Genomic DNA, 60,948 nt, shown 5'->3' with positions numbered 1-60,948 from the left:
TGAAGTACATCCGGGCTGCGAGGAGAATGAACCCTCGCCAGGCAAGGTGGGCCATGTTTTTCACCCGTTTTGTTTTCACCCTTTCCTACAAACCAGGTTCCCAGATCGTTAAGGCAGACGCACTGTCCCGGCAGTATGATACAGAGGAGCGGTCCACAGATCCCACTCCCATAATTCCAGCCTCTCGCCTGGTGGCACCGGTGGTGTGGGAGGTGGACGCGGACATCGATCGGGCGTCACGTGTAGAGCCCACTCCACCTGTCCAGCTGGGCGTCTGTACGTTCCGTTTGATGTCCGCGATCATTTGATCTGTTGGGCTCACACGTCACCCTCGTCTGGTCATCCTGGCATCGGTCGGACGGTGCGCTGCCTTGCTGGGAAGTACTGGTGTCCCACTTTAGCTAAGGACGTGAGGGTTTATGTTTCCTCCTGTTCGGTATGCGCACAGTGCAAGGCACCTAGACATCTGCCCAGAGGGAAATTACAACACCTTCCCGTTCCACAGCGACCGTGGTCACACCTATCGGTGGATTTCGTGACGGATCTTCCCCCGTCGCGGGGTAACACCACGATCCTGGTCGTTGTGGATCGGTTTTCTAAGTCCTGCCGTCTCCTTCCTTTGCCCGGTCTCCCTACGGCTCTACAAACTGCGGAGGCCCTGTTCACCCACGTATTCCGGCACTACGGGGTGCCTGAGGATATAGTTTCTGATCGGGGTCCCCAATTTACGTCTAGAGTCTGGAGGGCGTTTATGGAACGCCTGGGGATCTCGGTCAGCCTTACCTCAGGTTTCCACCCCAAGAGTAACGGGCAGGTGGAAAGAGTCAACCAGGATGTGGGTAGGTTTCTGAGGTCCTATTGCCAGGACCGGCCGGGGGAGTGGGCGGTTTACATCCCCTGGGCGGAGATGGCCCAAAACTCCCTCCGCCACTCCTCTACCAACCTATCACCTTTTCAGTGTGTGCTGGGTTATCAGCCGGTCCTGGCACCATGGCATCAGAGCCAGATTGAGGCTCCTGCGGTGGATGAATGGTTTCGGCACTCAGAGGAGACATGGAACGCTGCCCATGTGCGGCTACAACGGGCCATCAGGAGGCAAAAGGCGAGTGCCGACCGCCACCGCAGTGAGGCCCCGGTGCATACAGTTTCGGGTCTGGCTCTCGACCCGAAACCTGCCCCTTCACCTGCCCTGCCGGAAGCTGGGTCCGCGGTTTGTGGGGCCATTTAAAGTCCTGAGGAGACTGAACGAGGTTTGTTATAGGTTACAACTCCCCCCTGATTATCACATTAACCCCTCGTTCCATGTGTCTCTCCTCAGGCCGGTGGTGGCTGGTCCGCTCCAGCAGTCTGAGGTGCGGGAGGTTCCTCCGCCCCCTCTTGACATCGAGGGGGTCCCGGCGTATACCGTACGAGCCATCATGGACTCAAGGCGTCGGGCGAGGGGCCTTCAGTACCTCGTGGAGTGGGAGGGGTACGGCCTGGAGGAGAGATGCTTGGTACCGGTGGAGGACATTCTAGATCCTTCAATGTTACAAGAGTTTCACCGTCTCCACCCGGATCGCCCTGCACCTCGCCCTCCGGGTCGTACCCGAGGCCGGTGTCGTCGCGCTGCTGGAGCCACGCGTCAAAGGGGGGGTACTGTCACGACTTCCGCCGAAGTCGGCCCTTCTCCTTGTTCGGGTGGTGTTCGGCGGTTGACATCACCGGCTATCTAGTCACCACCGATCCATTTTTCAGTTTCGTTTTGTTTTGTCTGTATTACACACACCTGGTTTCAATTCCCCTATCATGTTCCCTATTTAACCCTCTGGCATACATTTCTGTTCTGTCCGTGATTGTTTGTTTCGTTAGTGGTTGTTGTTGGTGCATGTGTGTTTGTTATATTCCCATTGAGGAATTTTTGCTTGTATTTTGAGTAAACGCCGTTGTTTTGCTCAACACCTGTGTCCTGCGCTTGACTCCGCTACATCTCTGCACACAAACCCTGACATAGCCACGGTTTCTGGTTTGGTTAGATAGTCACAGTGGGAACATCCCCTATACACTTCCTGATGAACTCCGTCACCGTGTCGGTGAATGCGTCAATGTTATTCTCAGAAGCTACCCGGAACATATCCCAGTCCTCGTGATCAAAACAATCTTGAAGCATGGATTCCAATTGGTCAGATCAACGTTGAATAGACCTTAGCACGGGTACTTCTTGTTTGAGTTTTTCCCTATAGGAGGGGAGGAGCTAAATGGAGTCATTGTAACCATTTTGAAAAGGCGATTAGCAGTGGTCTAGTGTTTTACTAGAGCGAGTACTACAGTCAATGTGTTGATAGAACTTTAGTAGCATTTTCCTAAAATTAGCTTTGTCAAAATTCCCAGCTACAATAAATGCGGCCTCAGGATATGTGTTTTCCAGTTTGTATAAAGTCCAGTTTAGTTCTTTGAGGGCCGTCGTAGTATCGGCTTGAGAAAATATCTCTTCTCTGCCTGCGGCGTCTTAGAGTAGCCTCTGGGATAAGTTCAATTGCCCTGGGGGTACGAACAAAGGATCCAATTCAGAAAAGTCGTATTCCTGGTCATAATGCTGGTGAGTTACCATTGCTCTGATATCCAAAAGTGCTTTCCGGCTGTATGTAATAACACAAAACACGTTCTGGGCTAATAATGTAAGAAATAAAACACAAAAAAGTCCAGAACAGACTATGGAAGGCGCACAGTACTAAATAGAGCCATGACTACATGGAACTCTATTCCACATCAAGTAACTCACGCAAGCAGTAAAATTAGATTTCAAAAACAGATAAAAAAAACACCTTATGGAACAGAAGGGACTGTAAAGCAACACAAAACAGGCACAGACACATGCATACACACGATAGCATACACACACACGTACACTTGGATTTTGTACTGTATATGTGGTGGAGTAGGGGCCTGAGGGCACAGTGTCTGTGAATGTCACGATCGTCGTCAGGGTGGAAATGACCGGACCAAGGTGCAGCGTGGTCAGCGTACATTTATTTTTATTTTATAAATGTTGCCGACAAAAACAAGAAACAACAAAAACGACCGTGAAGCTGACTAGGGCTATACAGGCCACTAACACAGACAACTACCCACAACGTGGAAAAACAGGTGGAAAAACAGGCTGCCTAAGTATGATTCCCCAATCAGAGACAACGATAGACAGCTGTCCCTGATTGAGTACATAGAAACAGAAAACATAGAAATAAAGAAACTAGAATGCACACCCTAGTCACACCCTGGCCTAACAAAAATAGAGAATAAAACCCTCTCTATTTTTATTTTATTTTTTTCAGGGCATGACAGTACCCCCCCCCCCCCAAAGGTGCGGACTCCGGCCGCAAAACCTGACTCTATGGGGAGCCGGGTGGGAGTACCTGGGGTGGCGGCTCCATGAGGTTTTAGCTTTAGGGATGATCAGTGAGATACACCTGCTGGAGCGCGTGCTGCGGGTGGGTGTAGCCATCGTGACCAGTGAACTGAGATAAGGCGGCACTTTACCTAGCATAGCCTTGTAGATGACCTGGAGCCAGTGGGTCTGACGACGAACATGTAGCGAGGGCCAGCCGACTAGGGCATACAGGTCGCAGTGGTGGGTCGTATAAGGTGCTTTAGTAACAAAACGAATGGCACTGTGATAAACTGCATCCAGTTTGCTGAGTAGAGTGTTGGAAGCTATTTTGTAGATGACATCGCCGAAGTCGAGGATCGGTAGGATAGTCAGTTTTACTAGGGTAAGTTTGGCGGCGTGAGTGAAGGAGGCTTTGTTGCGGAATAGAAAGCCGATTCTTGATTTGATTTTGGATTGGAGATGTTTGATATGAGTCTGGAAGGAGAGTTTGCAGTCTAGCCAGACACCTAGGTACTTATAGATGTCCACATATTCTAGGTCGGAACCGTCCAGGGTGGTGATGCTAGTCGGGCGTGCGGGTGCAGGCAGCGAACGGTTGAAAAGCATGCATTTGGTTTTACTAGCGTTTAAGAGCAGTTGGAGGCCACGGAAGGAGTGTTGTATGGCATTGAAGCTCGTTTGGAGGTTAGATAGCACAGTGTCCAAGGAAGGGCCGGAAGTATATAGAATGGTGTCGTCTGCGTAGAGGTGGATCAGGGAATCGCCCGCAGCAAGAGCAACATCATTGATGTATACAGAGAAAAGAGTCGGCCCGAGAATTGAACCCTGTGGTACCCCCATAGAGACTGCCAGAGGACCGGACAACATGCCCTCCGATTTGACACACTGAACTCTGTCTGCAAAGTAGTTGGTGAACCAGGCAAGGCAGTCATTAGAAAAACCGAGGCTACTGAGTCTGCCGATAAGAATATGGTGATTGACAGAGTCGAAAGCCTTGGCCAGGTCGATGAAGACGGCTGCACAGTAATGTCTTTTATCGATGGCGGTTATGATGTCGTTTAGTACCTTGAGCGTGGCTGAGGTGCACCCGTGACCGGCTCGGAAACCGGATTGCACAGCGGAGAAGGTACGGTGGGATTCGAGATGGTCAGTGATCTGTTTGTTGACTTGGCTTTCGAAGACCTTAGATAGGCAGGGCAGGATGGATATAGGTCTGTAACAGTTTGGGTCCAGGGTGTCTCCCCCTTTGAAGAGGGGGATGACCGCGGCAGCTTTCCAATCCTTGGGGATCTCAGATGATATGAAGGAGAGGTTGAACAGGCTGGTAATAGGGGGTGCGACAATGGCGGCGGACAGTTTCAGAAATAGGGGGTCCAGATTGTCAAGCCCAGCTGATTTGTATGGGTCCAGGTTTTCCAGCTCTTTCAGAACATCTGCTATCTGGATTTGGGTAAAGGAGAAGCTGGGGAGGCTTGGGCGAGTAGCAGCGGGGGGGGCGGGGCTGTTGGCCAAGGTTGGAGTCGCCAGGAGGAAGGCATGGCCAGCCATTGAGAAATGCTTGTTGAAGTCTTCGATTATCACGGATTTATCGGTGGTGACCGTGTTACCTAGCCTCAGTGCAGTGGGCAGCTGGGAGGAGGTGCTCTTGTTCTCCATGGACTTTACAGTATCCCAGAACTTTTTGGAGTTAGAGCTACAGGATGCGAATTTCTGCTTGAAAAAGCTGGCCTTTGCTTTCCTGACTGACTGCGTGTATTGGTTCCTGACTTCCCTGAACAGTTGCATATCGCGGGGGCTCTTCGATGCTATTGCGGTTCGCCACAGGATGTTTTTGTGCTGGTCGAGGGCAGTCAGGTCTGGAGTGAACCAAGGGCTATATCTGTTCTTGGTTCTGCATTTTTTGAACGGAGCATGCTTGTCTAATATGGTGAGGAAGTAACATTTAAAGAATGACCAGGCATCCTCAACTGACGGGATGAGGTCAATATCCTTCCAGGGTACCCGGGCCAGGTCGATTAGAAAGGCCTGCTCGCAGAAGTGTTTTAGGGAGCGTTTGACAGTGATGAGGGGTGGTCGTTTGACCGCGGACCCGTGGCGGATACAGGCAATGAGGCAGTGATCGCTGAGATCTTGATTGAAGACAGCAGAGGTGTATTTGGAGGGCAGGTTGGTCAGGATAATGTCTATTAGGGTGCCCATGTTTACGGATTTAGGGTTGTACCTGGTGGGTTCCTTGATGATTTGTGTGAGATTGAGGGCATCAAGCTTGGATTGTAGGACTGCCGGGGTGTTAAGCATATCCCAGTTTAGGTCACCTAACAGAACAAACTCTGAAGCTAGATGGGGAGCGATCAATTCACAGATGGTGTCCAGGGCACAGCTGGGAGCTGAGGGGGGTCGGTAGCAGGCGGCAACAGTGAGAGACTTATTTCTGGAGAGATTAATTTTTAAAATTAGAAGTTCGAACTGTTTGGGCATAGACCTGGAAAGTATGACAGAACTTTGCAGGCTATCTCTGCAGTAGATTGCAACTCCTCCCCCTTTGGCAGTTCTATCTTGACGGAAAGTGTTATAGTTGGGTATGGAAATCTCAGAATTTTTGGTGGCCTTCCTAAGCCAGGATTTGGACACGGCAAGGACATCAGGATTGGCAGAGTGTGCTAAAGCGGTGAGTAAGGCAAACTTAGGGAGGAGGCTTCTGATGTTGACATGCATGAGGCCAAGGCTTTTTCGATCGCAGAAGTCAACAAATGAGGGTGACTGGGGACATGCAGGGCCTGGGTTTACCTCCACATCACCCGAGGAACAGAGGAGTAGTAGGATGAGGGTGCGGCTAAAGGCTATCAAAACTGGTCGCCTAGAGCGTTGGGGACAAAGAATAAAAGGAGCAGATTTATGGGCGTGGTAGAATAGATTCTGGGCATAATGTGCAGACAGGGGTATGGAGGGGCGCGGGTACAGCGGAGGCAAGCCCAGGCACTGGGTGATGATAAGAGAGGTTGTATCTCTGGACATGCTGGTCTCAATGGGTGAGGTCACCGCATGTGTGGGGGGTGGGACAAAGGGGGTATCAGAGGTACGGAGAGTGGAACTACAGGGTCCATTGCAAACCAAAACAATGATAATGAAAACTAGCCTGAACAACAGTATGCAAGGCATATTGATATTTGAGAGAGACATACAATAAGGCATAAAGTGATTGCAGGTCTTGATTGGGAGAGCTAGCTAAAACAACAGGTAAGATAACAGCAGCAATAACAGGGTGCTAGTCTAACACAGCAACAACAGGTAAAAATGGCGACGACTAGGCAGAGAGGGTCGGATTAACTACACACAGATCCTGAGTTAAAGCACAGAGCCGACAGATAAAACACAAATAAACAGAATGGAGTACCGTGAATTAATGGACAGTCAAGCATGCATCAGCTATGTAGCCAAGTGATCATAGTGTCCAGGGGGCAGCCGTAGATGGAGCAGGGAGGCCTCCACTAAGCTAGCACGCGGCGTTTAAAGTTAGTAGCCCGGGGGGTGGTCTGCTCAGACGGAGGGGGTCTGCTCAGACGTGGTTGTGTCGACAGAGAATCCAAGCCAGATGGCGATGGCGAAAGAGAGGTTGTGAATTGTAGAATTGTGTTTGCTAACTGGTGCTAGCTTCGTGGCAGTGGCGCTAGCTGCGCTAGCCGCAAGCTAGCTGTGAGGATCAGAAGCAGTGGCTCAGGGATTACGGCAGGAATCCGGCGTTGTTGTCGAGAGACAGTCCGATGCTGGTAAATTGGTGAGTAATATCCAGGCTAATAACAGGGCTGGTGTCTGTGCAGAAGGTAAAAGCTACTAGCAGCGGCAAAAAAAATGGCTAAATTAGCTTGTAGCTGGTATTGTAGCCCAAGAATTCGCTGGTAGACCTCTTCAGCTAGCCGGCAGATGGGCCTAGCTCGAGGCTAGCTCAAGGCTAACTGGTGCTTGCTTCGGGACAGAGGTGTTAGCCAGTAGTAGCCACTCGGTTGCAGCTAGCTAGCTGTGATGGTACGGTGTAATTGTCCAGAGCTTGCGTCAGGAATCCGGTGATGTGGTAGAGAAAAAGCAGTCCTATATGCTCTGGGTTGATATCGCGCTTGCAGACTGGCAGGTATTGGCCCGGTATTGAAGCTGGCTGTGTCCGAGTTGAGGGTGAAGACCGCAGCAGTGGCTAACTGACTGCTAGCTAGTAGCTAGTTATCTGGCTAGCTTCTGATTGGGGTTACGGTTCTAAAGTATAAAAAAAATAGCAGGTCCGTACCACATTGGGTGAGGCGGAATGTAGGAATGTATATTCAGTTCCTAGATGGAAAGTGAAATTAAAATATATACGAAATGTATACGAAAAATACGAAGACTATTTACTATTTACTATTTACACGCGACAGGACAATACAAACACACGTCCGACTGCAACGCCATCGTGACAGTGAATGTATTGTAATGTTTTTTTAATTGTATAAACTGGCTTAATTTTTTTTTTTTTTAAGTAATGATGTTTGTTTGGTTAGCTTTTGGAAAGGTTAACTTGCGCACATAACTTTCCCTGACATCACACTTATACATTGTAATTTTCTATTTACCTGATATAGCAGGATGGCAAACATTCAATGTCTAAGGATGCTTTGTCTTGACTATGATATCTACCTTAGACTCTAAGCCAAACTCTACAGTCCTTAGATTTTCAAGACAATTTAACTCAACTGTAACTAAGCCACTCAGGAAAATTCAATGTCATCTTGGTAAGCAACTCCAGTGTATATTTGGCCTTGTTTTGGGTTATTGTCCCGATGAAAGGTGAATATGTCTCCCAGTGTCTGCTGGAAAGTAGACTGAACCAAGTTTTCCTCTAGGATTTTGGCTGTTCGTAGCTCTATTCCATTTATTTTTAAACAAAGTCCCTAGTCCTTGCAGATGACAAGCATACCCACAACATGATGCAGTCACCACCATGCTTTAAAATATGAAGTGGTACTCCCCCAAACATAACGCTTTGCATCCAGGACAAAGTTAATTTCTTTGCCACATTTTTTTGCAGTTTTACTTTAGTGCCTTATTGCAATCAGGATTCATGTTTTGGAAAATGTTTATTCTGTACAGGCATTCTTTTCACTCTGTCATTTAGGTTAGTAGACTTGATCTACATTTAGTTTTGTAGACTTGAACTAATTGATCCAAATTCAGTTCTCATATCACAGCCATTAAACCCTGTAACTGTTTTAAAGTCACCATTGGCCTCATGGTAAATCCCTGAGCGGTTTCCTTCCTCTCCAGCAATTGAGTTAAGAAGGACACCTGTATCTTTGTAGTGACTGTGTGTATTGATACAACATCCAAAGTGTAATAACTAAACCATGCTCAAAAGGATTATCTAGTGTTTGCTTTTTTCAAATGTTATTACCTTTCTACCAATAAGTGCCCTTTGCAAGACTTTGGAAAACGTCCCTGGTCTTTGTGGTTGAATCTGTTTTTAAATTCACTGCTCGACTGCAGGACCTTGCAATTATCTGTATGTGTGGGGTACAGAGATGAGGTAGTCATTTAAAAATCATGTTAAACACCATTGCACAGTGAGTCCATGCAACTTAAGTGACTTGTTAAGCACATTTTTACTTCTGAATTTATTTAGGCTTGCCATAACAAAGGGGGTGAATACTTAGACTCAAAACATTTAAACTTTTAATACTTTCACACCACCCTTGATGAGCATGAGATTGGGACAAAGACCGTCCACCTGTTCTGTTCTATGCTTCACTGGGCTCCTATGAAAATATGTTTCATGTTGGTTATCCCACTCACTTTTACCCAGTCTTTTTCATCCTCATCCTCGGGTGTCAAAGCAAGATGCAGACTACGAGTAGTTAATTGGACTGTATCATCCAGAAAGCCATATGTATTGATTGGCTTTAACATTAGGATTCTGATGACATGGTAAAACAAAGCCCCTATTATCAATTTCCCTATTACGGTTAGCCCAAGCTACCATGTAGTGTGTTCTCTGATAACCTCCCTCTCGGCAGATATGAAAAGGTACGGTTTCCTGGAAGGAAACCCTCCCTAGAGTCAATGGATTCTTACAAATATTTCATTCGTTTCAGAAACCACTTTGTGCTCTCCTCACAACTTAAAGGGCAGCTTTCTCTCTCTCCTCTCATTTCCCGAATCATAATTAGAACTATTGATAATTTATACATCCCAAATTTTGAATGACAGTCCCTTGTGCCAATGGCACACGTGTATCTCATGGCTGTCAAAGTTGATGGCCCTTGATAATGTCCCGACTGCAATATCTGGGGAATAGTATAATTTTCCCAAGAAAACAAATCTCTCACCTGAGCCTTCACCACCATTCTGTCCGGTCCATTATGTCTTGTCCATTTTCCAACCAGTGCACCAGCAGCATGAGAGGAGTTTAGATGTGATCGCTCTCCATGCTCACTCCACATGCACAGTCTCAGGACTCATGCCACACTCCTTCTGCCCGTACACAGGTTGTTGGCTCGGACTTGGGTCTTAGGTAGAAGTGGTGCAGGATGGCCTTACGAGTGGCGTAGCGATCTAAGGCACTGCATCAAAGTGCTTGAGGCCTCACTACATACCCGGGTTAGATCCCGGGCTGTGACACAGCCGGCTGTGTCCGGGAGACCCATGAGGCGGCACACAATTGGCCCAGCATCGTTGAAGGGTTAGAGGAGGGTTTAGCTGGCCGGGATTTCCTTGTCCCATTGCGCTCGGATCGACTCTTGTGGAGGGCCAAGCGCCTACATGCTGACTTTGGTCACCAGTTGTACGTGTTTCCTTCGACACATTGGTGCAGCTGGCTTCCGAGTTAAGCATGCAGTGTGTCAAGAAGCAGTGCAGCTTGGCAGGGTCGTGTTTCAGAGGACTAATGGCTCTCGACCTTCGACTCTCCTGAGTCCGTACAGGAGTTGCAGTGATGGGACAAGACTGTAACTACCAATTGGGGAGAAAAAGGGGTAAAATTTAAAACTACCAATTGAACTGGTACAGGGCAGTAGTGAATGCCATTGTCGTCATTACTTCAGCCGGTTACAGGGGGTTCAGACTGTTATCCCCTTCCATGCATCCAGATAACATCTGGAATCACTATCACCATAACTTCGAGAGGACAGTCCAGAACAGTTTAGGGCGTTTCTGACTCAGGAAATCCAGACAAACTATTCACCTTATGACTAATTATTACATTCCAAATTTTCTTAATACAACATTTCTAAGACAAATGTCAAAGAGCATAACAACACACTGTTGAAACCATTTTGCATATTGGTTTATACTCCCTTATTATATTGGCTTGTACTCCCTTATCATATTGGCGACCTCACCGCAGAGTTACAGGGTCAAGGAGTTAGAGGGCTAGCCCTTGCGGAGAAATCCTGGCCAGACAGCAGAACCAGTCTGGTGAGATTTGTATTGAAGCAAGACAAAACCAAAACAACAAAACTTCTTCATATTATACTTAAATCTAGCCCAATGTCTCTAGCCTTTCTGGCGAGAGGTCTGGCGAGAGGTCAGTCAACACCATTAAGTGAGTATGTTCTTTTCCTGTTCTTTCCCTGTACTTTAGTCTACTTACTTAAAGACATCTGAAACATTCTGTGTACCAGGTTTACATTGGGTTTCTCAGCACATTTCTTATCTGGAGAACTTACATGTGTGCAACCCAAAATTTGTATTAGATACTTACATTTCATTTGTGTGCCCTTTAAGGTGCATTGTAACGACGTGAGGAGGAGCAGGGATCGAACCAAAATGCGGCGTTGTATTTAGACATAATGAATTTATTAAAGCAAAGACGAAAACACGAACTTTACTTGAATACTTACAAAACAACAAAACGAATGTAGACAAACCTGAACATACGAACTTACATATAACACGAAGAACGCACGAACAGGAAAAATGACTACATAAAACGATGAACGAACGAAACAGTCCCGTGTGGTGCATACAAACATAGACACTGACACAGGAGACAGGAAACAAACACCCACAAAATCCCAACACAAAACAAGCCTCCTATATATGATTCTCAATCAGGGACAACGATTACCATCTGCCTCTGATTGAGAACCATATTAGGCAGGACACAGAAACAGACGAACTAGACACACAACATAGAATTTCCACCCAGCTCACGTCCTGACCAACACTAAACAAGCAAAACACATAATAACTCTGGTCAGGACGTTACAGTACCCCCCTCCTGAGGTGCGGACTCCGAACGCACCCCTACAACTCAAGAGGAGGGTCTGGTTGGGCATCTGTCCGCGGTGGCGGCTCCGGCGGTGGACGAGGACACCACTCCACCACTGTCTTTGTCCCCCTCCTTAGCGTCCTTTGAGTGGCGACCCTCGCCCACGACCTTGGCCTAAGAATCCTCCCCAAGGCCCCCACATGATTTAGGAGGTAGCTCAGGACAGAGAGGTAGCTCAGGACAGAGAGGTAGCTCAGGACAGAGAGGTAGCTCAGGACAGGGAGGTAGCTCAGGACAGAGGGGCAACTCCGGACTAATGGCAGCTCCGGACTGAGTGGCAGCTCCGGACTGAGTGGCAGCTCCGGACTGAGTGGCAGCTCCGGACTGAGTGGCAGCTCCGGACTGAGTGGCAGCTCCGGACTGAGTGGCAGCTCATGACTGTAGGGCAGCTCATGACTGTAGGGCAGCTCATGACTGTAGGGCAGCTCATGACTGGCTGACGGCTCTGGACGCTCATGGCTGGCTGACGGCTCTGGACGCTCATGGCTGGCTGACGGCTCCGGCAGAATCTGTCTGGTTGGCGGCTCCGGCAGATCCTGTCTGGTTGGCGGCTCTGGCAGATCCTGTCTGGTTGGCGGCTCTGGCAGATCCTGTCTGGTTGGCGGCTCTGGCAGATCCTGTCTGGTTGGCGGCTCTGGCAGATCCTGTCTGGTTGGCGGCCCTGGCAGATCCTGACTGACGAATGGCTCTAGCGGCTCCTGACTGACGAACGGCTCTGACGGCTCGGGACAGACGGGCGGCTCTAACGGCTCGGGACAGACGGGTGGCTCTAACGGCGCTGGGGAGACGGATGGCTCAGAAGGCGCTGGGGAGACGGATGGCTCAGATGGCGCTGGGGAGACGGATGGCTCAGATGGCGCTGGGGAGACGGATGGCTCAGATGGCGCTGGGGAGACGGATGGCTCAGATGGCGCTGGGGAGACGGATGGCTCCGATGGCGCTTGGCAGACGGCCAGCTCTGACGACGTTGGGCAGACGGACAGTTCAGACGGCGTTGGGCAGACAGGCAGTTCAGGCGCCGCTGGGCAGACGGGCAGTTCAGGCACCGCTGGGCAGACGGCAGACTCTGGCCGGCTGAGACGCACTATAGGCCTGATGCGTGGTGCCGGAACTGGAGGTACCGGGCTGAGGGCACGCACCTCAGGGCGAGTGCGGGGAGCAGGAACAGGGCACACTGGACTCTCGAGGCGCACTATAGGCCTGGTGCGTGGTACCGGAACTGGAGGTACCGGGCTGAGGGCACGCACCTCAGGGCGAGTGCGGGGAGAAGGAACAGTGCGTACAGGGCTCTGGAGACGCACAGGAGGCTTGGTGCGTGGTGCCGGAACTGGAGCCACTGGGCTGGAGACACGCACCATAGGGAGAGTGCGTGGAGGAGGAACAGGGCTCTGGAGATGCACTGGAAGCCTGGTGCGTGGTGTAGGCACTGGTGGTACTGGGCTGGGGCCACGCACCATAAAGCGAGTGCGGGGTGCTGTAACTGGAGGTACTAGGCTGGGGCGGGAAGGTGGCGCCGGATATACCGGACCGTGAAGGAGGACACGCGCTCTTGAGCACCGAGCCTCCCCAACCTTACCAGGTTGAATGGTCCCCGTAGCCCTGCCAGTGCGGCGAGGTGGAATAGCCCGCACTGGGCTATGCAGGCGAACCGGGGACACCACCTGTAAGGCTGGTGCCATGTACCAGGCACCCGGCTCGATGCCCAACCTAGCCCTACCCGTGCGGCAAGGTGGAATAGCCCGCACAAGGCGAGGCACGCGTACTGGGGACACCGTGCGCTTTACCGCATAACACGGTGTCTGACCAGTACGACGCCCTCTCACTCCACGGTAAGCCCGGGGAGTTGGCTCAGGTATCCAACCCGGCTTCGCCACACTCCCCTTTAGCCCCCACAACCCAACAGTGAAAACAGGCTACTTAAATATGGTTCCCAATCAGAGACAATGAAAAACACCTGCCTCTGATTGAGAACCATATCAGGCCAAATGACAAACCTAAACATAGAAACACAGAACATAGACTGCCCACCCCAACTCACGCCCTGACCAACTAACTAAAGACAAAAACAAAGGAAATGAAGGTCAGAACGTGACACTACCCAGGAAGAGTAGCAGCTGCCTTGACAGCAGCTAATGGGGATCCATAATAAATACAAATACATCAGCAAACCTTTCACCCACACGACGCCAAACACATTGCGAGACCGGTTGGACGTACTGACAAATTCTCTAATATGACATTGGTGGACATTCCTGCAGTCAGCATCCCAATTGCACACTCCTCAACTTAAAACTTGATTTGTGGCATTGTGTTGTGTGACAAAACTGCACATTTTAGAGTGTCCTTTTATTGTCCCCTGCACAAGGTGCACTTGTGTAATGATCATGCTGTTTAATCAGCTTCTTGATATACCACACCTGTCAGGTGGATGGACTATCTTGGCAAAGGAGAAATGTTCACTAACAGGATGTAAACATATTTGTGCACAGAATTTGAGAGAAATGCTTTTTGTGTGTATGGAAAATGTTGGGTCGCTATGGTCGATGTCAGGCAACAATTGTTCGGGTTATCACAGTTTCTCTGTGGGTTTAATAAGCCTTTGGCTGCCTTGATGTGCTGCAGCAGACATAGTATGCATTTATCCGGGTTGCCACAATTCCCTGTGGGTTTGAGCATTGGGCTGCCATGGCAGTGTGCGAGTACACCCTTCCAAGGTTACTGCAGGTTTCCTGTGGGTTTCAGTGACACTGGTTGACGCTATGCAGTGCGCGTGCGTTTTACCAAGTCATGACTGGTGTTCTCTTGTTTTGGACTTGCGGTTCCTTGTACGAGTTCTGACATTTTAGGCTCACAAAGTTAGTGTTATTCTTGGAACCATGGGGTCTAGGGACTTGGGCTGCAGTGGCAGCGTGTCAGTATACATAGCCATGTTGTAGAAGGTTCTGGTTTGTTATATAGGGCTCTGACAGTTCAGGCCTCACGAGGTACTGACAATTCAGGCTTCTTAGGTAAGTATTAAGGTAGGGGAAAAAGGTGGCTTCTGTGACCCCTGTTTGGATCCGGTGGAACCTGTGTGTGCTTGGGCTGCCGTGGGTCTCATAGTTTGGTACCCTCTGAGCCGGCATGGGGCTTGATTGTATGTCTGCATGTCTTATACCGAGTGACCGACTGAAAGGGAATGTACAGTAATGAATATAACTACTGTTCCCTGAAGGAGAGAATGTGGTATAACATATTTTGGCCTTGTGCAGTCAGGGGGTTTGGGCTTACTAAAGTGCGGTAAAGAATTTTGGAAATGCTAGAATTGTGGGGCTTCCGAGGGTGGGCTTGGCATCCATTGGCACGTTGGGCATGATTTCAGTTTGCTTCAGGTGAATAGGATTGGTTGTTGACTCCCCTGAGTATGTTATACCTCCTTCCCTACTTCAGGGAACCGTTTTATTCATAACTGTACGGTTTCTGTAATAAGCAAGAACAGTGAGCTTACCTTTATTTAGCTTTCACCAGCCAATCAAGGCGCATCCAACAAAGATGATGATGACGTGGATGACGGGACCTGGCATCCCGACTGTGACAGCGTAGTTACGGTCCTCTCTGTCCCGCTCTGGTTTTGGAATTACAGTGACATCAAAATCTAAACGTCAACATTCTGTAGCATATAACATCTAATCTAGCCTAGTGTGTGTGTGTGTGTGTGTGTGTGTGTGTGTGTGTGTGTGTGTGTGTGTGTGTGTGTGTGTGTGTGTGTGTGTGTGTGTGTGTGTGTGTGTGTGTGTGTGTGTGTGTGTGTGTGTGTGTGTGTGTGTGTGCACGGTGTTTGTATGCATCTGTCTTACCTAATTTCAATAGACAAATCGTTTTGATCTCCTTGGTGTCACTGGCCCAGCTGACTTGGTTGCTGTGGTTACAGATGATGAAACCCCCTGCCACATAGACAGAGAGCAGGGGGACAGTGGAGGTCTCAGCCCCTCTACTCTCTCCTCCCACCTGAGAACAGGTGCTGCTGTTACAGCTGGAGGTGACAGAGGTGTTCTGACCTCTGCAGGTCACAGTCACGTTACAGATGCCATTGATGAGGGAGACAGAGTCCCCTGTCAGGACTGGAGGCTCAACTCTCTCTGAAAACAGATAGACAAACAGGGATAAATAGAGTTGTATACCAGTAGAAAACGTTTGGTCAAGTAAAGTGCTACCAAAACAACAGCAAGAAAAACAACAACAAATAACGAGGTTAAACCTACCTTGAACTTCCAACAAGTATTTAGCAACATTTCTGTCATTGTTACCAGACACTACTGCATTATAAAGTCCACTGTCTCCTTCCTGTAGGTTCTTCAGTAGCAGAGAGAAGTCTCCCTCACTAAATTCAGTCCTATCTTCGTACCCTTTAAAGGTAACTTTTGGGGGGTACTTTACAACATTGGCTGATGTGTTAAACTTCCAATATAGCACATCAACATCTTGCAGTGTAACATTTGTCTGGACATCCAGGTGAACATCCTGTCCCTTCAACACAAACACAGAGGTCTCAGCACTGGGCTCTGAAATAAACACACACAATACTTCATGTGATGAGGAGGAAATGAACAGGAGGAAATGATGAGGATGAATACATAATTCCACAAGTATTAATTAGGGCTCTGTGTTATACACAATCATGTGACATAGCAAGCTCTTATCCTGTGTTTAAAGCCTTATACAGAAATGATAATTACACCAAAAATGAAAGCAATTGTCTGAGGATGGTGTTAGATCTGACATAAAAAGAAAAGAGGACAGTTTGATGAAAAAGCTTTAAATAAAGGTTAACATCCAGGCATGTCACAAAACACATGGCCCTGAATCACATTATACTAGAAGAGAACAGGCTACTCTGGAGAATCGTGCTTCTTTAATAAAGTTAGATCAAAGCTGAATTAATGTCTGTGTCACGACTTCCGCCAAAGTCGGTCCCTCTCCTTGTTCGGGCGGCGTTCGGCGGTCGACGTCACCGTCCTTCTAGCCATCGCCGATCCACTTTTCATTTTCCATTTGTTTTGTCTTTGTTTTACACACCTGGTTTCAATCCCCCAACTACTTGTTCATTATTTAACCCTCTGTTCCCCAATGGTTGTTTGTGAGTGTTTGTTTGTTGTATTGCGGTCCGTAATTGTGGGCTTGATATATCTCATGTATTTTGATGACTTTGAGTAACTTTTATTTACTCATCTCTGCTGTCCTGCACCTGACTCCTCTGCACCAGCTACACACAGACACTTACAGTCTGTAGGCTACTTTAAAACAACATTGTATAACTCAGGAAGATCTAGATATGTCTGTAGGCTACTTTGAATCATCACTGTATAACTCAGGAAGATCTAGATATGTCTGTAGGCTACTTTGAATCATCACTGTATAACTCAGGAAGATCTAGATATGTCTGTAGGCTACTTTGAATCAACACTGTATAACTCAGGAAGATCTAGATTTGTCTGTAGTTTTATTGGGTATCTGTACTTTACTTTACTATTTATATTTTTGACAACTTTTACTTCACCACATTACTGAAGAAAACAATGTACTTTTTACTCCATAAATTTTCCCTGACACCGAAAAGTACTCGTTACATTTCAAATGCTTAGCAGGACAGGAAAATGGTCCCATTCAGACATTTATCAAGAGTAAATCCCTGGTCATCCCTACTGCCTCTTATCTGACGGACTCCCTTAACAAATAAAACTATTGTGTCGTCTGGTTTGATTAATATAAGGAATGTGAAATGATTTATATAAAAGTATATTTTAGCAATTACATTTACTTTTGATACTTTACTTTTACTCAAGTAGTATTTTACTGAGTGACTTTTACTTGAGTCATTTTCTATTAAGGTATCTTTACTTTTAGTGAAGTATGACAATTGACTGCTCTTTATGAGGCCCACACAACAGAACCTGAGAGATACACAAAAGCCTACCTGATGATGCTATGCAGGTCAGCAATCCAAACCCTAAAAGGAGAGACATGGTGTTGAGATGGTGCTCCAATGCATATAATAGATAGGTAGACGGACGGACACATTAACATGTGAAATGTTTGCTTGTGTCTGTGTTTCCTGTTGAGCAACTTCTCTTTTTTGGCTCAAACCACACTGAAGGGGGCCTGTAGGGAGAAATGGCCCATGTGTGCTAATCGTGGGTCAGTTTTGAATTTACCACACTAACGGTAAAGGTTAGGATTGTGGAAGGGAAGCTGAACCTGATCCTTGCTTCTGTCTGTGTTTCCTTTTGAGCAAATTCTCTTTTCTGGGTCAAACCACACTGACAGCTTTAACACCAGTGGGATGGGTTTGATTCATGGGGGTTGTGTGTCTTGCAAGTAATGACAACTTTTAACTAGAATTGATGGAAAAGTGGGGTAATATCTCACAGCAAGAACTGGCAAATCTGGCACAGTCCATGAGGAGAAGATGCACTGCAGTACTTAATGCAGCTGGTGGCCACACCAGATACTGACTGTTACTTTTGATGTTAACCCCCCTTTGTTCAGGGACACATTATTCAATTTCTGATAGTCACATGTCTGTGGAACTTGTTCAGTTTATGTCTCAGTTGTTGAATCTTGTTATATTCACACAAATATTTACACATGTTACGTTTGCTGAAAATAAACGCAGTTGACAGTGAGAGGACATTTCTTTTTTTGCTGAGTTTAAACTGCAGTAGTCTATGTACTGGAGGCTAGGGTCAGTCTGTCCTATCTGGTGTAATTCTCCTGTCTTATCTGCTGTCCTGTGTGAATTTAAGTGTAATCCCCCTAATTCTCCCATCTCTCTCTCTCCACCTGAGCCCTAGGACCATGCTTCAGAACTAAACTCAGCAAACTTGAAACTTGAAAGTAGACGCATTAATATGCTACAGTACCATGGAGGTGCATGGAGAGGAACAAATGTACTTAATAAAATAAAATACAAATTTGAAACATTAGTTTATTTAATCCATGTCACATTCCTGACCTATTGTTCCTTTTTCTGTTATTTATTTCGTTGGTCAGGGCGTGAGTTGGGGTGGGTTGTCTTTGTGTGTTTTGTCTAGTCTCGGGGTGTTGTATGTGTATGGGGTAGAGAAGAGTGAGGTTGTCTAGTTATGTCTATGGCTGCCTAGATTGGGTCTCAATCAGAGACAGCTGTCATTCATTGTCTCTGATTGGGAGCCATATTTAAGGCAGCCATAGGCAGTAGGCTTTTGTGGGTAGTTGTCTATGTTGAACGTTTGTTGCTTGTCTGTGCACTTACGTTATTTAGCTTCACGGTCGTTTGTTGTTTTGTTAGTTTGTGTATAGTGTTCGTTTTGTGTTTTCTCTCTCTTCTCAATAAAAGAAGATGTATTTTGCACACGCTGCGCCTTGGTCCAATCTTTCACAAGAAGACGATCGTGACAGAACTACCCACCAAAAGTGGATCAAGCAGCGTGAGCGGAACCAACAACAGAGGCAAAGTAAGCAGGACTCGTGGACATGGGAGGAAATATTGGACGGAAAGGGACCCTGGGCTCAACCAGGAGAATATCGCCGCCCCAAAGCTGAGCTGGAGGCAGCGAAAGCAGAGAGGCGGCGATATGAGGAGCTAGCGCGGAAGCAGGAAAAGGATCTGGGCTACACTACGTGGGAGGAGATCGACAGGTGGTCGCTCGACCCAGGGCGAGTGCCGGTGCCCGCCTGGGTTTCTCTGGCGCAGTGCGAGGAGGGATACCGGCGAATGGAGGCAGCACGACGACGCGGTAGGAAGCCTGTGAGTAAACCCCAAAAATGTCTTGGGGGGGGGCTTAAAGGGAGAGTGGCGAAGTCAGGTAGGAAACCTGCGCCTACTCCCTGTACTTACCGTGGAGAGCGAGAGTACGGGCAGACACCGTGTTACGCAGTAGAGCGCACGGTGTCTCCTGTACGTGTGCATAGCCCGGTGCGGGTTATTCCACCTCCCCGCACTGGCAGGGCTAGATTGAGTATTGAGCCGGATGTCATGAAGCCGGCCCTACATATCTGGCCACCAGTGCGTCTCCTCGGGCCGGCTTACATGGCACCAGCCTTACGCATGGTGTCCCCGGTTCGCCTACATAGCCCGGTGCGGGTTATTCCACCTCCCCGCACTGGTCGGGCGACGGGGAGTATACAACCAGGTAAGGTTGGGCAGGCTCAGTGCTCAAGGGAGCCAGTACGCCTGCACGGTCCGGTATTTCCGGCGCCACCTCCCCGCTCCAGCCCAGTACCACCAGTGCCTACACCACGCACCAGGCTTCCAGTGCGTATCCAGAGCCCTGTTCCTCCTCCACGCACTAGCCCTATGGTGTGTGTCTCCAGCCCAGTGCCTCCAGTCCCGGCGCCACGCACCAAGCCTCCTGTGCGTCTCCAGAGTCCTGTACGCACTGTTCCTTCTCCCCGTACTCGCCCTGATGTGCGTGCCCTCAGCCCGGTACCACCAGTTCCGGTACCACGCACCAGGCCTATAGTACGCCTTGAGAGTCCAGTGTGCCCTGTTGTTGTTCCCCGCACTAGCCTGAAGGTGCGTGTCCTTAGCCCAGTACCTCCAGTTCCGGCACCACGCACCAGGCCTACAGTGCGTCTCAGCCGGCCAGAGTCTGCCGTCTGCCCAGCGGCGCCTGAACTGCCCGTCTGCCCAACGGCGCCTGAACTGCCCGTCTGCCCAACGGCGCCTGAACTGCCCGTCTGACCAACGGCGCCTGAACTGCCCGTCTGCCCAACGGCGCCTGAACTGCCCGTCTGCCCAACGGCGCCTGAACTGCCCGTCTGCCCAACGGCGCCTGAACTGCCCGTCTGCCCAACGCCGTCTGAACTGTCCGTCTGCCAAGCGCCGCATGAACTGGCCGTCTGTATTGAGCCTTCAAAGCCGCCCGTCTGCCATGAGCCTACAGAGCCGTCCGCCAGACAAGTTCAGACAGGAGCAGCCAGAGCCTTCCGCCAGACAGGAGCAGCCAGAGCCTTCCGCCAGACCGGAGCAGCCAGAGCCTTCCGCCAGACCGGAGCAGCCAGAGCCTTCCGCCAGACCGGAGCAGCCAGAGCCTTCCGCCAGACCGGATCAGCCAGAGCCTTCCGCCAGACCGGATCAGCCAGAGCCTTCCGCCAGACCGGATCAGCCAGAGCCTTCCGCCAGACCGGATCAGCCAGAGCCTTCCGCCAGACCGGATCAGCCAGAGCCTTCGGCCAGACCGGATCAGCCAGAGCCTTCCGCCAGACCGGATCAGCCAGAGCCTTCCGCCAGACCGGATCAGCCAGAGCCTTCCGCCAGACCGGATCAGCCAGAGCCGTCAGCGAGCCATGACCAGCCAGAGCCGTCAGCGAGCCATGACCAGCCAGAGCCGTCAGCGAGCCATGACCAGCCAGAGCCGTCAGCGAGCCATGACCAGCCAGAGCCGTCAGCGAGCCATGACCAGCCAGAGCCGTCAGCGAGCCATGACCAGCCAGAGCCGTCATCCAGCCATGACCAGCCAGAGCCGTCATCCAGCCATGATCCGCCAGAGCCGTCATCCAGCCAGGATCCGCCAGAGCCGTCATCCAGCCAGGATCCGCCAGAGCCGTCATCCAGCCAGGATCCGCCAGAGCCGTCATCCAGCCAGGATCCGCCAGAGCCGTCATCCAGCCAGGATCCGCCAGAGCCAGCCAGCCAGGATCCGCCAGCCAGTCCGGTGCTGTCCCTCAGGCCGGAGCTGCCGTCCCTCAGTCCGGAGCTGCCCCTTATCCTGGTGCTGCCCCTTAGTCCGGTGCTGCCCCTTAGTCCGGTGCTGCCCCTTAGTCCGGTGCTGCCCCTTAGTCCGGTGCTGCCCCTTAGTCCGGTGCTGCCCCTTAGTCCGGTGCTGCCCCTTAGTCCGGTGCTGCCCCTTATTCCGGTGCTGCCCCTTAGTCCAGTGGGGTTAATTTGGAGGGTGGCCATTTGGAGGAGGCTACGAAAGCGGGTAGTGACTATGGTGGGGTTGGGAGCACGACCAGCGCCAGAGCCGCCACCGTGGACAGACGCCCACCCAGACCCTCCCCTAGACTTTATACTGGTGCGCCCGGAGTTCCACCATAAGGGGGGGGTTATGTCACGTTCCTGACCTATTGTTCCTTTTTCTGTTATTTATTTCGTTGGTCAGGGCGTGAGTTGGGGTGGGTTGTCTTTGTGTGTTTTGTCTAGTCTCGGGGTGTTGTATGTGTATGGGGTAGAGAAGAGTGAGGTTGTCTAGTTATGTCTATGGCTGCCTAGATTGGGTCTCAATCAGAGACAGCTGTCATTCATTGTCTCTGATTGGGAGCCATATTTAAGGCAGCCATAGGCAGTAGGCTTTTGTGGGTAGTTGTCTATGTTGAACGTTTGTTGCTTGTCTGTGCACTTACGTTATTTAGCTTCACGGTCGTTTGTTGTTTTGTTAGTTTGTGTATAGTGTTCGTTTTGTGTTTTCTCTCTCTTCTCAATAAAAGAAGATGTATTTTGCACACGCTGCGCCTTGGTCCAATCTCTCACAAGAAGACGATCGTGACAATCCATTACATTTTAGAAAGAATCAAGATTACTCAGTGTGCTGGTGTTGTTCATGGTGAGTCTATAGCAGGGGTTGGAACCGGTTCAGGGAACAGAACAGAAAACCGAAAAAGAAAAACATTTGAAGAGGAAGAGAAACAGAACCGTGAACTAAAGTAATCTCTAGGCTTCCGGAACAGAAACATTATTTTCAAATCTTGAGAACTGGTTAATAATATTCCTTTTCGTTCCCCAAAAATGATTCCTTATGTCTGGAAAACACTCAGTGTACAAAACATGAAGGAAACCTTCCTAATATTGAGTTGAAACCCCCTTTTGCCCTCAGAATGGCCTCAATTTGTCGGTGCATGGATTGTACAAGGTTTCAAAAGAATTCCACAGGTCTGCTGGACCATGTTGACTCCAATGCCTCCCACAGTTGTGTCAAGTTGGCTGGATGTCCTTTGGGTGGTGGTCTGGATATCACAAAATAAAAACTGAAAAACACAGTAGCATTGTAGTTCTTCACACAAACCGGTGCACCTTGCACCTGCTAACATACCCATTCAACGGCACTTACTTATTTTGTCTTGCCCATTCACCCTCTGAATGGCACATATACACAATCCATGTCTCAATTGTCTCAAGGCTTAAAAAACCCATCTACACGGATTGAAGTGGATTTAACAAGTGACATCAATAAGGAATCATAGCTTTCACCTGGATTCACCTACTCAGTCTGTCATGGAAAGAGCGTGTTATTGTGTTTTTAATGTGTTGTACACTCAGTGTATAATTCTGCAATTTATTGAAGTTATGATAATATGATTAGCCTATTCCAACCCACTTGACATCAGCTTTAAGCCAAGCCCCCTCTATTTCCACCCCTCACTCTCTCTCTACCCCTGGAATATCAATCACATCTCACGCCTGTATTTATCTGTCCTTTAAACATGTAAACAACTAGCTTACCCGTTCCATAGCAAGCTGCTTAATCCATGCTTATTGGTGGAGTAAATTAATGAGGTAAATGTAAGAACTATGTTGATTTCACGAGGTAAAGAATTAACGAAAAGGAACTATATGAACAGTTAAAAAAGGTTGGTTCCAACCGGTTCTGAAATGTATCATGCTGGTTGGAACTCTGGAACGGAACAAAATAAACAGGGATTCTGCTCAGGACGGAACGATTGGAAATACTCAGTGTATATTATCATTAAACTATAAATAATTAAGCATTAAAAACACAAGACAGTCTAATAAGGTATTTCCATTCTGGTCCTCGCTCTTATCACACAGGTGGTTCTCCACAAGCCCCAGCTGGTCATGGTGATTACCAGGAGCGATGGAACCATCATGTGAAACGCCAGCAACCTGGTCAGAAAGAAGAGGCAATGGAGACGTGTTAAAGTATAACCATGGGTCGATTCCACGTCTACTGAACAAGAGCCCCACCTGTTGGTCGTGGTCTCCAAGAGAGGTGCCGGTTTAGACTAGGAAGAATGGGACTTGGGCCTCCGGCTACAAGGCTAAATGACTGATACACTATCTAATAAAAGAAGACAGATCACTAAAAACAGAGCCAGCGGAGACGTGTGTAAGTTTGTGTGACGGAGGTCAGTGTGCTTTCTTAGCTTTGCCACTTCGTCCCGTACAAGCTCACACCGAGACTAGAACTCCGGGACCACTGGCTGGCAAACCATGTGTGGCCTCCCTCGCTGATGAAGCTGTGTTTGTAGGCTATACAATGCAGTACCGTACCTAGGGGGCTATGGTTTGGAGAAGGCTCTGCAAACCAACTTACCTCATACCATCAAGTATTCTCACGGCTTCAGCTCCGAGCATCACGAGTTCGCTCCCCGTGCTGGGCAATCGTTTTGACACTTTGTATGAATGGAACCTAATGTTGGTGTAGCCTACTCTTAACCAATCCAAAGGCAGCTAGCTGCCTGCTCCCTACCTACTTCCAAAGGCACCTACCTTAGTATGTAACACTTTTCCAGTAGGATGAATTGGAGAAATAGAGAGAGAACAAAGGTGAACGATGATGAAGGCCAGTGATGAAGATGTGTCTAGTGACTTGCTGACACCAGCCTGGCATGTGGATTCAATATGGCATTGTTCGGATGGATGGCTGTATATTTGCATCTCATAGGAGTCATACCTTCGCCGTGTCAATCTCCAGGAGGAGACGTTCTCACGGACGTCATGGGGTCACTATAACCGGAAGAGGTGTGAAGACTGATGAAACTAAAATCGACTAAATGACTAAACTCGCTGTTGTTTGTTACCTATGCATAGTCACCTCGCCCCCACCTTCATGTACAGATTACCTCAACTAGCCTGTACCCCCGCACACTGACTCGTTTCCGGTGCCCCCTGTATATAGCCTCGTTATTGTTATTCTTATTGTGTTACTTTTTATCATGACTTTTTATTTTAGTCTACTTGGTAAATATTTTCTTCTTCTTGAACTGCACTGTTTGTTAAGGGCTTGTAAGCATTTCACGGTAAAGTCTACACTTGTTGTATTCGGCGCATGTGACAAATAAAGTTTGATTTGAATTGAATGTTATCGTGAGAATTAATTTGTGATGTTTGGATTGTTCCACTAGTGTAATGGCTTTCATCCTCTTCGTCTGAGGAGGAGTAGGAAATATTGGACCAATGTGCAGCGTGGTACGTATCCATAATATATTTTAATGAGAATGAATACAAAATACAAAAATAACAAGAGAATCAAAATGAAAACCGAAACAGTCCCAAATGGTGCAAACACTGAAACGGAAAACAACTACCCACAACCCATAGTGGTAAAACAGGCTACCTAAGTGTGATTCTCAATCAGAGACAACGATCGACACCTGCCTCTGATTGAGAACCATACTAGGCCAAACACATAGAAAAATAACGTACAGAACAAAACATAGAAAAACAACATAGAATGCCCACCCCAACTCACGCCCTGACCAAACTAAAATAAAGACATAAAAAAGGAACTAAGGTCAGAACGTGACAACTAGTTCATAAAGAGCCATGAATGTTGTTATGTTTCATTGTACTTTAAGTGCTATGGATTCATTGTTACAGAGACACTGTGTTATTCTGTTCGTCCGATGGCGGATAGTTCAGAGACTAACAACACAGGGTTTCTTATCATACAGTGGGTGTGGGGATCAGATTAGAGAAAGTGTGTGAAGTTTTATGCCTTTTGTTTGAATGTTTTGGGCCATTCAAAGTCATGTTAATTAGACAATGGGAGATTGGGTGCTCTTGGAAGAATAAAAGCTGGGTTTAAATGTTGATCATGGAGTCTTTGGTAAACCGATCTCCTGATGTACTTTTGTATGAGGTGAATTTTCTATGCTGTTAAGACTCAGGATATTTTGTATTATTTTTATTGTAAAGAATTCTGGTATGTACCATTTGCTAACTGCATTCTTATTGTGTAACTAATAAATCAGACTATTTTTAAATTGATACGAACCCTATTCCTCACATTTCTGAGTAATATTACTTGAATTATTATTTTGTGAAATGTCTAACTGTAAATGTTCATCACAATACACATAGCATATTTGCTTGGTCTCTAACTGTGCATTTCTGAACTCAATAATTTAATGCTAGGACATCAATAGATATTAACTCCTTGTCCATTAGTAACCTCTTAATAATAGCATAACAGTAAACCTAGACACGTGCATCTTATAGTATTCTGAGTGATGAAGCAAGGCTTGCTACCTTGGCTATACCAACAGGGGATATGGGCCTGTAGCATTCACATGATAATGGAATCAGATGGTATATCATAGTTGGGTCATAGACCTCTACACTAATTCTCTGTCATCTTCAGACAAAGTGAATTTTCACTATTCTATAAGTTACTGCACATTCCAGTGAGCGCGATACGTTTGTAGCCACTGTAGCAGCGTGAGCAACTGGTGCTAGCAATTCAGTGAACAACTATCCCAAAATGGAAATATCTGACAAGAATAACAAGTAAATAAGTAACATAATCAATCTCTCGTCCGTTCACACTCTAAACAGAACACATACAAAATCATTATTTAACCTGTTTCCTCCCCTTCATCTAGACGGATTTAACAAGTGACATCAATAAGGGATCATAGCTTTTACCTGGATTCACCTGGTCAGTCTATGTCATGGACAGAGCAGGTGTTCTTAATGTGTTGTACACACAGGTACACACAGGTATACCAGTATAACACTTGGTTAGAGAGAACATTTTTAATCAGTTTTTAAAAAGTTGTAAAATGTAATGTCAGTGTGTTTGGGGCAAAAAGCCCCCAGGGAAATCAATGCAAGTCAATGGTACCCATATTAACATTTTACAAATCATGTCCTAATCATCAACAAGTAACTTATTTGAGTTACACAATCAATTTTGAGATACTTTCGGATGATTTGGACAGGAGCGGTGAAAATAAACATAGTGGACGTACATCAAAACCTCATTCTAGTGAGGTTGTTAACAGTGAAATGTGCAATGTCATTCTGTTCCATTCTGTTCTATTGAAAAGGACCCGTCAGTAAACAAAACATTTTAATGATTTCACTGTCTACACCTGTTGTTTACCAAGCATGTGACAAATCAAATTTGATTTGATTTCATCATACTGGGTATTAAAAAGAAACAAATGGCCCATAAACATGTGATACTGTATGCTATGCTATGTTATGTTATGCTGTATTATGTCACGCCATGTATTATGTCACGCCATGTTATGCTATATTACGTTTTGATAACTTATGTAGCAACAGACAAATGTAAAAAGTACTTTTATGACCTAATCTTACTGACACAGAGTAGGAATCACTTTGTCTAAAAATACAATACCCATGATTCTATCCATAGTGGAATCTGTCCCTGATGTGGACCGTGATGACAGCAGAGATCATGATGACCAGCCCCACAGACACCAGGATGATCTTCAGCATGCACACAGACATGCTACCAACAGGGGGAGACACTGGTTCACAACAAACAGACAATATGTTACAGTTCCTCTCCAGATTAGACACTTCCTCCTCTGTGCAATTAGTCTGGGGATGCTAGTAGGTGCCAGGCACACTGGTTTGTGTCAAGAACTGCAATGCTGCTGGGTATTTGAAACTCAACAATTTATTGTTGAGCTTGGACATCCAGACAACTTGACCCAACTGTGGGAAGCATTGGAGTCAACATGGGCCAGCATCCCTGTGGAACACATTCGACACCTTGTTGAGTCCATGTCTGGATGAATTGCTGCTGTTCTGAGTGTAAAAGTTTGGGGTGAAACTCAATATATGGAGGTGTTCTTAATGTTTTGTGAACTCACACGTATGTTAATTCATATATATAGTTAGTATAGGTCTTAATGTATTGTGAACTCACACGTATGTTAATTCATATATATAGTTAGTATAGGTCTTAATGTATTATGAACTCACACGTATGTTAATTCATATATATAGTTAGTATAGGTCTTAATGTATTATGAACTCACACGTATGTTAATTCATATATATAGTTAGTATAGGTCTTAATGTATTGTGAACTCACACGTATGTTAATTCATATATATAGTTAGTATAGGTCTTAATGTATTGTGAACTCACACGTATGTTAATTCATATATATAGTTAGTATAGGTCTTAATGTATTATGAACTCACACGTATGTTAATTCATATATATAGTTAGTATTGGTCTTAATGCTTTGTGAACTCAGTCTACATCTGATACATTATTTGAGATGTTTATTTGTGTGTGTGTGTGTGTGTGTGTGTGTGTGTGTGTGTGTGTGTGTGTGTGTGTGTGTGTGTGTGTGTGTGTGTGTGTGTGTTTGTGTGTGTGTGTGTGTGTGTGTGTGTGTGTGTGTGTGTGTGTGTGTGTGTGTGTGTGTGTGTGTGTGTGTGTGTGTGTGTGTGTGTGTGTGTGTGTGTGTGTGTGTGTGTGTGTGTGTGTCTTACCAGATTTTATTGGACAGAGTTCCACTATCTCCTTGGACTCAGTGGCCCAGCTGACTTGGTTGCTGTGGTTACAGATGATGGAACCCCCTGCCACATTGACAGAGAGCAGGGGGACAGTGGAGGTCTCAGCCCCTCTACTCTCTCCTCCCACCTGAGAGCAGGTGCTGCTGTTACAGCTGGAGGTGACAGAGGTGTTCTGACCTCTGCAGGTCACAGTCACATTACAGATGCCATTGATGTTGGAGACAGAGTCCACTGTCAGGACTGGAGGCTCATCTCTCTCTGAAAACAAATAGAACCCCATTATAGTTAATATATTAACCTGAGTACAGGAGTTAGAGTACTAATGAATATGCATGTAACCTGTACACCATGTTTAGCTCTATTGATTGATACTGTAACTGTGTCACTGTAGAAAACAATAGAAAACCTAGTCAAACATACCTTGGACAATTAACTGGTATACAATAATAGTATTTTCTTTGTCACCACTCACTACTGCAGTATAAGGTCCACTGTCTCCTTCCTGTATGTTCTTCAGTAGCAGAGAGAAGTTTCCCTTATAAAACTCAACCCTGTTGTTGTACTCAGGAGACACTCTCACTGACAATGTGTCAGAGCATCTTACGATATTGGCTGATCCGAAGCTCCACTTTAAAACCTCAAACTCTTTCAGTTGAACATTTTCCTGGACATCCAGACGAACGTCCTGTCCCTTCAGCACAAACACAGAGCTGGACTCTATGAAATAAACACACAGAAGACTTCATGTGATGAGGATGAAATGAGGATGATGATGAAATAATGAGGATGATGAGGATGAAATGATGATGGAATCATCAAATGATGATGGAAGTATTAAATAGGCCAATGTGTTTTGCACAATCATGTGACATAGCAAGTTTTTATCCTGTTTTTAAAGCCTTATCCAGAAATGATAATTACACCAAAAAATGAAAGCAATTGTCTGAGGACGGTGTTAGATCTGACATAAAAATAAAAAGGGTCAGTTTGATGAAAAAGCTTTAAATAAAGGTTCAAATCCAGGCATGTCACAAAACACATGGCCCTGAATCACATTATACTAGAAAAGAACAGGCTACTCTGGAGAATCGTGCTTCTTTAAAACTTCTTGTCAATAGGGGGGGCCATTTCGACTTTGTAAAAATTTCGTTCCCAAATTAAACTGCCTCGTACTCAATTCTTGCTCGTACAATATGCATATTATTATTACTATTGGACAGAAAACACTCTCTAGTTTCTAAAACCGTTTGAATTATATCTGTGAGTAAAACAGAACTTGAGTTGGAGCAATCTTCCTGTCAGGAAGTGAGAAATCTGAAATTGGGAACTCTGTTCCTGGGTCAGTTAAATCATTTGCAATTATTCTATTGGTCGACAAGCACTGCATACGATTTCCCCTAGATGTCAGCAAGCGTTGAGAATTGAAATGGTGTTGCTAGGTAGATCTGAGGCAGTATAAATGGGCTTGGAACGAGGGGCTTGACCACACCCTCCTTCCTTGCTCCTGGCCTGCCCTGCCTCTTCCACCAATCCAATTGTTTCTTATGGACAGAAAAGAGCAGAAGCTCTGAGCTGTCCCATCAGGTCCATTGTCTACTAGCTCGGGCACCCTTTTCAACGTTCGTCATGGCGCAGAGGAGGACCTCAGGATGGCATTCTGAAAAGCTCATGTTATCGGCGTTAGATATATCCGGCTCTGATCTTATTCGATATAGGTGTTAGAAACATCATAACGTAGTAATTTTAAACCGAGTTATATCAGTTTATATGAGTATATTGCGATTTTCGGAATTTTCTTTGTCCTGCGTTTTGAAGAGTTGGGCATGTCTGGGCCACATAGCTAATGTTTGCTGCTAATTACACGGTTGAAGACGATATTCTACAGCCGAGCAACGATTATTATGGACAAAGGACACCTTGCCCAAGATTCTGATGGAAGCTCAACAAATAGTAAGAAGTCTTTATGCTGTTAATTCGTATTTATGTTGAAAAATGTTAAACAATAATTCCGCCATTAATTTCGGCACGGTCTCGCTGTAACGCACGCTGTATGTCGTAGTATCGTTAATTTTAAAAATCTAACACAGCGGTTGCATTAAGAACTAATGTATCTTTCATTTGCTGTCCAACCTGTATTTTTTAGTCAAGTTTATGATTAGTTATTGATTAGATTAGGTGCCTCTCCAAGATGGCGCCGGACAGATTGCTTGAAGTTTGGCTACTAATCACATTGTATAACCACGATTTGTGCCGCTACATATGCACATTTTCGAACAAACCCTATATGCATTGTGTAATATGATGTTACAGGACTGTCATCTGATGAAGCATTGTGTAATATGATGTTACAGGACTGTCATCTGATGAAGTTTATGAAGGTTAGTCAAAAATTATATATCTTTTGCTGGTTTGTTACGATCGCTAACCTTTGCTGCTGGTAAATGGCTTGTGTTTCTGGCTATTGTGGTAAGCTAATATAATGCTATATTGTGTTTTCGCTGTAAAACATTAAAAAAATCGGAAATATTGGCTGGATTCACAAGATGTTTCTCTTTCATTTGCTGTACACCATATATTTTTCAGAAATGTTTTATGATGAGTATTTAGGTATTTGACGTTGGTCTCTGTAATTATTCTGGCTGCTTCGGCGCTACTTCAGATTGCAGCTGCAATGTAGAACTGTGATTTATACCTGAAATATGCAAATTTTTCTAACAAAACATATGCTATACAATAAATCTGTTATCAGACTGTCATCTGATGAAGTTGTTTCTTGGTTAGTGACTATTTATATCTTTATTTGGTCGAATTTGTGATAGCTACCTATGCAGGAAAAAAATGGTGGGAAAAAAAAGTTGTGTCTTTTGCTATGGTGGTTAGCTAATAGAAATACATATTGTGTCTTCCCTGTAAAACATTTTAAAAATCAGAAATGATGGCTGGATTCACAAGATGTGTATCTTTCATTTGGTGTCTTGGACTTGTGATTTCATGAACATTTTATTATATGATATCCCTGTGGCTTTAGGCTAGGCTATGCTAGTCAGCTTTTTTGATGGGGGGGATCCCGGATCCGGGTTTGTGACTCGTTAGAGTTAGATCAAAGCTGAATGTCTGTAGGCTACTTTGAATCAGCACTGTATAACTCAGGAAGATCTAAATATGTCTGTAGGCTACTTTGAATCAACACTGTATAACTCAGGAAGATCTAGATATGTCTGTAGGCTACTTTGAATCAACACTGTACAACTCAGGAAGATCTAGATATGTCTGTAGGCTACTTTTAATCAACACTGTATAAATCAGGAAGATCTAGATATGTCTGTAGACTACTTTGAAACAACACTGTATAACTCAGGAAGATCTAGATATGTCTGTAGGCTACTTTTAATCAACACTGTATACATCAATAAGATCTAGATATGCATGTATATCTTAATTTATATCTTCTTGAGTTAATAACCTACAGTGTTATCGAGAGCATCCTGACCGGTTGCATCACCGCCTGGTATGGCAACTGCTCGGCATCTGACCGTAAGGCACCAATGAGGGTAGTGTGAACGGCCAAGATTCCTGCCGTCAAGGACCAATGTAATAGGCGGTGTCAGAGGAAAGCCCAGAAAATTGTCAGAGACTCCAGTCACCCAAGTTACATACTGTTTTCTCTGCTACAGCACGGCAAGCGGTACCAGAGCTCCAAATCTAGGACCAAAAGGCTCCTGAACAGCTTCTACCCCCAAGCCCTTAGACTGCTGAACAAATCATAAAAATTGCCACCGGACAATTTACATTGACCCCCCCACCTTTCTTCTTCTTGAACTGCACTGTTGGTTAAGGGCTTGTAAGTAAGCATTTCACAGTAAAGTCTACACTTGTTGTACTCAGCGCATGTGGCAAAAAAAGTTTGATTTGAATTGACAGTGTTGTTTTGAATTATGTGCAGTGAGCGCATTTTAGAGCAGATGGTGTTGTTGAACTGTAGAACAGCCTACCTGTGTTTCAGTGGTGGAAAGTACTGAAGTAAAAATACTTTTGAGTACTATTTAAGTAGTTGTATTGGGTATCTGTACTTTACAATTGATATTTTTGAAAACTTTTACTTTACTACATTACTAAAGAAAATGATGTACATTTTACTTCATACATTTTCCCTGACACCCAAAAGTATTCGTTACATTTCGAATGCTTAGCAGGACAGGAAAATGGTCCAATTCACACATTTATCAAGAGAACATGCTTGGTCATCCCTACTGCCTCTGATCTGGAGGACTCACTTAACACAAGTGCTGCCCCTGGCTATCCTTAAATAAAAAACAGGAAAATAATGCCGTCTGGTTTGTTTTAATATAATTAAGGTGAAAGTAAATATACTTGTACTTTAACTTTTGATACTTAAGTATATTTAAAACCAAATACGTTTGTACTTTTAGTCAAGTAGTATTTTACTGGGTGACTTTCACTTTTACTTGATTCATTTTCTATTAAGATATCTTTACTTTTACTCAAGTTTGACAGTTGGGTACTTTTTCCACCACTGCTGTGTTCAGTGTCAATCAAAGCACATATTTTGCATAGTGACGCACGCTGTTGAGTTTTGGCCACATGAGAGAAACATACGACCATTCACACAATCCTAAACTCTCATGAGAAATGAGGTGGTGTTTCTGTCTTCCAGTAACGTTCTACTATGTTATTATGTTTGGTTGTGTGGAATACTGTCATTATGTGATCTAGCAGACATTCATTCAGCTTTGATCTGACTTTATTAAACGAGCACCGTTCTCCTGAGTAGTGTTAGGGTTCGTTCCTTACGTCCTTTTTTGTCAATCATTGGTTCATTGGTGAAATTAGCATTATGACAATATCTTTAATTAAATCATTCAAAACCTTTATTAATGCAATTGCAGACAGAAGTTGACAAACAGGAACATAGCACGCAGGTTTCTGAGTAAGTTCTGCATCAAACAAAAGGTCTCCAGTGGTTTTATTAAACCCTAAGTCGCGCCCTAGTGACGTCACTGCCTATATCATCCTCTACTCCTGGGACCAAAACCATGCCTACAAAGCTGTATAAACAGGGCCTTTATTGTTAGCTAAACACTTAGCAGTAAATGTCCCCTTCCCCCAAAGTTGACCCATTGTGGAATGTTTACCTAGTCTTATCTCCTTCACTCGCCTGCAGAGTTCTGTCTAAGGGCCTCTTTATAATGAGGCAGAGAGAGAGAACTAAAATACAAATGTAGAACAATACTAAACTTCTACAATGAATATATATATTGTTAATCCGTAGTCTAAAACCCTGTAACTGTAAGGAGGGAGGGGTCTTTTAATCCCTCCCTTTCTATTAATAAAACATAAGCATAATACATTATTCTAATACACCAAACATTTGGGTACAACCCTTTTTATGACCCCTGGGTGAACCCGACAGTAGCCTGTTCTGTATGAGTAGAGGAGAGATCGTGTACAAAGTAGAGAATCCTGCAGATACACAGAAGCTTCGGAACTGTGACTGTAGTCTTTAAAGAGACCATCCTAATTGTCAAATAATGGTGCCTTGGCTTTAACTACAGCATTAGTTATATTCTAATAGACACCTCAAATCTTTTTCAACCAATATACTTAAATGTGTTCTTCATTTCATAAAAATGACAGAATTCCTCTCAGATAATAAGAATTACAAGATGGATGAATCAGAAGCAGTCCAATATTTTCCCATCAGTATGTCTTTATTTACCATTGTATTGCTGCTCTTTATGAGGCCCAGACAACAGAACCTGAGAGATACACAAAAGCCTACCTGATGATGCTATGCAGGTCAGCAATCCAAACCCTAAAAGGAGAGACATGGTGTTGAGATGGTGCTCCACTGAATATAATAGCTAGGTAGACGGACGGACAGATTAACATGTGAAATGTTTGCTTGTGTCTGTGTTTCCTGTTGAGCAACTGCTCTTTTCTGGCTCAACCCACACTGACAGCAGTAACACCAGCAGAATAGGTGTGATTCATGATGATTAATTGTGTGTCTTTCAAGTAAAGACAACTTTTTAACAAAAATTTAGCCTGTATTTATGTGCATCTCCCCAACAGAGAAATACAATTCCTTCAAACTACGTTTCTGTATTAAATAAATAAGATGAAACAATATACAACTATAGATTCAGAGAACATTTGAGCCATGTATGTAAAGTATTTGTCTGCAAGTGTTCATCTAAGTATTACTGAACAAAAAAACATAGTGACTAAAGAATAACAGTTGTTCTTATGGATTATCGGGTCAAAGGGTCCACAGCGCATCACAAGGTGTGAGACACCCCTCCCTCCTCTCAAGGGGCCGGTAGGGGGAAGTTGCCCATACAGTAGGTGCTGATCTTGGGTCAGTTTTTCCCTCACTAATAGTTAAGGTTATGATTGTGGGAGGGGAAGCTGATCCTAGATCTGTACCTAAGTGAAACTTCACCCTACACTTAGTGGGCCATACTCTGTACTGGTATTAGAAGAAGCTGTGGTCTTTCACTCTCAATCTAGTAACCAGCTCCAGTACCTAGTTCAACAACTAACAGTATCAGTTGACTGGCCTACATGGCTCGATGGCTTCTCCACCACTTCCATCTTCAGAAATGAAACATTTCCTTCTGCTGTTCTGTTCTGCCTCACTGGCTGTCATCCTGGAACCACGTACACTACCATTTAAATGTTATTTTCTTACAGTAATGTCACATTTTCTATCTTCTTAGGTTGTGTTAAAACAAGAAACCTGTAGTTCACAACTTGAAAGATACATTGAATACTAAACATGTATCTAACGTGAGCTAAAAAATATTTGATTGGTTTGACTACCTGTCAAGTGAGTCATAAGGGGACATTGGCTATTTTAGTAAATAAAAAAACAGGTAAATATCAGCACATGATTATCAAAGTGTAGGTATTTATGGCACAGGCAACATCCTAGAGGAGAACCTGGAAACTAGGAGACAAATTCCCCTTTCAGCAGGACAAAAAACCAAAATAAAATATAATTTCATTGGTCACATACACATGTTTAGCAGACGTTATTGCGGGTGTAGCGAAATGATTGTGTTTCAATCTCTGACAGTGCAGTAATATCTAACATGTAATATCTAACAATGTCACAAGATACAGTTGAAGTCGGAAGTTTACATACACTTAGGTTGGAGTCATTAAAACTCGTTTTTCAACCACTCCACAAATTTCTTGTTAACAAACTAACATTTTGGCAAGTCGGTTAAGACATCTACTTTGTGCATGACACAAGTCATTTTGCCAACAATTGTTTACAGACAGATTATTTAACTTATAGTTCACTGTATCACAATTCCAGTGGGTCAGACGTTTATATACACTAAGTTGACTGTGCCTTTAAACAGCTTGGAAAATTCCAGAACATTATGTCAATTGGAGGTGTACCTGTGGATGTATTTCAAGGCCTACCTTCAAACTCAGTGCCTCTTTGCTTGACATCATGGGAAAATCAAAAGAAATCAGACAAGACCTCTTGTAGACCTCCACAAGTCTGGTTCATCCTTGGGAGCAATTTTCAAATGCCTGAATGTACCATGTTCATCCGTACAAACAATAGTACGCAAGTATGAACACCATGGGACCACACAACCGTCATACCGCTCAGGAGGAGACGCGTTCTGTCTCCGAGAGATGAACGTACTTTGGGGCGAAAAGTGCAAATCAATCCCAGAACAACAGCAAAGGACCTTGTGAAGATGCGGGAGGAAACAGGTACAAAAGTATCTATATCCACAGTAAAACGAGTCCTATATCAACCTGAAAGGCCCTCAGCAAGGAAGAAGCCACTGTTCCAAAACCGCCATAAAAAAGCCAGACCACGGTTTGTAGCTGCACATGGGGACAAAGATCGTACTTTTTGGAGAAATGTCCTCTGGTCTGATGAAACAAAAATAGAACTGTTTTGCCAAAATGACCATCGTTATGTTTGGAGGAAAAAGGGGGAGGCTTGCAATCCCAACCGTGAAGCACGGGGGTGGCAGTATCATGTTGAGGGGGTGCTTTGCTGCAGGAGGGAGTGGTGCACTTCACAAAATAGATGGCATCATGAGGCAGGAAAATTATGTGGATATATTGAAGCTTAAGGACAACAAAGTCAAGGTCTTGGAGTGGCCATCACAAAGCCCTGACCTCAGTCCAATAGCAATTTTGTGGGCAGAACTGAAAAAGCGTGTGTGAGCAAGGAGGCCTGCAAACTTGACTCAGTTACACCAGCTCTGTCATAAGGAATGGGCCAAAATTCACCCAACTTATTGTGGGAAGCTTGTGGAAGGCTACCCGAAACGTTTGACCCAAGTTAAACAATTTAAAGGCAATGCTACAAAATACTAATTGAGTGTATGTAAACCTCTGACCCACTGGGAATGTGATGAAAGAAATAAAAGCTGTAATAAATCATTCCCTCTACTAAAGGGAACGGAGCTCGTGCTCAAGGCTGCGCACGTGACTAAACTAAAGGCTTTCTGCCAGACCCCTGGTTGAAACAGCTCTTATTTGCTCCCCTTTCACAATAGAAGCCTGAAACAACAATCTAAAGACTGTTGATGTCTAGTGGAAGCCTTAGGAAGTGCAATCTGACCCCATTTACACTGTATATTGGATAGGCAATCACTTGAAAAACTACAAACCTCAGATTTCCCACTTCCTGGTTGGGCTTGCTCCTACCTATCTCTCTGATTTAGTCCTGCTGTACATACCTACACGTACGCTACGGTCACAAGACGCAGGCCTCCTTATTGTCCCTAGAATTTCTAAGCAAACAGCTGGAGGCAGGGCTTTCTCCTGTAGAGCTCCATTTTTATGGAATGTTCTGCCTATCCATGTGAGATACGCAGACGGTCTTGACCTTTAAGTCTTTATTGAAGACTCATCTCTTCAGTAGGTCCTATGATTGAGTGCAGTCTGGCCCAGGGGTGAGAAGGTGAACGGCAAGTCACTGGAGCGAAGTGCCACCCTTGCTGTCTCTGCCTGGCCGACTCCCCTCTCTCCAATGGGATTCTCTGCCTCTGACCCTATTTTGCGGGCTTAGTCACTGGCTTACTAGTACTCTCCCATGCTGTCCCGTCCCTAGGACTTGAGTGGGTTGAGTCACTGACGTGATCTTCCTGTCCGGTTTTGCACCCCCTCGTGCTCGTGCAGTGGAGGAGATCTTCGTGGAATATACTCAGCCTTATCTCAGTGTAGTAAGTTGGTCTGTTGAGTGGTGTGGGGGCTGTGCTTTGGAAAAATGGATTGGGTTATATCCTGCATGGTTGGCCTCGTTCCGGGGGTATCGGGGAACAGTGCCCCCCCCCCCCCCCCCCATTCTCAGCCTCCAGTATCTATGCTGCAGTAGTCTATGTGCTGGAGGCTAGGATCAGTCTGTCCTTTCTGGTGTAATTCTCCTGTCTTATGTGAATTACTGTGTATAGTATGCTCCCTCTTATTCTCCCATCTCTCTCTCTCTCTCTCCTCCCGGAGTACCTGAGCCCTATGACCCTGCCTCAGGACTACCTGGCCTGAAGACTCCTGGCTGTCCACGTCACCAGTCCACCTGGTCGTGCTGCTGATACAGTTTCTGCTGTTCTGCCTGAGGCTATGGAATCCTGACCTCTTCACCAGACGTGCTACCTTGTCCCGGACCTGATGTTTTCGACTCTCTCTCTCACGCTCTCTCTCTCTTCCTCAGTTCATGCCTTTTTAGGGAGTTTTTCCTAGACATCATGCTTCTATATGAGTATTGCTTGCTGTTTTGGCGTTTTAGGTTGAGTTTCTGTATAAGCACTTTGTGACATCTGCTGATATATAAAAGGGCTTCATAAATACATTTGATTGATTGATTTATTTATTTATTAATTGGAAGTAACTTAAGTTCCTTTTCAAAAGTTTTATTCGGAAACAGTTGGGTTCTATCATTTTGGGAACATTATTTACTCAATTTAATATATGTATTTCTCAACTAATGTTGATTTTACATGTTGATGTTGTGTCTTAATGATCTTCTAATATGCGATCGACTGCAGTGCTCTTTACATTCAGTGTTTCTGGGTTTTTGTTTAGTGAATTTGTCTGTGTGGTACTAAATAAATAAAAAAGAGAGCTTGTTTTTATAAGTATTCAGACACTTTGCTATCTGACTCGAAATTGAGCTCAGGTGCATCCTGTTTCCTTTGATAATCATTGAGAGGTTTTTTCAACTTGATTGGTGTCCACCTGTGGTAAATTCAATTGATTGTACATGATTTGGAAAGGCACACACCTGTCTATATAAGGTCGCACGGTTGACATGTGCATGTCAGAACAAAAAACAAGCCTTGAGGTTAAAGGATTTGCGGGTAGAGCTCTGCGATAGGATTGTGTAGAGAAACAGACTTGGGGAAGGGCACAAAAACATTTCTGCAGCATTGATGGTCCCCAAGAACTCAGTGGCCTCCACCGTTCTTAAATGGAAGAAGTTTGGAACCACCAAGAATCTTTCTAGAGCTGGCCGCCCTGTCAAACTGAGCAATCAGGGGAGTTCAGTGTGTCAAATCGGAGGGCCTGTTGTCCAGACCTCTGTCAGTCTCTATGGGGGTGCCACAGGGTTCAATTCTTGGGCCGACTCTTTTCTCTGTATATCTCAATGATGTTGCTCTTGTTGCTGGTGATTCAGTGATCCACCTCTACGCAGACGACACCATCTGTATACATCTGGCCCTTCTTTGGACACTGTGCTAACTAACCTCCAAACGAGCATCAATGCCTTACAACACTCCTTCCTTGGCCTCCAACTGCTTTTAAATGCTAGTAAAACTAAGTGCATGCTCTTCAACCGATTGCTGCCCGCACCCTCCCGCCCGACTAGCATCACTACTCTGGATGGTTCTGACTTAGAATATGTGGACAACTACAAATACCTAGGTGTCTGGTTAGACTGTAAACTCTCCTTCCAGACTCACAATAAGCATCTCCAATCGAAAATTAAATCTAGAATCGGCTTCCTATTTCGCAACAAATCCTCCTTCACTCATGCTGCCAAAAAACACTCATAAAACTGACTATCCTACCGATCCTCGACTTCGGCGATGTCATTTACAAAATAGCCTCCAACACTCTACTCAGCAAACTGGATGCAGTCTATCACAGTGCCATCCGTTTTGTCACCAAAGCACCATATACTACCCACCACTGCGACCTGTATGCTCTCGTTGGCTGGTCCTCACTACATATTCGTCGCCAAACCAACTGCCTCCAGGTCATCTATAAGTCTTTGCTAGGTAAAGCCCCGCCTTATCTCAGATCACTGGTCACCATAGCAACACCCACCCGTAGCACGCGCTCCAGCAGGTATATTTCACTGGTCATCCCCAAAGCCAACACTTCCTTTGGACGCCTAACCTTCCAGTTCTCTGCTGCCAATGACTGGAATGAATTGCAAAAATCCCTGAAGCTGGAGTCTTATATCTCCCTCTCTAACTTTAAGCATCAGCTGTCAGAGCAGCTTACCGATCACTGTATCTGTACACAGCCAATCTGTAAATATCACACCCAACTACCTCATACCCATATTGTTATTTATCCTCTTGCACCCCAGTATCTCTACTTGCACATCATCATCTGCAAGTCTATCACTCCAGTGTTAATGCTAAATTGGAAGTAATTTGCCTCTATGGCCTGTTTATTGCCTTACCTCCCTACTCTACTACATTTGCACACACTGTACATAGATTTTTCTATTGTGTTATTGACTGTACGTCTGTTAATGTGAAACTCTGTGTTGTTGTTTTTGTCGCACTGCTTTGCTTTATCTTGGCCAAAAGTATCTGCATCTGACCATATTATGGGCACTGAGTCACTGGCTTACTAATGCTCTCCCATGCTGTCCCTAGGAGGGGTGCGTCACGTCATGCCAGGCTTTTTTCGCTGTACTCGACTTGAGTGGGCTGAGTCAATGACATGATATTCCTGTCTGGTTTTGCACCACCTCGGGCTCATGCAGTGGAGAAGATCGGCGTGGGCTATCAGCCTTATCTCAGGGTGGTAAGTTGGTGGTCTGTTGAGTGGTGGGGGGGCTGTGCTTTGCCAAAGTGGGTTGGGTTTTATCCTGCCTGGTTGGCCACATTGGGGGGGGGCGGGACATTCTCAGCCTCCAGTATCTACACTGCAGTAGTCTATGTGCTGGAGGCTAAGGTCAGTCTGTCCTATCTGGTGTAATTCTTCTGTCTTATTTTTCCCATCTCTCTCTCTCTCCTCCCGAGCCTGAGCCCTAGGACCATGCCTCAGGACTACCTGACCTGATGACTCCTGGCTGTCCCCGTCCCCAGTCCATCTGGTCGTGCTGTTGATCCTGTTTCTGCTGTTTTGCCTATGGCTATGGAACCCTGACTTCTTCACCGGACGTGCTACCTTGTCGTGCTGCTGCTCCAGTTTCAACTGTTCTGCCTGCGGCTATGGAAACCTGACTTGTTCACCGGACGTGCTACCTTTTCCCAGACCTGCTGTTTTCAACTCTCCCTCTCTCTCCCTCCCTCCCTCTCTACCAAACCTGCTGTCTCAACCACTGAATGATTGACTATGAAAAGCCAACTGACATCCTAAGGTGATGACCTGTTGCACACTCTACAACCACTGTGATTATTATTTATTATCTATGAACATTTGAACATCTTGAAGAACAACCTGGCCTTAATGGCCATGTACTCTTAAAATCTCCACCCATCAAAGCCAGAGGAGGACTGGCCACCCCTCAGAGCCTGGTTACTCTCTAGGTTTCTTCCTAGATTCCTACCTATCTAGTGAGTTTTTCCTATTCACGTGCTTCTACATCTGCATTGCTTTGCTGGTTGGGGTTTAGGCTGAGTTTCTGTATAGCACTTTGTGACATCTGCTGACGACAAACAGGCTTTATAAATACATTTGATTTGATACTGACTACACACCCACTCACATGCAAGCTGCTGCTGCTCTGTTTTTCTTATATCCTGTTGCCTAGTCTCTTTACCCCAATACATATCTACCTCCATTACTCCAGTTTCCCTGCACATGTAAATATGGTATTGGAACTGACTTTTTGACCTGTATATAGTATGCTTACTTACTTTATTGTGTATTTCTTATTCTTATTTCTCGTGTTTTTTTTCTAGTAATACATTGCAATTAATTATTGCATTGTTGGGTTTGCAAGAAAGGCATTTCACTGTACTTGTGCATGTGACATTAAAACTTGAAAGTAGATGCACACACCTTAATATGTTACAGTACCATGGAGGTGCATGGAGAGGAGAAAATGCATGTAATAAAATAAAATACGAATTTCAAACATTAGTTTATTAAATCCATTACATTTTCTGAAAGAATCAAGATTACTCATTGTGCTGGTGTTGTTCATGGTGAGTCTATAGCAGGGGTTGTAACTGGTTCAGGTAACAGAACTGAAAACCGAAAAATAAAAACATTTGAAGAGGAAGAGAAACAGAACCGTGAACTAAAGTAATCTCTAGGGTTCCGGAACAGAACCATTATTTTCAAATCTTGAGATCTGGTTAATAATGTTCCTTTTCGTTCCCCAAAAATAATCCTTATGCCTGGTATTCATACACTCAGTGTACAAAACATGAAGGACACCTTCCTAATATTGAGTTGAAACACCCTTTTGCCCTCAGAATGGCCTCAATTCATCGGTGCATTAATTGTACAAGGTGTCAAAATAATTCCACAGGTATGCTGGCCCATGTTGACTACAATGCTTCCCACAGTTGTGTCAAGTTGGCTGGATGTCCTTTGGGTGGTGGTCTGGATATCACAAAATAAAAACTGAAAAACACAGTAGCATTGTAGTTCTTCACACAAAACAATGCGCCTAAAAACCCTTTAACCTGTTTCCTCCCCTTCATCTACACTGATTGAAGTGTATTTAACAAGTGACATTATCAAGGAATCATAGCTTTCACCCGGATTCACCTACTCAGTCTGTCATGGAAAGAGCATGTATTGTACACTCAGTGTATAATTCTGCAATTTATTGAATTTATCATTATATTATTAGCCTGTTCCAACCCATGTCATATCATGATGCTCAGCGATTTAGGCCAAGCCCCCTCTATTTCCACTCCTCACTCTCTCTCTACCCCTGGAATATCAATCACATCTCACGCCTGCATTTATCTGTCCTTCAAACATGTAAACAACTAGCTTACCCGTTCCATAGCAAGCTGCTTAAGCCATGCTTATTGGTGGAGTAAATTAATGAGATAAATGTAGGAACTACGCTGATTTGACGAGGTAAAGAATTAACAAAAATGAACTATATGAACAGTTAAAAAATGTTGGTTCCAACCGGTTCAGAATTTATTCTGCTGGTCAGAACACTGGAACGGAACGGAACCAAACTAAATGAATAGGGGTTCTGCTCAGAATGGAACGATTGGAAATATTTAGCGTATTCTATCATTACACTATAAATAATTAAAAACACAAGACAGTCTCACAAGGTATTTCCATTCTGGTCCTCATTCTTATCACACAGGTTCTCTACAAGCCCCACCTGGTCATGGTGGATGTAAATTAAAGGAGATCCAGGGTCTCCCTCTCCAAATTCACACAGGAACGTGTCTTTGTTCACAGACAGATTCCCACCAAAACTTTAACACGTTCTAAAGCAAGTACTGGAACAATATTCCTAACAGAGAACGTGGGTAAAAATCAGAGGCGAGCTACAGAATAATATGTTAAAAGTCTTATAAAGTATATGCGTAGCAGTGACAGAAATAGTAGAAAAATTTGAATATTGAACTGTTGTTGCACTCATATCCAGTAAAAATGTTGGATTACAAGCCAAAAAAAGTTTGACTGCAGAATGTGTTACTCGGCATTGATTCGATGACGATAATTATGAAAGCATCGGCAAGCATCAGTACCCAACCCTACCAGGGACAGTTTATTCAACAGAGTAACATGGTCTACAGTATCAAAAGCATTTGACAAGTCTACAAAAATAGCAGCACAATTCTTTCCATCATCGAAGGCATTTGCAATATCATTTACAACAAGCATGGTAGCCGTAGTGGTGCTATGTTTAGGTCTGAATCCAGATTGATTAACATTAATAATACCATTTACAGATAGATAATAATGTAGCTGTTTGTTGACCAATGATCTAGTATTTTCACAAGACAAGGGAGCCAGGAAATGGGTCGATCATTATCGAGATCACTACTTTCCCCGACCCTTATGGAGCGGTAGCACAAAAGATGATTTCCACACTTTTTTGAATATTTTCTGATACTAAAGTTAAATTAAAAAATGTGTGTGCATACTTAAGCAAAGACGGGTACAAGTTGTCATTAGCTACTGTGGTAAGGCAGCAAGAACTTGTGTTTCTGTGAGGTGCCAAAAAGAAAAACCCTGACTACCATCTCCCCAGTCAGGTGAGGTTGACTGATCGATCATCCATCGAGGAGGAGGCTTTATGTGGGAAGAGCAGTCAACTCACTGGCCAAGACCAGTACGACCACCATTTCTTCCAAATAGGAAACCAGCTGAGATAAAATACTGATTAAATTCATCACAAATATACATTTTCAGTAATGAAGCAGGAATCTGAAACTGAATTAACGGTTTTCCAGAATTTAGAGGGATCACTAGCAGAGTCTGTCATAGCGCTAAGGAAGTAGTTTGATTTGGCCTGTTTAACCATGGCAGTGCACCTATTTCACAATTGCCTAAATAGCTGCCAATCAAGTAGTAGAGAAAAGCTAAGAAAAATATAGATCATAAAGGAAAGCCAGGGGCGAGATTTTTTTGACATTTCTCTTCACAATTATTCAAAGGTCAGAGGTTTTCAATCTGGTACGTCCAATGCAAGCAATAGCGCAGTGGTCGCTGATATCATTTGCAAAAACATCACTAGCCAAATACGTATGGGGACGGTGAGTCATGATAACGTCAATCAAACCTTTTTTTTTTACATTAATCCGAGTGGCTTTCGTTAAAAACTGAGCTCAAGACAGATATTCTTAACCTTTTACTGCAGTGGGTTAAATCAGGGTCACACAGAGTGTTTCATGTTGGTTTTGAACAAATCTATATGGAAACAAAGGTATACACCTCACACACATGGTTATGGGTTTAAATAAAAGAAGACACCAGTACCATATCAGATAAACAGTAGAGTTGAAATGTATAACATTTTGTAATTTACGTGTCAATATTACACTTTATATACACATCACAGAAGACTGAAATACAACAAAACTGTTTGTCATAGAAACAACGGATTTTCAGCATTTAAAAACAAAACAATGTTTATTAATTATGAAATTATATAATCTAATTATTCAGCCAGGTCTTGAGATAAACAAAACATCTGGACTAGTGTCATGCACCCAGAACGTCCAGTTTAGACATCAGGCACATTTAAATGTAACAGTCCAAGACTACTGCGAGATTTGAAAACAGCAGGAGTATCCATGGTGACACAAGAGTCAGTAGAACAGGATGAGCTAGCCACAATGGGCTTCCTGGTTGGATTCAAAGTTGCAGAGCTGATACTAGAATTCAGATAAATTAGCACAATATAACTATTAAAAATATCACTATGCTTATGAGCACATGTAGCAAAACGATAGCTTGATATACTGTAAAACTATTAATAGCATAGGTGGAGCCAACAGAGCTAACGGGAGCTAACAGAGCTATCAATGGAAATTAAATTAGCAGGCACAAAATTACTATTTACAATACACCTATCAACATGAGAAGCTGTGGCGGAATGATATCAATGCGATTTAACTTCTCTAGGGTAGGGGGCAGCATTCGGAATTTTGGATGAAATGCATGCCCCAATTAAACTGCCTGCACCTCGGGCCCAGAATATATGATATGCATATAACTGGTTGATTTGGATAGAAAACACTCTAAAGTTTCCAAAACTGTTGAAATAGTGTCTGTGAGTATAACATAACTGATTTGACAGGCAAAAACCTGAGAAAAATCCATTCAGGAAGTCGTTTTTTTTTTTTTTGTAGTTTTCTATTCAATGCCAATACAGTATCCATTGACTTAGGACTCAAATTGCAGTTTCTATGCCTTCCACTAGATGTCAACAGTCTTCAGAAATTGTTTCAGGCTTGTATTCTGAAAAATGAAGAAGTAAGAGCAGTCTGAATGAGTGGACCCTGCCGTGTCACAGAGCTTTTTCCTGCGCAAGACCGAGAGAGTGCGTTTCTTGTTTACCTTTTAAATTGAAGACGTTATTGTCCGGTTGAAATATTATCGATTATTGAGGCTAAAAACAACCTGAGGTTTGAATATAAACATCGTTTGACATGTTTCTATGAACTTTACGGATACAATTTGGATTTTTTTTGTCTTCCTGTTTTGACTGCGTTTGAGCCTGTGGATTACTGAAGAAAACGCGCGAACGAAACGGAGGTTTTGGGGTATAAAGAGACTTTATCGAACAACAGGAACAGTTATTGAGTAAATGAATGTCTGCTGAGTGCAACCATATGAAGATCATCAAAGGTAAGGGATTCATTTTATCTCTATTTCTAAATTGTGTAACTGTTCTACCTGGCTGGCTACTGTTTAATGATTTGTCTAGTGGGCTATGTTCTCAACTAATCGTAAGGTATGCTTTCGCCGTAAAGCATTTTTTAAATCTGACACCGTGGTTGGATTCACAAGCAGTTAATCTTTATACCTATGTAAAATATGTTTTGTTTTCTGAATTTTTATAATGAGTATTTCTGTATTTGAATTTGTCGCCCAGCAGTTTCACTGGCTGTTGAAGAGGTGGGACGCTACCGTCTCACGTGCCCAAGAGAGGTTTTAAGGGGAGTAAATACCTTTGAGGAGCGTGATTTGATCAGTCAATGCCTCAACGCTGCCTTGTGAGACAGGATCCAGACACCCAAGTGATTAGGGTGGATCCCATCCTCCTTATAAAGCATAGTCTGCTTCCAAAAGGTGTCAAATTTGTCAACAAAAGTAGGTTGACTGATCGATCATCCATCGAGGGAACTGGAGGCTTTATGTGGGAAGAGCAGCCAACTGACTGGCCAAGACCAGTATGACCACCATTTCTTTCCGATAGGAAACCAGATGAGACAAAATGCTGATAATAATCATCATGAATCTCTACTTTTTCAGTAATGAAGCATGAGTCTAAATCACTTTGTCTGAGGTAGAAAAAATACAATACCCATGATTCTATCCATAGTGGAATCTGTGCCTGATGTGGACAGTGATGACAGCAGAGATCATGATGACCAGCCCCACAGACACCAGGATGATCTTCAGCATGCACACAGACATGCTACCAGCAGGGGGAGACACTGGTTCACAACAAACAGACAATATGTTTAGTTCCTCTCGCAGATTAGACACTTCATCCTGTATGCAATTAGCCTGGGGACAAGGTTACAGTTCCTCCATTAATACACGGAAAGTACAAAACATTAAGAACACCTGCTCTTTCCGTGACATAGATTGACCAGGTGAACCCAGGTGAAAGCTACGATCCCTTATTGATGATACCTGTTAAATCCACTTCAATCAGTGTAGATGAAGGGGAGGAGACAGGTTAAAGAAGGATTTTTAAGCCTCGAGACAATTGAGACATGGATTGTGTATGTGTGCCATTCAGAGGGTGAATGGGCAAGACAAAATATTGAAGTTCCTTGGAACGGGATATGTTAATAGGTGCCAGGCAATCCCACTGGTTTGTGTCAAGAACTGCAACGCTGCTGGTTGTTGCAGTTTCATGTTTGCATCTAGAATGGTCCACCAACCAACGGACATCCAGCCAACTTAACACAACTGTGGAAAGCAATGGAGTCAACATGGGCCACCTTGTAGAGTCCATGCTCCAAATGAACTGAGGCTCTTCTGAGAGGAAAGTGGGGGTGCAACTCAATATTAGGAAGGTGTTCTTAATGTTTTGTGCACTCAGTGTATAACTGGCATACAATATTGGAGATGTGTATTTGTGTGCAGTATGTGTGTGTGTGTGTGTGTGTGTGTGTGTGTGTGTGTGTGTGTGTGTGTGTGTGTGTGTGTGTGTGTGTGTGTGTGTGTGTGTGTGTGTGTGTGTGTGTGTGTGTGTGTGTGTGTGTGTGTGTGTGTGTGTGTGTGTGTGTGTGTGTGTGTGTGTGTGTGTGTGTGTGTTTTACCAGATTTCAATGGACAGAGTTCCACTATCTCCTTGGTGTCGTTGGCCCAGCTGACTTGGTTGCTGTGGTTACAGATGATGGAACCCCCTGCCACATAGACAGAGAGCAGGGGGACAGTGGAGGTCTCAGCCCCTCTACTCTCTCCTCCCACCTGAGAGCAGGTGCTGCTGTTACAGCTGGAGGTGACAGAGGTGTTCTGACCTCTGCAGGTCACAGTCATGTTACAGATGCCATTGATGAGGGAGACAGAGTTCACTGTCAGGACTGGAGGCTCAACTCTCTCTGAAAACAAATAGACAAACAGGGATAAATAGAGTTGTATACCAGTAGAAAACGTTTGGTCAAGTAAAGTGCTACCAAAACAACAGCAAGAAAAACAACAACAAATAACGAGGTTAAACCTACCTTGAACTACCAACAAGTACGTAGCAACATTTATGTCGTTGTCACCAGACACTACTGCATCATAAAGTCCACTGTCTCCTTCCTGTAGGTTCTTCAGTAGCAGAGAGAAGTCTCCCACACTAAATTCAGCCCTACCTTTGTACCTTTCATAGGTAACTTTTGGGGGGTACTTTACAACATTGACTGCTCTATTAAACTTCCAATATAGCACATCAATATCTTGCAGTGTAACATTTCTCTGGACATCCAGGTGAACATCCTGTCCATTCTGCACAAACACAGAGGTCTCAGCACTGGGCTCTGAAATAAACACACAGAAGACACAGAACACACAGAAGAAATGATAATTCTGTGTTTTGCACAATCATGTGACATAGCAAGCTTTTATCCTGTTTTTAAAGCCTTATATAGAAATGATAATTACACCAAAAATGAAAGCAATTGTCTGAGGACAGTGTTAGATCTGACATAAAAATATAAAGGGTAAGTTTGATGAAAAAGCTTTAAATAAAGGTTAACATCCAGTCATGTCACAAAACACATGGCCCTAAATCACATTATACTAGAAGAGAACAGGCTACTCTGGAGAATCGTGCTTCTTTAATAAAGTTAGATCAAAGCTGAATGAATGTCTGTAGGCTACTTTGAATCAACACTGTATAACTCAGGAAGATCTAGATGTGTCTGTAGTCTACTTTGAATCAACACTGTATAACTCAGGAAGATCTAGATATGTCTGTAGGCTACTTTGAATCAACACTGTATAACTCAGGAAGATCTAGATATGTCTGTAGGCTACTTTGAATCAACACTGTTTAACTCAGGAAGATCTAGATACATTTCATACATTTTCCCTGACACCCAAAAGTATTCGTTACATTTCGAATGCTTAGCAGGACAGGAAAATGGTCCCCTTCACACATTTATCAGGAGTAAATCCCTGGTCATCCCTACTGCCTCTTATCTGACCTCCTTAACATATAAAACTATTGTGTCGTCTGCTTTGCTTAATATAAGGAATGTGAAATGATTTATACTTGTACTTTTCATACTAAAGTATATTTTAGCAATTACATTTACTTTTGATACTTACGTTTTTTAAAAACTTTTACTCAAGTTGTATTTTACTGAGTGACTTTTACTTGAGTCATTTTCTATCAAGGTATCTTTACTTTTAGTGTAGAATGACAATTGACTGCTCTTTATGAGGCCCACACAACAGAACCTGAGAGATACACAAAAGCCTACCTGATGATGCTATGCAGGTCAGCAATCCAAACCCTAAAAGGAGAGACATGGTGTTGAGATGGTGCTACAATGAATATGATAGATAGGTAGACGGATGGACAGATTAACATGTGAAATGTTTGCTTGTGTCTGTGTTTCCTGTTGAGCAACTTCTCTTTTCTGGGTCAAACCACACTGACAGCAGTAACACCAGTGGGATGGGTTTGTTTCATGGGGGTTGTGTGTCTTGCAAGTAATGACAACTTTGAACTAAAATTGAGCCTGTGTTTATGTGCATCTCCCCAACAGAGAAATTCAAATCCTTCACAGGACATTTCTGTAGTAAATACGATGCAACAGTAGAAAACTATAGATTCCGGGATCAACAACATTTAAGCCATGTATGTTCAGGATTTTTCATCTAAGTGAAAATATAACACAAAAAAACATAGTGACTAAAGAATAACAGTTGTTCTTATGGATTATCGGGTCAAAGGGTCCACAGTATATCACAAGGTGTGTCACCTCTCCCTCCTCAAGGAGCTGGTAGGGTTGAAGTTGACCATACGTGCTGATTGAATTTCCCCCACTAATGGTGCAATACTCTGTCCTGGGCAATACTCTGTGGGCCATACTCTGTACTGGTATTAGAAGAAGCTGTGGTCTTTCACTCTCAATCTAGTAACCAGCTCCAGTACCTAGTTCAACAACTAACAGTGTCAGGTGACTGGACTGCATGGCTCGATGGCTTCTCCACCACTTCCATCTTCAGAAAGGAAACATTTCCTTCTGCTGTTCTGTGCTGCCTCACTGACTGTCATCCTGGAACCACGTACACTACCATTTAAATGATATTTTCTTACGGTTATGTCACAACATAAACCTGTAGTTCACAACTTGAAAGATACATTGAAAACTAAAAATGTATCTAATGTGAGCTAGAAATGTTTTTATTGGTTTGACTACATGTCAGGTGAGTCATTAGGGGGCATTGGCAATTATAGTAAATAAAGAAACAGGTAAATATCAGCAAATTATTATCAAAGTTTAGGTATTTATGGCACAGGCAAAATCCTAGAGGAGAAGCTGGTTCAGTCTGATTTCCACCAGAAACTGGGATATGAATTCCCCTTTCAGCAGAACAATAACCTAGAACACAACGTCAAATCTACACTGGAGTTGCTTACCAAGAAGACAATGAATTTTCCTGAGTGGCCGAGTTACAGATTTGACTTAAGGCTTCCTGTTAAGGCCAGGGCTGATTTCAAGGTTTTACTTTTAACCTACAATGCATTACATGGGATTCCTACCTATCTCTCTGATTTGGTCCTGCCGTACATACGTACCTACACGTACGCTACGGTCACATGACGCCTCCTAACTGTCCCTAGAATTTCTAAACAAACAGCTGGAGACAGGGCTTTCTCCTATAGAGCACAATTTTTATGGAATGGTCTGCCTATTCATGTGAGAGACGCAGACTCGGTCTCGACCTTTAAGTCTTTACTGAAGACTCATCTCTTCAGTAGATCCTATGATTGAGTGTAGTCTGGCCCAGGGGTGCGAAGGTGAAAGGCAAGGCACAGGAGCAAAGAACCACCCTTGCTGACTCTGCCTGGCTGGCTCCCCTTTCTCTGCCTCTGACCCTATTACGGGGACTGAGTCACTGGCTTACTAATGCTCTCCCATGCCGTCCCTAGGAGGGGTGCGTCACATCACCCCAGGCTTTTTTCACTATACTCGACTTGAGTGGGTTGAGTCACAGACGTGATCTTCCTGTCCGGTCTTGCTCCCCCTCGGGCCTGTGCGGTAGAGGAGATCTTCTTGGACTATACTCAGCCTTGTCTCAGGGTAGTCTGTTGATATCTCTCTAGTGGTGTGGGGGCTGTGCTTTGGCAAAGTGGGTGGGGTTGTATCCTGCCTGGTTGGCACTGTCTGGGGGTATCGTCGGACAGGGCCACAGTGTTCCCCGACCACCCCTGTCTCAGCCTCCAAACTCAGCAAAAAATGAAACGTCCCTTTTTCAGGACCCTGTCTTTCAAAGATAATTCGTAAAAATCCAAATAATTTCACAGATCTTCATTGTAAAGGGTTTAAACACTGTTTCACATGCACCTGTGGAACGGTCATTAACAGCTTACAGATGGTAGGCAATTGATGGTAGGCAACCAAAGAGGCCTTTCTACTGACTCTTTCTACTGAAAAACACCAAAAGAAAGATGCCCAGGGTCCCTGCTCATCTGCGAGAACGTGCCTTAGACATGCTGCAAGGAGGCATGAGGACTGCAGATGTGGCCAGGGCAATATATTGCAATGTCCGTACTGTGAGACGCCTAAGTCAGCTCTACAGGGAGACAGGACGGACAGCTGATCATCCTCGCAGTGTCAGACCACGTGTACCAACACCTGCACAGGTGCCCGGATCTCAATCCCACTGAGCACGTCTGGGACCTGTTGGATCGGAAGGTGAGGGCTAGGGACATTCCCCGCAGAATTGTCCAGGAACTTGCAGGTGCCTTGGTGGAAAAGTGGGGTAACATCTCACAGCAAGAACTGGCAAATCTGGCGCAGTCCATGAGGAGAAGATGCACTGCAGTACTTAATGCAGCTGGTGGCCACACCAGATACTGACTGTTACTTTTCATTTTGCCCCCCCTTTGTTCAGGGACACATTATTCCATTTCTGTTAGTCACATGTCTGTGGAACTTTATGTTTATGTCTCAGTTGTTGAATCTTGTTATGTTCACACAAATATTTACACATGTTACGTTTGCTGAAAATAAACGCAGTTGACAGTGAGAGGACGTTTCTTTTTTTGCTGAGTTTAAACTGCAGTAGTCTATGTACTGGAGGCTAGGGTCAGTCTGTCCTATCTGGTGTAATTCTCCTGTCTTATCTGCTGTCCTGTGTGAACTTAAGTGTAATCCCCCTAATTCTCCCATCTCTCTCTCTCCACCCGGACCTGAGCCCTAGGACCATGCTTCAGAACTAAACTCAGCAAACTTGAAACTTGAAAGTAGACGCATTAATATGCTACAGTACCATGGAGGTGCATGGAGAGGAACAAATGTACTTAATAAAATAAAATACAAATTTGAAACATTAGTTTATTTAATCCATTACATTTTAGAAAGAATCAAGATTACTCAGTGTGCTGGTGTTGTTCATGGTGAGTCTATAGCAGGGGTTGTAACTGGTTCAGGTAACAGAACTGAAAACCGAAAAATAAAAACATTTGAAGAGGAAGAGAAACAGAACCGTGAACTAAAGTAATCTCCAGGGTTCCGGAACAGAAACATTATTTTCAAATCTTGAGAACTGGTTAATAATGTTCCTTTTCGTTCCCCCCAAATGATTCCTTATGTCTGGTATTCATACACTCAGTGTACAAAACATGAAGGACACCTTCCTAATATTGAGTTGAAACACCCTTTTGCCCTCAGAATGGACTCAATTCGTCAGTGCCTGGATTGTACAAGGTTACAAAAGAATTCCACAGGTATGCTGGACCATGTTGACTCCAATGCTTCCCACAGTTGTGTCAAGTTGGCTGGAATGCTTTGGGTGGTGGTCTGGATATCACAAAATAAAAACTGAAAAACACAGCAGCATTGTAGTTATTCACACAAACCGGTGCACCTTGCACCTGCTAACATATCATTCAACGGCACTTACTTATTTTGTCTTGCCCATTCACCCTCTGAATGGCACACATACACAATCCATGTCTCAATTGTCTCAAGGCTTAAAAACCCTTTAAACTGTTACCTCCACTTCATCTACACTGATTGAAGTGGATTTAACAAGTGACATCAATAAGGGATCATAGCTTTCACCTGGATTCACCTGGTCAGTCATAGTCAGTCTGTCATGGAAAGAGCACGTTGTTTTAATGTGTTGTACACTCAGTGTTTAATTCTGCAATTTATTGAAGTTATGATGATATTATTAGCCTATTCCAACCCACATGACATCATGATGCTCAGCGATTTAAGACAGTCCACTTCCAGGTCCACCCATCACTCTTTCCCCCCTGTGGATTTTCAATTGCATCTCGCGCCTGCACATCTCCTTCTATCGAACATGTAAACTAGCTTACCGGTTCCATAGCAAGCTGCTTTATCCATGCTTATTGGTGGAGTAAATTAATGAGATAAATGTAAGAACTATGCTGATTTCACAAGGTAAAGAATTAGCGAAAGTAACCATATTGTGGGAGACAGAGAGCTGGTTGACAGAGAGCTGGTTTCAACTGCAGGGCGCAGCAGGTGTTTATTTGTAAAGGACCACAGGAGGAGGCAGGTAGCTGGGTCCAGGGGCAGGCAGAAGGTCATACACAGGAGGAGGCAGGTAGCTGGGTCCAGGGGCAGGCAGAAGGTCATACACAGGAGGAAGCAGGTAGCTGGGTCCAGGGGCAAGCAGAGGTCAAACACAGGGTGTCTAAAAAGGCAACAGTACAGGCAGGGAAAAGGCTAGTAATGTAGTCCGGGAGATCAGGCAAGAGGTTGATAACAGGAAATCCAATAGGCTAAAGTACAGGCAGGGAATAGGCAAAAGGTGTCATTAGCGAGGCAGGCCAAAACTATCATACACAGGAGGACTAATACGGGTAAAACAGAGCTCCGAATAGAAGTGTGTAACAAAACAAACAATACCTCACAATGATGGGGTGCAAAGAACTGAACTAAATAGTGTGTGTAAATGACATACAGGTGTGTGAACAGGTCATCAGAATTCAGGCGATTGGGATCTGGAGCGTGAGCTGCGTTCAGGGCATCTATGTCTTTGCGAGTGTGAGCTGGAAAGTGGGGTGGAAAGTGAGATGCAGTCAGGGGATCTACGTGTTTGAGAGTGTGAGTTGGAAGCAGACGTTACACATATGAACAGCTAAAAATTGTTTGGTTCGAACCGGTTCAGAATTGTATTCTGCTGTTCAGAACACTGGAACAAAATGAATATGGGTTCTGCTCAGGACGGAACGATTGGAAATACTCAGTGTATATTATCATTACACTATAAATAATTAAGCATTAAAAACACAAGACAGTCTAACAAGGTATTTCCATTCTGGTCCTCGTTCTTATCACACAGGTGGTTCTCCACAAGCCCCAGCTGGTCATGGTGGTTACCAGGAGCGATGGAACCATCATGTGAAACGCCAGCAACCTGGTCAGCAAGAAGAGCCAATGGAGACTGTTAAAGTATAACCATGGGTCGATTCCACGTCTACTGAACAAGAGCCCCACCTGTTGGTCGTGGTCTCCAAGAGAGGTGCCGGTTTAGACTAGGAAGAATCAGACGGGGGCCTCCGGCTACAAGGCTGAATGACCGATACACTATCTAATAAAAGAAGACAGATCACTACAAAGAGAGCCAGTGGGGACGTGTGTAAGTATGTGTGACGGAGGTCAGTGTGCTTTCTTAGCTTTTCCACTCCGTCCCGTACAAGCTCACACCGAGACTAGAACTCCGGGACCACTGGCTGGCAAACCATGTGTGGCCACCCTCATTGATGAAGCTGTGTTTGTAGGCTATACAATGCAGTACCGTACCTAGGGGGCTATGGTTTGGAGAAGGCTCTGCAAACCAACTTACCTCATACCATCAAGTATTCTCACGGCTTGCTAGAGCATTGTGTACTGCTGTAGCACAGCACTTCATAAGAGTATTCTCAAGAATTCTCACAGCTTCAGCTCCGAGCATCACGAGTTCGCTCCCAGTGCTGGGCAATCGTTTTGACACTTTGTATGAATGGAAACTAATGTTGGTGTAGCCTACTCTTAACCAATCCAAAGGCAGCTAGCTGTCTGCTTCCTACCTACTTCCAAAGGCACCTACCTTAGTATGTAACACTTTTCCAGTAGGATGAATTGGAGAAATAGAGAGAGAGAAGAAAGGTGAACGATGATGAAGGCCAGTGATGAAGATGTGTCTAGAGACTTGCTGACACCAGCCTGGCATGTGGATTCAATATGGCATTGTTCGGATGGATGGCTGTATATTTGCATCTCATAGGAGTCATACCTTCGCCGTGTCAATCTCCAGGAGGAGACGTTCTCACGGACGTCATGGGGTCACTATAACCGGAAGAGGTGTGAAGACTGATGAAACTAGAATCGACTAAATGACTAAACTCGCTGTTGTTTGTTACCTATGCATAGTCACTTAGCCCCCACCTTCATGTAGAGATTACCTCAACTAGCCTGTCCCCTCCACACTGACTCGGTACCGGTGCCCCCTGTATATAGCCTCGTTATTATTATTATTATTGTGTTACTTTTTATCATGACTTTTTATTTTAGTCTACTTGGTAAATATTTTGTTCTTCTTGAACTGCACTGTTGGTTAAGGGCTTGTAAGCATTTCACGGTAAAGTCTACACTTGTATTCGTCGCATGTGACAAATAAAGTTTGATTTGAATTGAATGTTATCGTGTGAATTAATTTGTCATGTTTGGATTGTTTCAATAGTTCATAAAGAGCCTTGAATGTTGATATGTTTCATTGTACTTTAAGTGCTATGGATTCCTTGTTACAGAGCCACTGTTATTCTGTTCGTCTGATGGCGGACAGTTCAGAGAGTAACAACACAGGGTTTCTTATCATACAGTGGGTGTGGGGATAGTTCAGAGAGTAACAACACAGGGTTTCTTATCATACAGTGGGTGTGGGGATCAGATTAGAGAAAGTGTGTGAAGTTTTATGCCTTTTGTTTGAATGTTTTGGGTCATTCAAAGTCATGTTAATTAGACAATGAGAGATACTGGCATTGGGCGCTCTTTGAAGAATAAAAGCTGAGTTTTAATGTTGATCATGGAGTCTTTGGTTAACTGATCTCCTGATGTACTTTTGTATGTGGTGAATTTTCTATGCTGTTAAGACTCAGGATATTTTGTATTATTTTTATTGTAAAGAATTCTGGTATGTACCATTTGCTAACTGCATTCTTATTGTGTAACTAATAAATCTGATTATTTTTAAATTGATACGAACCGTATTCCTCACATTTCTGAGTAATATTCCTTGAATTATTATTTAGTGAAATGTCTAACTGTAAATGTTCATCACAATACACATAGCATATTTGCTTGGTCTCGAACTGTGCACTTCTGAACTCAATTATTTAATGCTAGAACATCGATAAATATTAAATCCTTGTCCATTAGTAACCTCTTAATAATAGCATAACAGTAAACCTAGACACGTGCATCTTACAGTATTCTGAGTGATGAAGCAAGGCTTGCTACCTTGGCTATACCAACTGGGGATATGGGCCTGTAGCATTCACATGATAATGGAATCAGATGGTATATCATAGTTGGGTCATAGACCTCTACACTAATTCTCTGTCATCTTCAGACAAAGTGAATTTTCACTATTCTATAAGTTACTGCAATTTGGGATGGGATTTGTAGGCAGCATCATGTGATAACACATTCACATTCCAGTGAGCTCGAGACGTTTGTAGACACTGTAGCAGCGTGAGCAACTGGTGCTAGCAATTCAGTGAACAACTATCCCAAAATGGAAATATCTGACAAGAATAACAAGTAAATAAGTAACATAATCAAGCTCTTGCCCATTCACCCTCTGAACAGAACACATACAAAATCCATGTCTCAATTGTCTCAAGGCTTAAAAATCCTTCTTTAACCTGTCTCCTCCCATTCATCTATACTGATTGAAGTGGATTTAACAAGTGACATCAATAAGGGATCATAGCTTTTACCTGGATTCACCTGGTCAGTCTATGTCATGGACAGAGCATGTGTTCTTAATGTGTTGTACACACAGATAAACACAGGTATACCAGTATAACACTTGGTTAGAGAGAACATTTTTAATCCGTTTTTAAAAAGTTGTAAAATGTAATGTCAGTGTGTTTGGGGCAAAAAGCCCCCAGGGAAATCAATGCAAGTCAATGGTACCCATATAAACATTTTACAAATCATGTCCTAATCATCAATAAGTAACTTATTTGAGTTACACAATCAATTTTGAGATACTTTCGGATGATTTGGACAGGAACGGTGAAAATAAACATAGTGGACGTACATCAAAACCTCATCCTAGTGAGGTTGTTAACAGTGAGATGTGCAATGTCATTCTGTTCCAATATTTAAAGCTTGTCACGATTTCTATTTTCAGTTTTGTATCTTTATATTTAACTTCATTATTGAAAAGGACCCGTCAGTAAAGATTTCACTGTTAGTCTGTTGTTTACCAAGCATGTGACAAATCAAATTTGATTTGATTTCATCATACTGTGTATTAAAAAGAAACAAATGGCCCATAAACATGTGATACTGTATGCTATGCTATGTCATGTTAGGCTGTATTATGTCATGCCATGTTATGCTGTATTATGTCACGCCATGTTATGCTTTATTGTGTCACACCATGTTATGCTATATTACGTGTAGCAACTGACAAATGTAAAAAGCACTTTTATGACCTAATCTTACTGTGACACAGAGTAGGAATCACTTTGTCTAAAAATACAATACCCATGATTCTATCCATAGTGGAATCTGTCCCTGATGTGGACAGTGATGACAGCAGAGATCATGATGACCAGCCCCACAGACACCAGGATGATCCTCAGCATGCACACAGACATGCTACCAGCAGGGGGAGACACTGGTTCACAACAAACAGACAATATGTTACAGTTCCTCTCGCAGATCAGACACTTCCTCCTCTGTGCAATTAGTCTGGGGATGCTAGTAGGTGCCAGGCACACTGGTTTGTGTCAAGAACTGCAATGCTGCTGGGTATTTGAAACTCAACAATTTATTGTGTAATGCATTCGACACCTTGTAGAGTCCATGTCTGGATGAATTGCTGCTGTTCTGAGTGTAAAAGTTTGGGGTGAAACTCAATATATGGAGGAGTTCTTATGTGTTGTGAACTCACACGTATGTTAATTCATATATATAGTTAGTATAGGTCTTAATGCTTTGTACACTCAGTCTACATATGACATACAGTATTTGAGATGTTTATTTGTGTGCAGTGTGTGTGTGTGTGTGTGTGTGTGTGTGTGTGTGTGTGTGTGTGTGTGTGTGTGTGTGTGTGTGTGTGTGTGTGTGTGTGTGTGTGTGTGTGTGTGTGTGTGTGTGTGTGTGTGTGTGTGTGTGTGTGTGTGTGTGTGTGTGTGTGTGTGTGTGTGTGTGTGCGTGCGTGCGTGCGTGCGTGCGTGCGTGCGTGCGTGCGTGCGTGCGTGCGTGCGTGCGTGCGTGCGTGCGTGCGTGCGTGCGTGCGTGCGTGTGTGTGTCTTACCAGATTTCATTGGACAGAGTTCCACTATCTCCTTGGTGTCGTTGGCCCAGCTGACTTGGTTGCTGTGGTTACAGATGATGGAACCCCCTGCCACATAGACAGAGAGCAGGGGGACAGTGGAGGTCTCAGCCCCTCTACTCTCTCCTCCCACCTGAGAGCAGGTGCTGTTGTTACAGCTGGAGGTGACAGAGGTGTTCTGACCTCTGCAGGTCACAGTCACCTTACAGATGGCATTGATGTTGGAGACAGAGTCCACTGTCAGGACTGGAGGCTCAACTCTCTCTGAAAACAAATATAATCCCTTTATTGTTTGTTTATTAACCTGAGTACAGGAGCTAGAGTACTAATGAATATGCATTTAACCTGTACACCATGTTTAGCTCTATTGATTGATACTGTAACTGTGTCACTGTAGAAAATAATAGAAAAACTAGTCAAACATACCTTGGAGAACTAACAGGTATACAATAATAGTTTTTTCTTTGTCACCAGTCACTCCTGCAGTATAAGGTCCACTGTCTCCTTCCTGTATGTTCTTCAGTAGCAGAGAGAAGTTTCCCTTATAAAACTCAACCCTGTTGTTGTACTCAGGAGACAGTCTCACTGACAATGTGTCAGTGCATCTTACAATATTAGCTGATCTGAAGCTCCACTTAAAAACCTCCAACTCTTTCAGTTGAACATTTTCCTGGACATCCAGACGAACATCCTGTCCCTTCAGCAAAAACACAGAGCTGGACTCTATGAAATAAATACACAGAAGAAATAATGTGATGAGGATGATGAGGATGGAATCCATAATTCCATAAGTATTGATTAGGGCCCTGTGTTTTGCACAATCATGTGACATAGCAAGCTTTTATCCTGTTTTTAAAGCCTTATGCAGAAATGATAATTACACCAATAATGAAAGTAATTGTCTGAGGATGGTGTTAGATCTGACATAAAAATAAAAAGGGACAGTTTGATGAAAAAGCTTTAAATAAAAGTTAAAATCCAGTCATGTCACAAAACACATGGCCCTGAATCACATTATACTAGAAGAGAACAGGCTACTCTGGAGAATCATGCTTCTTTAATAAAGTTAGATCAAAGCTGAATGAATGTCTGTAGGCTACTTTGAATCAGCACTGTATAACTCAGGAAGATCTAGATGTGTCTGTAGGCTACTTTGAATCATCACTGTATAACTCAGGAAGATCTAGATGTGTCTGTAGGCTACTTTGAATCAACACTGTATAACTCAGGAAGATCTAGATGTGTCTGTAGGCTACTTTGAATCATCACTGTTTAACTCAGGAAGATCTAGATGTGTCTGTAGGCTACTTTGAATCATCACTGTATAACTCAGGAAGATCTAGATACATTTCATACATTTTCCCTGACACCCAAAACTACTCGTTACATTTCGAATGCTTATCAGGACAGGAAAATGGTCCCATTCACACATTTATCAAGAGGAAATCCCTGGTCATCCCTACTGCCTGTTATCTGGCGGACTCCCTTAACAAATAAAAAACAATTGTGCCGTCTGGTTTACTTAATATAAGGAATGTGAAAGGATTTATACTTGTACTTTTACTTTTGATACTTAAGTATATTTTAGCAATTACATTGACTTTCGATACTCACGTTTTTTAAAAACTTTTACTCAAGTAGTATTTTGCTGAGTGACTTTTACTTTCTATTAAGGTATTTTCAGTCATTTTCTATTAAGGTATCTTTACTTTTACAGAAGTATGACAATTGACTGCTCTTTCTGAGGCCCAGACAACAGAACCTGAGATACACAAAAGCCTACCTGATGATGCTATGCAGGTCAGCAATCCAAACCCTAAAAGGAGAGACATGGTGTTGAGATGGTGCTCCAATGAATATAGTAGATAGGTAGATGGACGGACAGATTAACATGTGAAATGTTTGCTTGTGTCTGTGTTTCCTGTTGAGCAACTTCTCTTTTTTAGCTCAAACCACACTGAAGGGGGCCGGTAAAGAGAAATGGCCCATATGTGCTAATTGTGGGTCAGTTATGAATTTCCCCCACTAACGGTAAAGGTTAAGATTGTGGGAGGGGAAGCTGAACCTGATGCTTGCTCGTGTCTGTGTTTCCTTTTGAGCAAATTCTCTTTTCTGGGTCAAACCACACTGACAGCAGTAACACCAGTGGGATGGGTTTGGTTCATGGTGATTGTGTGTCTTGCAAGTAATGACAACTTTTAACTAAAATTTAGCATGTGTTTATGTGCGTCTCCCCAACAGAAATGTTCAATTCCTTCACAGGACATTTCTGTACTAAATAAGATGCAACAGTAGAAAACTATAGATTCACAGATCAACAACATTTGAGCCATGTATGTTCAGGATTTTTCATCTAAGTTAAAATATAAAACAACAAATATAGTGACTAAAGAATAACAGTTGTTCTTATGGATTATTGGGTCAAAGGGTCCACAGTATATCACAAGGTGTGTGAGACCCCTCCCTCCTCTCAAGGGGCCCGGTAGAGTTGAAGTTGACCATAGGTGCTGATTGAATTTCCCCCACTAACGGTTAAGGTTAAGATTGTGGGAGGGGAAGCTGATCCTAGATCTGTACCTAAGTGAAACTTCACCCTACCCTCAATGGGCCATACTCTGTACTGGTATTAGAAGAAGATGCGGTCTTTCACTCTCAATCCAGTAACCAGCTCCAGTGCCTAGTTAAACAACTAACAGTATCA

The 60,948-nt window shown here is 44.1% G+C and overlaps 3 protein-coding genes across 4 annotated transcripts; all 3 read right to left on the bottom strand.

Annotated features, from left to right (window-relative positions):
• Positions 1-15,127: 15,127 nt before the first annotated feature.
• Positions 15,128-34,687, bottom strand: LOC139550231 (T-lymphocyte surface antigen Ly-9-like). Its single transcript, XM_071360963.1, has 7 exons — positions 33,940-34,687; positions 28,560-28,856; positions 28,116-28,397; positions 17,611-17,643; positions 15,899-16,198; positions 15,494-15,775; positions 15,128-15,261 (listed from the first exon to the last, which is right to left on the bottom strand). The coding sequence occupies exons 1-7, from the start codon at positions 33,986-33,988 to the stop codon at positions 15,158-15,160; spliced, it is 1,347 nt and encodes a 448-aa protein (XP_071217064.1). The 5' UTR covers positions 33,989-34,687; the 3' UTR covers positions 15,128-15,157.
• Positions 34,688-41,453: 6,766 nt separating this feature from the next.
• Positions 41,454-49,101, bottom strand: LOC139550207 (SLAM family member 9-like). Of its 2 annotated transcripts, XM_071360924.1 has the most exons (5): positions 48,968-49,101; positions 47,720-48,019; positions 47,315-47,596; positions 46,345-46,477; positions 41,454-41,572 (listed from the first exon to the last, which is right to left on the bottom strand). In XM_071360924.1, exons 1-4 carry the CDS (start codon positions 49,014-49,016, stop codon positions 46,353-46,355), a joined length of 756 nt encoding a protein of 251 aa, XP_071217025.1. In that variant the 5' UTR covers positions 49,017-49,101; the 3' UTR covers positions 41,454-41,572; positions 46,345-46,352. The 2 variants fall into 2 exon arrangements, with proteins under 2 accessions (XP_071217025.1, XP_071217026.1); XM_071360925.1 differs by lacking the exon at positions 46,345-46,477.
• Positions 49,102-52,040: 2,939 nt separating this feature from the next.
• On the bottom strand, positions 52,041-60,189 carry LOC139550238 (SLAM family member 7-like). The gene is made up of 5 exons (XM_071360981.1): positions 60,031-60,189; positions 58,674-58,970; positions 58,230-58,511; positions 57,455-57,587; positions 52,041-52,158 (listed from the first exon to the last, which is right to left on the bottom strand). Exons 1-4 carry the CDS (start codon positions 60,077-60,079, stop codon positions 57,463-57,465), a joined length of 753 nt encoding a protein of 250 aa, XP_071217082.1. The 5' UTR covers positions 60,080-60,189; the 3' UTR covers positions 52,041-52,158; positions 57,455-57,462.
• Between the last annotated feature and the right edge of the window lie 759 nt (positions 60,190-60,948).

This window comes from Salvelinus alpinus, chromosome 23, assembly GCF_045679555.1.
Source record: "Salvelinus alpinus chromosome 23, SLU_Salpinus.1, whole genome shotgun sequence".
NCBI classification, from domain to species: Eukaryota; Metazoa; Chordata; class Actinopteri; order Salmoniformes; family Salmonidae; genus Salvelinus; species Salvelinus alpinus.
The sequence above is the reverse complement of the archived record's forward strand: the minus strand, read 5'-3'. Positions and strand labels throughout refer to the sequence as shown.

Bases quoted from the DNA above. Each gene is read 5' to 3' on its own strand.
- LOC139550231 (XM_071360963.1), bottom strand. From the start codon at position 33,988: ATGTCTCTCCTTTTAGGGTTTGGATTGCTGACCTGCATAGCATCATCA. The intron at 16,199-17,610 runs GTAGGCTTTTGT...TGTTTATTTCAG, and splicing joins GACCTGCATAGCATCATCAG to AGCCCAGTGCTGAGACCTCT. The intron at 15,776-15,898 runs GTAGGTTTAACC...ATCTGTTTTCAG, and splicing joins ATACTTGTTGGAAGTTCAAG to AGAGAGTTGAGCCTCCAGTC.
- LOC139550238 (XM_071360981.1), bottom strand. From the start codon at position 60,079: ATGTCTCTCCTTTTAGGGTTTGGATTGCTGACCTGCATAGCATCATCA. The intron at 58,971-60,030 runs GTAGGCTTTTGT...TTTATTTCATAG, and splicing joins GACCTGCATAGCATCATCAG to AGTCCAGCTCTGTGTTTTTG. The intron at 58,512-58,673 runs GTATGTTTGACT...ATTTGTTTTCAG, and splicing joins ATACCTGTTAGTTCTCCAAG to AGAGAGTTGAGCCTCCAGTC.
- LOC139550207 (XM_071360924.1), bottom strand. From the start codon at position 49,016: ATGTCTCTCCTTTTAGGGTTTGGATTGCTGACCTGCATAGCATCATCA. The intron at 48,020-48,967 runs GTAGGCTTTTGT...TGTTTATTTCAG, and splicing joins GACCTGCATAGCATCATCAG to AGCCCAGTGCTGAGACCTCT. The intron at 47,597-47,719 runs GTAGGTTTAACC...ATTTGTTTTCAG, and splicing joins GTACTTGTTGGTAGTTCAAG to AGAGAGTTGAGCCTCCAGTC.